The sequence below is a fragment of the Schistocerca nitens genome, chromosome 6 (genome assembly GCF_023898315.1).
Source record: "Schistocerca nitens isolate TAMUIC-IGC-003100 chromosome 6, iqSchNite1.1, whole genome shotgun sequence".
NCBI classification, from domain to species: Eukaryota; Metazoa; Arthropoda; class Insecta; order Orthoptera; family Acrididae; genus Schistocerca; species Schistocerca nitens.
In genome coordinates, this window is record NC_064619.1 from 680384274 (window position 1) to 680456362 (window position 72089).

Sequence of the window (72089 nt, forward strand, 5' to 3'; positions counted from 1 at the left end):
AATCGTCTAACATGGATGAACGGCTTTCAGGATACCAACTGAATGTTCCTCCTGAATGAAAACAGCGTATTTATGCAGATGGAGGTGCTACACCATATTTAGTTGGAGTGACGAGGCATTTGGGCTAGGAAATCACGTATCAGATTCATGCGAAAAAATTTAATCTGCAACAAGGGAATTTTTAACCACTGACATACTAAAGCCCTTTACTGGTCGTATGAACTTTTAGTATTACGGCCAACAAGTGGCCTATTTTTCACCACCCTCTAGTTATAAACATAAATTCTTATTAAGCTAGCTCTATCCTACACAGTCACGTGCAAATAAAAGATGCAGTGAAATTCCCAGATATACTCTACGATTGCTCTATGGACTCACTCTACGATTGCTCTATGGATAATTTCACAGTTAATGGAAACAACTGAGAAAGGAATAGTGATGATTGACACATGACAATGCTTACCGCAGTAACTTCACTTTACCACGCACCACTATTACGTTTTATTACGGCGAAGTCTTATGATGCAAGTATTTGTATGAAATATAAAAAATATAAGTTAAAATAAATACGATTCTATCTTGTTTTATTTGTTCTAGACTTCAGCCCAGAACAACTGCTCCACGGACTTCCAGCCATAGATTTTTCTTCACTTTGATATCTGAGTATTCCTGTAAAATTTAAACTCATTTTATACAAAGCTGGTCGTTTCTCAGTGTCCTCTGTTAACGTTTCTGTCACTCCATGAGCTATCTCCGACGCGATGTACAGAAATCATTGTCAGGTTAAAAATTAACTGCCGGCCAGAGTGACCGAGCGGTTCTAGGCGCTACAGTCTGGAGCCGCGCGACCGCTACGGTCGCAGGTTCGAATCCTGCCTCGGGCATGGATGTGTGTGGTCCTTAGGTTAGTTAGGTTTAAGTAGTTCTAAGTTCTAGGAGACTGATGACCACAGATGTTAAGTCCCATAGTGCTCAGAGCCATTTAAAAATTAACTAAACAATTGGCTAGTTTAAGCATTCGTATAATACCGTTCAATGTTTAAGGGGGAACGTACACGAAAGCGACCAAAATCGTGAAAATTTTTTTGTTTGATCTTCATCTATTACATGGTATCGAAATTTCAGTTCCTGAACATTACGTTTCAGTTCCACTCCTAAGTGTGACAAAAATAATAATTAACGAAAGCTTGCATGGCGCCATGCGCTTTTGTTGTTCTGTATTTCCTGGTGTTTTTATTCCTGCGGTGTTTTCTTCCAGTTTTATGCAGTCATAATGTAGGGAATATTTCGATGAATAGTGGATCCAGAATGTCTGCTAAAGTATGCGCATGGAAAAATTCAAAATCCTTCTGAAAGTTACCACTCTCTGACAGGAAAACCATACACCAAGATAAAATTTGTTTCCACAACCGCTGAAGTTGCAGTGTATGATACTTGGTTAGTTATTAACTGTGCTAATTTTGGCAGACTACGGACTCTACAGAGGCTAAGATTTGATCCAGAACCTTTCACACTGTCGATATTGAAGGAAATCGAAACCAGGAGAATTGTTGGAGCTGACTCCTACAACTTATATTTTGGCAGGTTTATGTACCTTTTCCTAACAAACTACTGACACTATAATACTTAAACCTGGCATGCAATTTTTAAAAATCTAGCAAAAGAAGATATCATCCCCTTCCACAGATGTAATAATGTAATAATGATATATTAAACTTTGTACAGAAAGTCAATTTCGTTCTGTCAGATTTTTCAGAACAGGAACATTTGCACTCACTTTGTTGAATAAGGTTCAGTTGTCTATAATTAAGAACATAAACTCCGTTAACTATGAAAATATATGTGTGTGTCTATATACCATTCCTTTACAACTGTGCCAAATTTAGTTACATTGTCTTGAAAATTTTATAAGGTTTGTTTCAAAGTCTTGCAACTTCGCATACGTCCCCCCCCCCCCCCCCTAACCAGTCGACCGAGTGTTGGCAAACAACGAAATCTGAAGGGAATAGCAGTGTCTACTAAATTATATTGTCGTAATATTTGAAATCGTTTGAGCGCGCCTCTGACTTGTCTTCGTGGTAAGTAGGAGACCAATCGTACTATCAGCCGATTAGTAGCCTATACTGTGGGCTGGCGCTAATAATTTCAGACTGTATCTGTCGCAAATGGACAATGGGAGCCATATAGAGCTCGTGACTGAGAAAGGAACGCAGTTAACATGAGGAGGAGAAGCATTTGAGTTTTGGCCTGGGGCTGAGGGCCCTTTACTAGATCGGGCGCGCCGACTGCATCGATCTAAATTACGCACTCGCCGCCGGCGAGAGTAACCATCTTAATTATAAGACTGCTCGGCTCTCATTTGGAACAATACCAGCGGCCGATGGGTGGATGGGCCGCCGTAAAACAGAAGTGCCGCCCCCTAAGACGGCGGCCAGGTTCTCGCCCTGAATAATTCATGGCCCGGCGGCGCCCGGATACGCGCGAATTAATTTGCATGTATTAGGACGTGCCAAGGCGCTGCAGACAGCCCCACCACGACCCGCCAGATCCTCCGGGCTGCACTTTGTAGCCAAATACACCGCGGCCGCAGGACGCGAACTTTTCTACCCTTCTGAGCGAGTTCTTATATATATGTATCTGATTCTGCTATTTACAATAAAGTGCCTGGCACAGGGTTCAATGAACCACCTTCATGCTGTGGCCGAGTGGTTCTAGGCGTTTCAGTCTGGAACCACGTGACCGCTTAGCGGTCGCAGGTTCGAATCCTGTCTCAGGCATGGATGTGTGTGATGTCCTTAGGTTAGTTAGGTTTAAGTAGTTCTAGGGGACTGATGACCTCAGATCTTAAGTCCAATAGTGCTCAGAGCCATTTGAACCATTTTGTGACTTGAGCGGGCGTGCAGTGCACCCATTGAAAGAATAGCTGTCTTCATGTTAGCAGTCACAGTTTAATCTGATTTTAATTGAACAACTATAAAATACACTATACGTGCTGTATCGAATTAAGTTAGAAAATAATAACATAAACTTTCATTATATCCCTCTCACCACTTGTACAGGTCTTACACCACCATGATGAAGCATTAGCATAAACGTGATTACTCTGTAATTCACAATAAATTGCCTGGCAGAGGGTTCAATGAACCAACTTAAAGCTCTCTCTCTACCGTTCCACTCTCGAACGGCACGCGGGAAAAACGAGCACTTAAATATTTCTGTGCGAGCCCTGATTTCTCTTATTTTATCGTGATGATCATTTCTCCCTATGTAGGTGGGTGCCAACAGAATGTTTTCGCAATCGGAGGAGGAAACTGGTGATTGAAATTTCATGAGAAGATCCCGTCGCAACGAAAAACGCGTTTGTTTTAATGATTGCCACTCCAATTCACATATCATGTCTATAGCACTATCTCCCCTATTTCGCGATAATACAAAACGAGCTGCCCTTCATTGTACTTCTTCGATGTCATCCGTCAGTCCCACCTGATGCGGATCCCACACCGCGCAGCAGTACTCCAGAATAGGGCGGACAAGCGTAGTGTAAGCAGTCTCTTTGGTAGACATGTTACACCTTCTAAGTGTTCTGCCAATGATTCGCAGTCTTTGGTTTGATCTACCCACAATATTATCTATGTGATCGTTCCAATTTAGGTTATTTGCAATTGCAATCCCTAAGTATTTAGTTGAATTTACAGCCCTCAGATTTGTGTGACTTACCGCGTAATCGAAATTTAGCTGATTTCTTTTAGTACTCATGTAAATAACTTCACACGTTTCTTTATTCAGGGTCAATCGCCACTTTTTGCACCATACAGGTATCTTATCTAAGTCATTTTGCAAGTCGTTTTGATCATCTGATGACTTTACAAAACGGTAAATTACAGCATCATCTGCAAACAAAATACGAGGGCAGTTCAATAAGTAATGCAACACATTTTTTTTCTGAAACAGGGGTTGTTTTATTCAGCATTGAAATACACCAGGTTATTCCCAAATCTTTTAGCTACACAACACTATTTTTCAACGTAATCTCTATTCAATACTACGGCCTTACGCCACCTTGAAATCAGGGCCTGTATGCCTGCACGGTACCATTCCACTGGTCGATGTCGGAGCCAACGTCGTACTGCATCAATAACTTCTTCATCATCCGCGTAGTGCCTCCCACGGATTGCGTCCTTCATTGGGCCAAACATATGGAAATCCGACGGTGCGAGATCGGGGCTGTAGGGTGCATGAGGAAGAACAGTCCACTGAAGTTTTGTGAGCTCCTCTCGGGTGCGAAGACTTGTGTGAGGTCTTGCGTTGTCATGAAGAAGGAGAAGTTCGTTCTGATTTTTGTGCCTACGAACACGCTGAAGTCGTTTCTTCAATTTCTGAAGAGTAGCACAATACACTTCAGAGTTGATCGTTTGACCATGGGGAAGGACATCGAACAGAATAACCCCTTCAGCGTCCCAGAAGACTGTAACCATGACTTTACCGGCTTTTTCTTGGTAGGGGAGTGGGTGTGGCGCCACTCCATTGATTGCCGTTTTGTTTCAGGTTCGAAGTGATGAACCAATGTTTCATCGCCTGTAACAATCTTTGACAAGAAATTGTCACCCTCAGCCACATGACGAGCAAGCAATTCCGCACAGATGGTTCTCCTTTGCTCTTTATGGTGTTCGGTTAGACAACGAGGGACCCAGCGGGAACAAACCTTTGAATATCCCAACTGGTGAACAATTGTGACAGCACTACCAACAGAGATGTCAAGTTCAGCACTGAGTTGTTTGATGGTGATCCGTCGATCATCTCGAACGAGTGTGTTCGCACGCTCCGCCATTGCAGGAGTCACAGCTGTGCACGGCCGTCCCGCACGCGGGAGATCAGACAGTCTTGCTTGACCTTGCGGCGATGATGACACACGCTTTGCCCAACGACTCACCGTGCTTTTGTCCACTGCCAGATCACCGTAGACATTCAGCAAGCGCCTATGAATATCTGAGATGCCCTGGTTTTCCGCCAAAAGAAACTCGATCACTGCTCGTTGTTTGCAACGCACATCCGTTACAGACGCCATTTTAACAGCTCCGTACAGCGCTGCCACCTGTCGGAAGTCAATGAAACTATACGAGACGAAGCGGGAATGTTTGAAAATATTCCACAACAAGAAATTTCCGGTTTTTTCAACCAAAATTGGCCGAGAAAAAAAATGTGTTGCATTACTTATTGACTGCCCTCGTATATATATATATATATATATATATATATATATATATATATATATATGCAATCTTTCCTAAAAAAGTAAATACTAGAATGAAACGCAAGGAAATGTTATCTTCAATCCAAAATTATGTTTTTTGAAAGTGGATACACCAAGTTATTTCTTACGCAATCAATAAAATGAAAAATCGCAAAAAGATTGTCGTTGGTTGCGTCGCAATAAGTCAATTACTTCCCGAGAAATTGGAAAGAGAAGTTGACGCTTTAAATACATGAAACGCGCCGCTACTGCACGTCCCGATGTGCAAGCGTGAACTCCACGTTGCTCGTAATCGCGATGTGATTGACGTACTACGATGCAACAAACGCCGTAGTCATTGCTATTTACACTGCTATTAAGTGCACTGGAAATAATACAAATGCCCAGTCACACAACTACATACAACTGCTACGTATACTCCTAGCTTACTCATTTGTTACATAGTTTAATTCTTAATTTCTTTGCGTGTTTTTGGTACTTCCATTGTTTAATTCATAAATTTCGGGCGTACTATAGTATTTGAGAGTTGTAGCATCGCGTTTTAGTACCCGAATAGTGTAAAATCGCGTAGTCTTCTTCCGCCGCCGAGCAGTGTGTCAGCAGTGCGCAAGTAGCAGCATTACTGCATTTACTAGGCAATCTTGTATTTTAATAACCGTTTAAAGTTTGTGTCGATTTGTTTGCGCTCTCTGTAGATTAGTTCAGTCGTTCTTTGCACAACAGTTTTTAGCATGGATAGGGACTGCAACTGCTGTGTTCGGATGCAGGCTGAGTTGGCATCCCTTCGCTCCCAGCTTCAGGCAGTGTTGGCTTCGGTCACACAGCTTGAGGCTGTTGCCAATGGGCATCACTGTGGGGTTCCGGATGGGGGTTTGTCGGGGACGGCCAGCTCGTCCCACGCATCCCCCGATCGGACTACGACTGTGGTTGCCCACGATACTGCCCGCATTGAGGCTGATCCCTCACCTGTGGTAGAGTGGGAGGTCGTCTCAAGGTGTGGCAGGGGGCGAAAGACATTCCGGAGGGCTGAACGGAAGGCCTCTCCAGTTTGTCTGACGAACCGGTTTCAGGCTCTGTCTCAGGCTGATACTGATCTTCGGCCTGACATGGCTGCTTGTCCTGTTCCAGAGGTTGCCCCTCAGTCTGCAAGATCCGGGCGGTCGCAGAGGGTGGGGTTACTGGTAGTTGGGAGCTCCAACGTCAGGCGCGTAATGGGGCCCCTTAGGGATATGGCAGCAAGAGAGAGGAAGAAAACCAGTGTGCACTCCGTGTGCATACCGGGGGGAGTCATTCCAGATGTGGAAAGGGTCCTTCTGGATGCCATGAAGGGTACAGGGTGCACCCATCTGTAGGGGGTCGCTCATGTTGGCACTAATGATGTGTGTCGCTATGGATCCGAGGAAATCCTCTCTGGCTTCCGGCGGCTATCTGATTTGGTGAAGACTGCCAGTCTCGCTAGCGGGATGAAAGCACAGCTCACCATCTGCAGCATCGTCGACAGGACTGACTGCGGACCTTTGGTACAGAGCCGAGTGGAGGGTCTGAATCAGAGGCTGAGACGGTTCTGCGACCGTGTGGGCTGCAGATTCCTCGACTTGCGCCATAGGGTGGTGGTGTTTCGGGTTCCGCTGGATAGGTCAGGAGTCCACTACACGCCACAAGCGGCTACACGGGTAGCAGGGGTTGTGTGGCGTGGGCTGGGCGGTTTTTTAGGTTAGATGGCCTTGGGCAAGTACAGAAAGGGCAACAGCCTCAACGGGTGCAGGGCAAAGTCAGGACATGCGGGGACCAAGCAGCAATCGGTATTGTAATTGTAAACTGTCGAAGCTGCGTTGGTAAAGTACCGGAACTTCAAGCGCTGTTAGAAAGCTCCGAAGCTGAAATCGTTATAGGTACAGAAAGCTGGCTGCAGCCAGAGATAAATTCTGCCGAAATTTTTACAAAGGTACAGACGGTGTTTAGAAAGGATAGATTGCATGCAACCGGTGGTGGAGTGTTCGTCGCTGTTAGTAGTAGTTTATCCTGTAGTGTAGTAGAAGTGGATAGTTCCTGTGAATTATTATGGGTGGAAGTTACACTCAACAACCGAGCTAGGTTAATAATTGGCTCATTTTACCGACCTCCCGACTCAGCAGCATTAGTGGCAGAACAACTGAGAGAAAATTTGGAATACATTTCACATAAATTTTCTCAGCATGTTATAGTCTTAGGTGGAGATTTCAATTTACCAGATATAGACTGGGACACTCAGATGTTTAGGACGGGTGGTAGGGACAGAGCATCGAGTGACATTATACTGAGTGCACTATCCGAAAATTACCTCGAGCAATTAAACAGAGAACCGACTCGTGGAGAAAACATCTTGGACCTACTGATAACAGACCCGAACTTTTCGACTCTGTATGTACAGAACAGGGAATCAGTGACCATAAGGCCGTTGCAGCATCCCCGAATATGGAAGTTAGTAGGAATATAAAAAAAGGGAGGAAGGTTTATCTGTTTAGCAAGAGTAATAGAAGGCAGATTTCAGACTACCTAACAGATCAAAACGAAAATTTCTGTTCAGACACTGACAATGTTGAGTGTTTATGGAAAAAGTTCAAGGCAATCGTAAAATGCGTTTTAGACAGGTACGTGCCGAGTAAAACTGTGAGGGACGGGAAAAACCCACCGTGGTACAACAACAAAGTTAGGAAACTACTACGAAAGCAAAGAGAGCTTCACTCTAAGTTTAAACGCAGCCAAAACCTCTCAGACAAACAGAAGCTAAACGATGTCAAAGTTAGCGTAAGGAGGGCTATGCGTGAAGCGTTCAGTGAATTCGAAAGTAAAATTCTATGTACCGACTTGACAGAAAATCCTAGGAAGTTCTGGTCTTACGTTAAATCAGTAAGTGGCTCCAAACAGCATATCCAGACACTCCGGGATGATGATGGCATTGAAACAGAGGATGACACGCGTAAAGCTGAAATACTAAACACCTTTTTCCAAAGCTGTTTCACAGAGGAAGAGCGCACTGTAGTTCCTTCTCTAAATCCTCGCACAAACGAAAAAATGGCTGACATCGAAATAAGTGTCCAAGGGATAGAAAAGCAACTGGAATCACTCAACAGAGGAAAGTCCACTGGACCTGACGGGATACCATTTCGATTCTACACAGAGTACGCGAAAGAACTTGCCCCCCTTCTAACAGCCGTGTACCGCAAGTCTCTAGAGGAACGGAAGGTTCCAAATGAATGGAAAAGAGCACAGGTAGTCCCAGTCTTCAAGAAGGGTCGTCGAGCAGATGCGCAAAACTATAGACCTATATCTCTTACGTCGATCTGTTGTAGAATTTTAGAACATGTTTTTTGCTCGAGTATCATGTCGTTTTTGGAAACACAGAATCTACTATGTAGGAATCAACATGGATTCCGGAAACAGCGATCGTGTGAGACCCAACTCGCTTTATTTGTTCATGAGACCCAGAAAATATTAGATACAGGCTCCCAGGTAGATGCTATTTTTCTTGATTTCCGGAAGGCGTTCGATACAGTTCCGCACTGTCGCCTGATAAAGTAAGAGCCTACGGAATATCAGATGAGATGTGTGGCTGGATTGAAGAGTTTTTAGCAAACAGAGCACAGCATGTTGTTATCAATGGAGAGACGTCTACAGACGTTAAAGTAACCTCTGGCGTGCCACAGGGGAGTGTTATGGGACCATTGCTTTTCACAATATATATAAATGACCTAGTAGATAGTGTCGGAAGTCCCATGCGGCTTTTCGCGGATGATGCTGTAGTATACAGAGAAGTTGCAGCATTAGAAAATTGTAGCGAAATGCAGGAAGATCTTCAGCGGATAGGCACTTGGTGCAGGGAGTGGCAACTGACCCTTAACATAGACAAATGTAATGTATTGCGAATACATAGAAAGAAGGATCCTTTATTGTATGATTATACGATAGCGGAACAAACACTGGTAGCGGTTACTTCTGTAAAATATCTGGGAGTATGCGTGCGGAACGATTTGAAGTGGAATGATCATATAAAATTAATTGTTGGTAAGGTGGGTACCAGGTTGAGATTCATTGGGAGAGTCCTTAGAAAATGTAGTCCATCGACAAAGAAGGTGGCTTACAAAACACTCGTTCGACCTATACTTGAGTATTGCTCATCAGTGTGGGATCCGTACCAGATCGGGTTGACGGAGGAGATAAAGATCCAAAGAAGAGCGGCGCGTTTCGTCACAGGGTTATTTGGTAACCGTGATAGCGTTACGGAGATGTTTAACAAACTCAAGTGGCAGACTCTGCAAGAGAGGCGCTCTGCATCGCGGTGTAGCTTGCTCGCCAGGTTTCGAGAGGGTGCGTTTCTGGATGAGGTATCGAATATATTGCTTCCCCCTATTTATACCTCCCGAGGAGGTCACGAATGTAAAATTAGAGAGATTAGAGCGCGCACGGAGGCTTTCAGACAGTCGTTCTTCCCGCGAACCATACGCGACTGGAACAGGAAAGGGAGGTAATGACAGTGGCACGTAAAGTGCCCTCCGCCACACACCGTTGGGTGACTTGCGGAGTATAACTGTAGATGTAGATGTAATGTATTTACCCGTCTATTAGATCCCTGGTCAGCCATTAATTCTGTTCACCCTGGGCGTTGATATTCAGTTATTTAATAGCGTTTTGTCCATGCTAGTAGTGTAGTAAAAATCCATAAAGCACAAATGAGCAAATCCTTTTCTTGTTTTTTATTGTGTGTGACTGGACATCTGTATTATTTCCAATCCACTTAATAACAATGTTAACAGCAATAAGTACAGCGTTTGCCACACCGTAGTACGTCAGTCACGTCGTGATTACGGGTAACGTGGGGCTCACGCTTGCATTTCGGGATATGCAGTAGCGCCACGTTTCGTTTATTCCAGCATCAACTTCACTTTACAATTTCTCTAGATTTAATTGAGGTATTGCGATGATATCTTTTTTGCGATTTTCCATGTTATCGATTGTGTAAGAGATAATCTGGAGGTGTCCATTAAAAAGGAAAAAACGTAAGTTTGCCTTGATAATAATATTTGCTCACATTTTAGAGTGACTCACAGTATTTACTTTCCTGACCCCCTGCCTCACATTCATACCAGTGATACTCGTTTTTCAATATCTGTTGTTCCAAAGATACTTGCGCTGAAAAGTTCAAGTGAGCCACCATATATATAAGACACAGATAACAGCAGCGACGCGTCATGGCATGGAAGTAATAATGTCTTGGTAGGTGGCTGGAGGGGATTTGGACCACATCTGCACACACAAGTCACCTGATTATAGTAAATTCTGGGGAGGAGGGCGATGATCTCTAACGCCACGTTTGATCACATCCCAGATGTGTTCGATCGGGTTCGTATCTTGCGAGCTGGAGGGCCAGCTCATCAATTGGAACTCGTCACTGTGTTCCTCGAATCACTCCATCACACTCCTGACTCTGTGACATGGGGAATTATATTGTTCGAAAATCCCGTCAGGAAACATGGTCGTCATGGAGAGGTGTACGCGGTCTGCAACCAGTATACGATACTCCTTGGACGTAGTGGTGCCTTCCGCAAGCTCCAGTCGACCCACGGAGCCCACATCAATGTTCCCCGCAGCATAATCGAGCCTCCACCAGCTTGTCTCTGTCCCGCAGTACAGGTGTCGAGGAGATGTGGCCCTGGAAGATGACGGATTCGCGTCCTCCTATCGGCATGATGAAGAAGGTATCGTGATTCATCAGACCATGCAACGCTCTGCCACTGCACTAACGTCCACATTGGCTCAAGGAAGGTTCGTTGGCTGCGGAAGCTCATCGTTAGGAGTGTCCAGTGTACTGTGTGCTCTGCCCACCATTAAAGTCTGATGTTAGCCCCGCCACATTTCGATGCATGTCTTGTTTTCCCAGTTTGCTCAGCCTACGACGTGCCACATCTGTACTGAAGTGTGGCTGCCCAACCCAATGATGTCTGGACATGGTTTCACTTAGATGTCGACACGTGTTGAAGACACACTCGAACACCAGGCGTCTCGTGCAGTTTCCGAAATGCTGATTCCGTTTAGCCAGGCCATCAAAATCTACGCTTGATCAAATTCAGACAGATCGCTCGGCTTCTCCTCCACACACGGACAGTACGCTCACTAATACTATAGGCACTGTGCATGTGGTTGACTAACAGTCATTCCTCTCCAGGTGAAGCTGCTCTCGTCTGGACGGAATTATGTTGATAGTAGGTCGGTTCTCGTAATGTTCCGGCTGAGCAGTATACACAGTATATACCATCATAGGTACACCTACTTTCCTCCAGGACATAGGATCCAAATCTACGTCTTCCTAGTGTAATATATATATATATATATATATATATATATATATATTACACCAGGAAAGACGTCGATTTTGATCCGATGCCGGCTCATGCCATCTGGAGGACAGTACGTGTGGTTTCAAAGTCGACTGCCATCAGAAAGCGTAGTAGCATCCACCGTTTAATAGGGAATGCTCACAGAAAAAAGGTTCAGTGTGGTGCAAATGTGTGAAGCAAGCCGTGCCACACAGACGCACTCGTGCTTACTACATCCAAATGAGCGAGTTTGAAAGGAGTCAAATTGTGGCCTTTCGTGTGGAGGGATGGTCCTTTCGGAGAATTGTCACACAATTTGGAAATGCTGCACCAGTTGTGCAACGATGCTGGTATCAATGGCCACGTGAACACTCTCACACCCGTAGATGAGGTATTGGACGTCCACGCAAAACGGAAGCCTGCCCGGATCGTCGTATTGCAAGGACAGAAGTGGTAGATCGTACAGATAAGAGAGCTTGTGAATCCAGGCGTGTCAACACGAACTGTTGTGAACAGGTTATTTACAGGGGTGGCGCGGGGGGGGGGGGGGAGGGGGCGGGGGGCGGGGGGGGGTGTAGGGGCAAGCATACCTCTAGCCCATCTTCCACTCAGGCCACAGCATTGACGTGGACGGTTCAGCTGATCCCGTCAGAGGATCACTTGGAATGGCGAGCCATGGTATCAGCGATGGAGGCAGATTCTGCCTGCACGCGAGTGATGGTTGTTGCAATTACGGCGTAGGCTTGATGAGCACTGTCTCGTACAGTGCATTCGTCAAAGACAGTGGTCTCACCCCAGGTCTTATGGGCTGGAGTTCATCTTTGCTGTTTCTGGAGCGGACGCTGACCAGCGCTAGGTGCGTGCAGAATGTTGTTAAACCCCACCTTTTGCCATTCTTGCAACAGGAAGGTGTGTTTTTACAACAGGATAATGTTCGTCACAAACTGCCTGTGAAACTAATCGTGCTCTGTAAGACGTGCAGTGAGTTCCCTGCAAGTTCCAAGCACCGGACTTGTCCCCAGTCGAGCACGTGTGGGATATGATGAGACGAGAAGTGACTCGTGTGACTCGGGAACCGACAACTCTTACAGAACTACGTGAAAAGGTGGAGCAGGCGTGGCAGAACGTGTCCCTGGACAGAATTCGCCATCTGTACAATAGACTGGATACTAAGGCAGCGCCTTTCTTGCCGCCCATGGAAGCTACACCAATTACTAATATGCGTTTACCAGCATGGGGCCGGCCGGAGTGGCCGAACGGCTCTAGGCGCTACAGTCTGGAACCGCGCGACCGCTACGGTCGCAGGTTCAAATCCTGCCTCAGGCATGGATGTGTGTGAAGTCCTTAGGTTAGTTAGGTTTAAGTAGTTCTAAGTTCTAGAGGACTGATGACCTCAGAAGTTAAGTCCCATAGTGCTCAGAGCCATTTGAACCATTTTTGAACCAGCATGGGTCGATACCTGTTATTTCAGAAACGCTTGTGCTATTGATCTGTAAATGTAATCATTTCATGTACTACATATGCACTGTTGCAACTATAAATCTCGAGTGAATTAGAAGCATCTAAAAGGGTGCACTAATTTTTGTTTTCAGCAGTGCAGAGTGAGGGAGAGAGAGTGATTAATAAAACCGACAAACTCTAGTGACAAATTCCTGGCTGGAAATGAAGAAAGAAATGTCCCGTGAACGTGTTGCCGGAAATGCATCGTTCCCGCAGTAGATTCCCACAGTAAATGGCGCTGGCGAATAACAGTTCCTCTGACCATGTGTTGTGTGTTCCTTGAGTGTTCCACGCTGCTTGATTGACGCAGCGTACCGTCACTGTAAGCAGCAGTATGGCCCGGTATTCATGTCAGTAACAATCCGGTATGGAGTTTGTGTGCGGACACGCAGATGAAAACGGTCGAGAGGCTGCACGGTTATACCAAAACAAGTACCCTCACAGGCACCAACCACATCAAACAAAATTTCAAGTCTTTTTGGGCATTTGTGAAATTATGGGTCCTTTCAGACAGAAGAACGTGCAGGAAGGCGGCGGACTGAGCGTACAGCGGCTCTGGGGAACTGGGTTCTACAAGATATTGAGACGAACTGTTGTGATAGGTCCAGGCAAGTGACCTGTCAACATGCAGTAAGCAAAGGTACGGTTATGTGTATCCTGCACGACAACCACTGCTACTCCTATCGTCTGCAATCTCATGGTGGCCACTTTGAACTTCCGTTGAGACATGGATGTTATCCAACTATGTTCGGGGACTATTTGTTGTTGTTGGACTCACACTGTCCATTTCCGGACATATGTACCTTTTTTCTTCCATTTCCAGCGAGGAATCCGTCCCTGTAGTTTGTCGCCTTATATATATATATATATATATATATATATATATATATATATATATATATATATATATATATATATATTATTGGTATTTTGCCCTTAAAGAGCGGTGTTAGACTGAACTACATAACCAATTCCTTTTGCTGCCTTCCTTGCTGCCCAAACTTCCCTCAATCGCTCGCTGTGTTTGTGTTTCCGGTCATCTGTCCATGCTTCTTGTCGGCTTCACCTTGGTTGCCCATATTTCTGGTTGCCCATATTTCTTTCATCTTCCGGTGTGATCCTGTTTGCGTTCTTCGGTCCATTTTACGCCTGTTCGTTGGTCACAGTGTGTCCCATGTAGTTTACTTTTCTTAGTGATGTTTCTGGATTTTATTCTATCGTTTATTGTGTCTGGTGTGATGTTGTGTTGGTTCATGTCGTTTTTTACTTCTGCCACCCATTTGTTGTTTCTAGTGGTTACCCAGAGAAAGATCTGTTTGGTCAGTCTGTGTGATGGCATTCTGTATAGATGTCCATAGATTTTTAGTCTGTGTTTTCTAATCTTTTTTGTGATTGTCTCCGTATGTTTGTTTAGTTCCTCTGTAGGTTTCTTGATCCATTGTTGTTAGTAGCGCCAAATATTTTCCTAAGTATTTTCCGTTCTACTTTTTCTAGTAGTCTGATACGTGTATTCCATAGGATTAGTGTGGTCTCTGCTACATACAATGCTTCGGGGAACACCACTGTGTCGTAGTGGCGTAATTTTGCTTTTTGTGAGATAGACTTCTTGTTGTAATGATTTGATTCCACACTACTTTGTATGCCTTGTCCAGTTTTGCACCACCCCATACCCAGAACTCCTGAAGATAGATATTGTATCACAGACACAAGACACAGTCCCTTTGACTGTTCAGGGATGTCACTAACCCCCCCCCCCCCCCCCAAAGAAGCAAACAACCATGCATGAGCAGCGCCTATTAGATGGAGGGTGTCCGACAGCCGATCGTCTCCAGTCATTCCACCAGGAAGGAGATACACGGCTCTCATGTTGCCTTTAGTTCAACCACGCCTAGACGGTCAATACCGCGGTTCGGTCGCGCCCCCATTGTTGCTTTGTGACGCGAGGGCTCTCAACTAGGGAAGTGTTCAGGTGTCTCGGAGTGAACCAAAGCGATGTTGTTCGGGCATGGAGGAGATATAGAGAGACAGGAATTGTCGATGACATCCCTCACTCAGGCAGCCCAAAGGCAACTACTGCAGAGGATGGCCGCTACCTACGGACTATGGCTCGGAGGAACCCTGACAGCAACGCCACGATGTCGAATAATGCCTTTTGTGCAGCCACAGGAAGTCGTGTTACGACTCAAACTGTGCACAATAGGCTGCCTGATGCTCAACTTGACTCCCAACAAACCATGGCGAGGTCCATCTTTGCAACCACGACACCATGCAGCGCAGTACAGATGGGCCCAACAACATGCCGAATGGAACGCTCAGCAATGGCATCACGATCTCTTCATCGATGAGTGTCGCATATGCCCTCCATCACACAATCGTCGGAGACATATTTGGAGGCGAAGCGGTCAGGCTGAACGCCTTAGACACACAGCCCAGGAGTGCAGCAAGGTGGGGGGTTCCCTGCTATTTTTGTGTGGCATTATGCGGGGCCGACGTACGTCGCTGGTAGTCATGGAAGGCGCCGTAACGGTTGTACGATACGTGAATGCCGTCCTCCGACCAATAGTGCAACCATATCGGCAGTATATTGATGAAGCATTCGTCTTCATGGACAATTCACGACCCCATCGTACACATCTTGTGATGACTTCCTTCAGGATAACGACATCGCTCGAATAGAGTGGACAGCATGTTCTCCAGACATGATTCCTATCGCGCATGCCTGGGATATATTGAAAAGGGCTGTTTATGGACGACGTGACACACCAACCACTCTGAGGGGTCTAAGCGGAGTCGCCGTTGAGGAGTGGGACAATCTGGACCAACAGTGTCTTGATGGACTTGCGGATAGTATGCCTCGACGAATACAGGCATGCATCAATGCAAGAGGACGTGCTACTGGGTATTAGAGGTATCAGTGTGTACAGCAATCTGGACCACCATCTCTGAAGGTCTGTCGCTGTATGGTAGTACAACATGTAATCTGTGGTTTTCATGAGTAATAAAAAGGGCGGAAATGATGCTGATGTTGATCTCTATTTCAATTTTCTGTACATGTTCCGGAAGTCTCGGAAGCGAGGTAATGCAAAACTTTTTTTGATGTGTGTATCTATAGGGTGATGTGTCAAAACATTATGACCACCGGTCAAAATAGTTCACAGGTAACTGCTTGAAGTCAATGTCCAACGGGCACAATACTTCGGCAATATTTCTGCACACCATCTTGTTGCTGATGAACTCACTGATGGGAAGGCCGGTGCCGCACTCTTATCTCCTCCCTCTGTGCCTCTGATGGGCAGGTCTATCGGTCGTCCGTGTGCAGCATCCCTACCCCCACACCTCCCGATCAGCATGAACTCCCTAGGGTGCCTACAGGGCAGGGTCCGGGCAGCCCTACACCTTCCACAGCACTATTCTACCCAGCATCTCCATGACCTAGCTAAAGTACAATAGCTCCAGGAACTCGTCTGTGATACTGCAAGAGAGTTCTACGAGAAATTTGCACAATACCAAATTAAACCATTAGCACCTTGCGGCAAAGCCTTCACTGGTGACAAGGAATAAGTTGGCCAGCCTTATTGAGGCAGCAGTGACGACAATCGTAAGCTGATGGCACATAGTAACATTGTAAGTAGCAACCTATGGTGAACCCCGCTGGAAAAGCAGAACAAAATCCGTAAACACAAATGACAACCATAACAAGTCGAGTAGAAACACACAGCTCCATCAGTCCACAAGGAAGAGTGCCAACGCTGATACTTCCCCTTTCTGAGAAGGGGGAGCATCAACAGCAGCCGACACGGTGCTGTGTCCTGGTGCCGTGCTAAGGAGAGCGTGCTGGCTGTACCTCAGCTGTTCTTCCGCCATTCCCCGAAGTCAGTTCGTTGTTCTGGTTTCTCATTTCTTAACCTTTCTAATAGTGGAGTCCCAGGCCTTTACAAAGGATCTACCTGCTACCAAGATTTATCAGCGGTTCCCTTACTCGAATCTCAATAGATTCCTAAACGGCATAGTTCCAGTAGTTAGACGTCTCTGTGTGTTTATAATCCATTCCATGCAATTCCTTCAGGCAGTGTTGTGCGACTGCCGACTTCTTAGGCTGCTACAATCTGATGTCCCGTTGCTATTCTCGGCAACGAACTTCGACGGCACGTACCGCCTGACCTGTGTATGTTTTACCACATTGGCAGGATATCTGATAGACCTCGGATTTCCGTAGTTCAAGATCATCTTTCACACTACCATGCGGCGTCCGCGTTTTGGCTAATGGTCGGAATACAGCCTTGACTTGGTGTCGACAGAGAATTCGTCCTATCTTCCAGGTTAAAGTACCACAAAAACAAACAAATGCAATGGCCGCATCCTGCTGTGAATCCTCTTCCGGGTTCATCGGCTGTACAGAGGGTATAGGTCGTTGTAGCACTCTCCGAATTTGCCACTCCTTATAGCCATTCTTCCGGAAAACGTCTCTCCCATGTTCAAGTTCTTGGTTGATACTTTCGTTGTCAGAGAGGGTGCAAGCCCTCATGTATCAAAATTACGAGCACGCCATTCCTCTGAGTAGGGTGGTGGCAGCTGCCCGCATGCCAGTATACGTCGGTGTGCGTCTTCTTCCGGTACACGCTGTGCCCGAAGTACGGTCAACTCTTCTTTTTAACGACGACATCCATCCACTTCGACTTCCATGGTACAACTGATGTTTTCGTGTATGCAATAGAAGTAAACATTGAGCTTGTCTCTTACATGTGGCCTTATGACGAAGGTGTTATCCACGTACCGGAAGAAACAGGTAGGTCTCCATTGCGCTGCTTCCAGGGCTACCTCCTCGAAATATTCCATGTACCTACTGGCGACAACCGGTGAAAGTGTACTCCCCATGGCTACTCCTTCCACCAGCTCGCAGTAGCCACTGTCGAAAGGAAAGTATGCCGACGTCGAGACGTGCCAAAAAGATTGGTCGTCTCTGCATTAAATTTCTGGCCAATAAGTCGTAAGGATTCTTACAGTGGCACTCCTTATAGCCATTCTTCCGGGAAAAGAGAGAAAACATCGAAACTCACAAGGATGTCGGAATCTTTTAGCATAAAGTTGTTAAGGCGTCCCACAAAACCATAGCGTTGCGAATTCCGTATGAGCACTTCTCGGTGTATGGGCTAAGCAATTCCTTTAGGTACTTAGAGAGTATGTCGGAGCATCAATGTTGCTGATAATGGGGCGTAAAGGAACCCCATCCTTGTGAACCTTCGGTGATCCATAAAGTTTTGGTGGAACTGACATTCTCTGTCTTAGCCCCTTAACAACCTCGTCTAGCAAACCGAATTTTTTTGAGAAGCGTGTAATATTTCTGACTTTACAGCCGCCATATTTAGCCCAAGAAGCTCTTCGTAGAACAGTTGAGAAGTGAGGAGTGGGAAGAACACGTAATGTGGTGTGAGGTACCCATGACAGATGGCTTGTCCGGGACGGGTATCGTGAGGTAGACCGCCTAAATTGTGGTCCTCCTCCGCGATTGGCTGCTCCATTCAGGAAGCATCGAGCCTAAATGATAAACTTCTGTTATTAATAGTAGAGAAACTAAACAGTCAATACACTAGCATTTCACATAAAAGTATCTCTCAGCAGCAGGCTATCATTCGGTTACTTAAAACTGATAATCACAAGCAGAATAATAAGCAACTGCTAAACTAAAAGGCAGACGAAGAAGCACTTCGGTGATCTTCGGATGGCCCCTAACTCGGATGGCGGGCTAAATGGTTCGACTGTAAACTCAGAGCTGGTCTTAGAGGACAGACACGTTGTCTGCCGCGGTCGGTATCGGTTAAGAACTTAACTAGCAAACGCTGATTATTTGGACATGTAATTGAGAACGATTTGATAGACACGCAGTTTATTATTTTGTTTACTTTCTGTGAGAGTGTGGTTCAAATGGGTGTCAGCACTATGGGACTTAACATCTGAGGTCATCAGTCCCCTAGACTTAGAACTATTAAACCTAACTAACCTAAGGACATCACAGACATCCATGCCCGAGGCAGGATTCGAACCTGCGACAGTAGCAGCAGCGCGGTTCCGGACTGAAGCGCTTAGAACCGCTCGGCTGTGAAAATGTGAAGAGTGGAAATCATTTGTGGTTCATAAAGTGGACTGCAACTGGGCAGTTTCTCGTATTTTCGTAATAAAAATCGAGTGTCGTCCCTTTTAAACATACCAGTTCAAAATTTAATTATTTACACGGCATCAGTTCCTCGCTACGGTTTGTTACAGCCTCAAGATGACGGACTCACGACCAACGCGCTGTTTTCTCAGCAGGGAATAACAACTACAGAAAATTACAGGTTGGTGCATGTTATTCAGAACGTATGCATTACACTCAGGGCGGTGGAAGCGACTATCCGCCTCGCGTGTACTGCAGTTAGTCCAAATGAGAGCCGGCCGCTGTGACCGAGCGGTTCTAGGCGCTTCAGTCCGGAACCGCGCTGCTGCTACTGTCGCAGGTTCGAATCCTGCCTCGGGAATGGATGTGTGTGATGTCCTTAGGTTTAAGTAGTTCTAAGTCTAGGGAACAGATAACCTCAGATGTTAAGTGCCATAGTGCTTAGAGCCATTTGAACCATTTTTGCAAATGAGATCAGTGACACGTCATAAGTGGTGACACTGAGTAGGTATGAAGGAGGGAAATTTTCGAGGGTAGGTATTTACCATACACCCGAAAATCCGTATCTCTCTCTCTCTCTCTGTCTCTCTCTTTGACTTGCTGTCGAAATGGTTTGGTATTACGAGGCTAGATTTCATTAGCGAGAAGTGTGAACTGTAAATGACCAGAGAACTGTATAAGAACTGTGATAATTACGCATAGAACTGTGTCTGTATTGTTTTTTAACTTTAGATGAACTATAATAGTTGACGCAGCAAAAAGAGATGTTTTGAAAAAGTGGAAGTAGTGTCGGCATAAAGCAGGGATAGGAAGTACTGAATTGAGAGGAGAATGAAAGTTAACGCCGTTGTCGTGGACCATGGGATTACGTTAAACATCATTTCCGGATTCTTCGGGCTAAGAGACGGTGCAGCGCGCAGCGCAGCGTCAAGCAGCCACGGACAACAGCTGCGGCGGCAGCAAGCGGAGACCGTCGCCGGCGCATTTAGCAGAAAAAAAAATTGTTCAAATGGCTCTGAGCACTATGGGACTTAACATCTATGATCATCAGTCCCCTAGAACTTAGAACTACTTAAACCTAACTAACCTAAGGACATCACACAACACCCAGTCATCACGAGGCAGAGAAAATCCCTGACGCCGCCGGGAATCGAACCCGGGAACCCGGGCGTGGGAAGCGAGAACGCTACCGCACAACCACGAGCTGCGGACCGCATTTAGGAGTACAGGGTGCGAGTGAAGCGTCAGCTGCAGAACACCACGACACAGGAGTTGCTGCCAGCGGCTACGACGATCAGCAGCTGTGCTTTGAGGAAGAAAACAAGTGTAACTGTTGCGCTTGTATATAGCAGTCTAGGATATGCAATTGGAACGTTAGTATTAGCAAAATGTAAGTGAAACACTCTCACAGAATTAGGGAAGGATTCCAACGCCATAGTAGTAGCGAAGATCCGGTGGATAAGAAACAAATAAATGGTGTTGAAGTCAGGTATGGGTTTAATAATATGTCAAATTTAGTCAGAAATAATTCAAGTGAAAATGTAGATTGAAACTTCGGTAATGAGTCCGAAATAGTAAATTCAATAACCAGTGATCTCACTCAGTATTGTGAAGGAGACATGAATGATTTCACTGGGAATGTAGAGTTAACTAATAATGAGCTAACAATAAACAGTGAAAATCTAGATTTAGTGGGAAAAATTATAATGTAAACCCAGAATATGTCGTACCTAGTCACAATGAAGTGACTGATAGGAATGACGATGCCAGAGAAATGGCTCTGACGGCGACATTACTAATGACACAACAAATGATAGTCATAGTACGGCATGAGCTGATACTTTGCCAACTCAGGACGATGATCAGCATATGAGGTCCATGCTAAAATTAATTTTGCAAGAACAAAAATTAGCAAGAAGAGAAAATAAGGAATAATGAAGGAAAGTAAGAAACGAAAACGAGGAGGATTTCCGTACTGCTATTGAAATTGTATTACAAACAAAGAAACTAACTGAATTCCAAGGTAAAATCAGATTGTTCAAAGAACGAGGAACTGAAATCGGAAAGTGGTTCTCAGATAACCAATTCGCAGAAAAAAAGGGCAGAGAGGGTTAAGAAAAGTAAAGGTAGGAATGACTCAACGCTAAGTTCGATGGTTTGGAACAAATGAAATAAACCAAAAGATTGACCATGAAATCAGAAAGATAAATAAGGATTTAAAGGATCAAAATGGGGTCGTACAAACATCAGTTACTGAAATGAGTAATGTAAGACAAGAGCAAAGTGAAGCTATTAAATCACGTAATGACAAATATAAGATATAGTGGAGTAATTGCCATGAGATACTTAGTCGTAATATTTCACATGCAGAATTCTCTTGTAAAGGAAACACAAGTTCGATTCAGGGTAGAGTGATAGAAATAGAGCACAACACGTAAATTCCAACATTTCTCTAGTAAGAGAACTGTGCAACCAGTATCCCTCACTAGGACAGTTTGAGGGCCTCATTCCTGAAAACATGACAGAACAACAAAAACTCAAATACGTGGCCGGTAGGTTAGAAGGAGAAGCAAAATTATGGGTAACAGGGTCAGTAACACATGTGAAACGTACAAAGAATTTTTTGAAGCGTTCTGAAACGGAGCGAGAAGTGATGTTTCGTGGACAGAATATGGTGAAGAAGACGTGATACGACAAATGGGTAGAAGTAAGGTATTAAAAGGTCCCATGCTGACGTTCAGTAGCGGCAAGGTATCGATAAACATCGACTTGACAACCAGATTCTGTCAGAGGCCACCAGCAAAAAATGGTCAAAGGTATACTGCATACGTCTACAGGAGACAAATACTAAGAAGCTCCATACGAAGGTAGATTATGTGGTTGAATTTGAGAATATATAAGGGATATACCGTCTCAATAATTATTAGATCAAATGTCTATCAGTGACAAACATATACCTACTAAACCTCAGGGGGCAATAACATTCTTTGTGTTGCTAGGTAATTGACGATTACCAGGTGTCCGAGTTAACCGACAGCATACTTCATTTTCTTTTCCTGCTGTTAGTTTTTCCCTGTGTTTCATTCAGAACTGTATGTCTTCTTTAACATTCTTCACAATCAAGGTTAAAATGAGAAAATTTCCTTACACTGAATGCGACAGCCAAAAAACAAGCTACGATAAAAACAAAGTAACCCAGCAGAATAAACATCTGCATAGCACGTGTGAAAAACAGAAATTTGACTGAATATGTGTAGACAGGCCAAAATCTACGAAGTATGAGATTACAGATAGACCAGCAAGAGAATACATTATGTGCGAGTAAGCACCGAGCTCTTAAGAATGGGAAGGGCAATACCCTCGCTGTATGTAAATGGTGGATACAGCTGTGATCAAAACAAAAACAACGATAAACCGCTCTCGTGATAGGATGTAAAAAAGCGACATTGTTTGTCATCAGCCAGTCTCAAAACAAAACACTAGGTATTATATATGAATACTGTAAAAGAGTAAAAAACTGTGTCTGTGTTAAACAGCATGGTGCTGACATATTCAGGAAAAGTGTAAAGTTTGAAGAATGGAATGGTGAAGGCATGTGATGGTGCATATGTTTCATCGAATTGAAAGGACGGCAACTCGCCGATAGTCGTTGCATAGGACTGTAACTTCTCATGAGAAATATTTTGTTGAATCTAAAGGATTGCAGTGGGCCGATAGTGCGACTGCAGGGACTTACATCTGGCACACCTCCCGTGAGACCAACATTCGCAACTCATTGTCCCGCACTAGATTCATAGTGCCCCTTCCCATCATACTCATTACTCGCCGCTTTACTGCAGATTCCCGTAAGAATTCGGGCACTGTTTGTGCATGCGCACAGAAGAAGACTGTCAAATGGCCGGTGAGCCTTGTAAGTAGGCTGTTTAGGTTTTTATATTGGTAACGCCACGTAGCGCTCTGTATGAAAATCACTGGCTGTGCTGTGTGCAGTCTGTGGCTGGTTGGCATTATTGTAATATTCGCTATTGTAGTGTTGGGCAGTTGGATGTGAACAGCGCATAGCGTTGCAAGTTGGAGGTGATCCGCCAGCAGTGGTGGATGTGGGGAGAGAGATGGCAGAACTTTGAGAGCGGACGATCTGGACGTGTGTCCATCAGAAAGAGTAAATTTGTAATACTGGATATCATGAACTGATATTATAACATCATTAAGGTAAATACATTGTTTGTTCTCTGTCAAAATCTTTCGTTTGCTAACTATGCCTATCAGTAGTTATTGCCTTCAGTAGTTAGAATCTTTTACTTAGCTGGCAGTATTGGCGCTCGCTATATTGCAGTAGTTGGAGTAATGAAGATTTTTGTGAGGTAAGTCATTCATGAAAGGTATAGGTTATTGTTAGTCAGGGCCATTCTTTTGTAGGGATTATTGAAAGGCAGATTGCGTTGCGCTTAAAATGTTGTGTGTCACTTTAGTGTTAATCAGAATAAGTAAAGAGAGAAATGTCTGAGTACGTTCAGTTTTGCTCAACTGTTTGGAAATCGAATAGCGTAGAGGTTTTCCAGCACTGTCATTTATAAATTTTTCTAAGGGGATGTTTCATATGTCGACCCTTAGCCGAGGATACCTCACTGGAATCTTCTGATTTTTTCTTGTAGTTTGTGTAATTAGTGTAGCTATTGTTTATTGCTAGCACGTAATTGCAGAGAGAATCTTCTTTGTAGTTGTAGTTTTTCATTGTTGTACAGTAAAACAGATGTGGCATGCTTGTACATTTGCACCATGTATTTCGGAGCTATGCTTCCAATTAATTAGATATTATTTTCAGTGCTATTTTATTGTGTTTTCTTATTTTACTCTCCAAATTGTGCTTTTCTGTGTTATCGTGTGAAATATTGTGACAATTATGGCATGTGAAAAACGTAATACTAGGCTCCAAAGTAAACTGAGATATGACAGTGAAGACGAGATTAGTGTGTTAGCGCCACCGTGTAATGAATTAACTAATGCTCAACATAGCAATCTGGTAATTGTGGATAGGGAAATGGACCAGGCAATAAATAATGGTGCAGACTGTTAAACAGCTAGTGAACAGTGTAGTATTGTCGATCGGTCGGTCGGCAACAGCTCACCCTGGGAATCCGAAATGACAGGACACAATCCAGCAAATACCGTAGATTCAGGTTTTGCGTCATTCCCCGTTTTGCGTCATCAAGTCAAGACACATTTTCTGCTTTTCAAAATACGAATGTTGCCGGCGCAAATACAGTGCTGAAAAGTACAGAGGATCGTGTTTCAGACACCAGTGCATTGTTATTACAATTAATGCAACAAATGGGACAACGGCTTCAAAAGTTGGACAAAACGGCACAAAATCAGAGACAAACACGGCAACAGCTTCAAAAGTTAGACGCAATGGAACAAAATCAAAAACAGTCAGAGCAACAAATGGAACAAAATCAGAAACAAATTAATGAAACACTTCAACAAACACGTGAAGATTTAACTACTGAGTTACATAACATCGAATCGAAATGTCAAAAAGTCTGTAATGACGTAAAAACACAAATTTGTGAGCATTTTCAACCTATTTTTTCTGGGCATGGAAATGCATTACAGAATCACGAAGCAGCCATAAAAGAACTGCAAACTGTTGTTCATGAAAATCACGAGATCTTGCGGGCTAAAATTGATTCAGTTGCATCTACCGATTCGGTTACGCAACTTGCAAAAACTCAAGAAAACTTAAAGGACACGGTAGATACTCTAAAAATTGGTTCAGAAAGACACATGGATGAAATTAGTTCATTATCAGAGAAAGTTGTCGAACTTTCGGATCAGCTACATAATTTACCTACGGAGGTAGATGATAATCTGAATGACACAAGACCGGAAGTCTTTAATGACACAGAAGAGTACGAACAAATGAGGAAATTCAAACAAAATCAGAATCAAATTAATACGAAACACAAAAGAGAAATCCGGGAAGTACAAGATCAGTTGGCACAAGTAATACAAGAATTACGTATTTCAGAGGAGACTCGTGCTCCAACATGGGAAGAGGGACTTAGAAATACGGAACAGCCACAAAATAATAACACAGGGCATTTCGGAAATTATGAAAGAAATTGGCAAGGTGCACCGGGTTTTGAGATGGAACCGCCGAAACGACGTAACAATGACCGATATGCGACTCGCCGAGCCGATGACTTTAAGCTGTTCATTACTACACGTAAATTCAAAACATTTAAGAATTCTGGCAACGACATTCATCCACAAGCGTGGCTTCATCAATTCTCTCATTGTTTTCCTCCCAACCGGTCATTAGAGCACAGATTAGAATTTATGTGTGGCTATTTAGAGAATGAAACAGCTGTAAGAATGCGATCGGTCATTCACGATTGTCACAGTGAAGGAGAATTTTTATCATGCCGTCCTCTCAGCATATTGGTCTCAAGCTACTCAAGATCGCGTAAAACATAGCATCATGATGATGAAACACTTTGAAAAATCTGAATTTTCCAGTCTTCTCCAATATTTTGAAGACATGTTGCACAAGAATCAATACCTGTCAAACCCATACAGCCCCTCAGAACTCATCCGCATTTGCTTAATCAAATTTCCTGAACATTTAAGACTTAATATTTTGGCAGGACGTTGCAAAGACGACATTGAAGCTTTTCATGGACTCTTACAAGAATTAGAAATTGCCACACAGTCTCGGGATGCGAAAACAGGAAAATAGTCACCACAGGCCACATCCGTCGCAATTCCGTGACGACAGAAACAATAACTGGACACGACAATGTTATTCTTACAACGCAAATCGTGACCAAAACAGACACCACTCATATGACAAGCACTGGCAGAGTATTAATAATCACAGGGAAAGATCACCTCTCCGTGGTAATGACCACGACAGAGACAATCAGAGAAACAGACAATATGGGGAACAAAATAATTATTATCAAGGGAGACAGAACAATTTCAGACGCAACAGTCCACCGCGCAGTTACGATTCCGGGAGAAATTCTCCACCACATGACCGACAAAAAGAGAAACTATGGAAACTACCGACATAACGACAGACCTGAATTTCATCAGAACTGGCGGGATTCAAACAGGGCAGGGCCCTCTCGACAAGGTGAAGTTGTAGTAGTTAGGTCTCCTAATCCCAATAACGTCGCGCTCCAACAAAGAGGCAGTAGGCAATGACTCACACCGCTGGCAGCCACAAAACGTACTTATGAAGCTGACGACGTAGTTGCCGTGGCTAGTAATTACGTAAAAATGGAAGACATTAGGGACACCTTACTCCAGGAACACGACGTAAAACATAACAACAGTGCATATCCTGTAATTCACATTACAGTAGATGACGTAAAATTTACAGCAGTACTTGACTCTGGCAGTCCCATTTCAGTAATTAGTGAAACAGCCTTTAGGAAATGCAACAAATCGAACGATTGCCCCACACTTCCGTTACGTAAGATTAATTTACAAGGTACAATCTTTGGAAAAAGTGTAGATGCACGCCAACAAACCAACTTAGAATTCTTTTGTCAAAGCCACAGTTTCTCTATGAACTTTCTTATCGTTCCATTATTGTCAACAGCAATTGTATTGGGAGTAGACTTTTTGAATGAATACAAAGCAATCTTAAACTTTCACGATGCTGAAATAAGCTTAGAGAAAGAAGGTAAGTCAATAGCTTTGAAATTTGAAGGTTGGCTCTCAAACCATGACGAGGAAATTAATCGATTTTACCTCCTGTTAGACAACAGTTCGGAACTTTCGACGGAACTTGACACTAACAATCACTCTGCAAGTACTGACAGGGATGATATCGACGACATATTTGATACTGATGAGTTAATTCAGAATAAAATTCAAACAACTGAGAATTGTAATGACACTGATAGGCAGGACCTTATTGAGATTTTACAAGCACATTCCACAGTTTTTACTCTTAAAACAGGAACAATCAAGGGATTTCAATACCAATTTCGTGTTCGTGAGCATACTAAATTTTGTGTTAGACCATACGTAATTCCGGCACATTATAGGGACCGTGTTAGAACAGAAATACAATCTATGCTTGACGAAGGCATTATTGAGCCTGCAGTAAGCTCATACAACAATCCACTACATGTTGTTGGAAGAAAAATGGATCGATCAGGCTTGTCTTGGATTCGAGACAAATCAATACTATCATCATTGCTGAAACAGACAGGCCACAAATGTTGGAAGAACTTCTTCAAAATTTTAAAGGTGTAAAAGTGTTGTCTTCCATTGTTCTCAGATCCAGCTTTTACCAGATCGAACTTCATCCAGAATGTAGAAAATACACAGCTTTTCTTTGTTTCGGCGTTTGTTATCAATTTCGGAAACTTCCTTTTGGTTTGAACATATCTCCGGCAGCATTCATTCGTGGGCAGAATTCCATATTACCTTATTACCTTATATGTGGACGATATTTTAATAGCAGAAGCCTCTTGGGAACAACATAATCGCATCCCCAACAGTTTGTTAGGTATTTTTGCAGAATCTGGAATTACAGTTAACTTGGGAAAGTCTGAATTCGGTAGGTCAAAGTTGAAGTTCTGGGACATATTATTTTTTCTGAAGACATTCAGCCGGATCCTGAAAAGTTAGAAGCAATCAGATTCTTTCCAGTTCCATCCACAAAAAACAAGTCCGCAGTTTTCTAGGTCTTGTAAATTTTACAGTCGTTTTCTGAATATGAAAATTCTAGTTACACCAAAACTTTGTTCTCTCATTGGAAAAAATACTATTTGGAACTGGGACGAAAAGGCACAGTTGGAATTCAATTCTTTGAAAGAGGCGCTACTTAACTGGGTCAATACTAGCTCATCCGGATCTGTCACAAGATTTATGCCTTAGCACAGATTCTTCTAAAGTCGGTCTTGGTGCTCATTTATTTCAAGAAGTCATAGAAAATGACACTACTGTTCAGAAAACCATCGCTTTTGCTAGCCGAGTGTTAACACAATCTGAAAAATATTATTCCGTTACTGAATTAGACGCTTTAGCCATTGTTTGGGCATTTAACAAATTCCGTTTCTTTCTTTCTGGTAATCACGTATAAGTATACAGTGATCATCGTGCATTAAAATTTCTTATGATGTTATTCTTGAGTTTCTCCCGGCGTATTTGATAATCAAAATATCCACGGGTGTACTGCCGGTCTACAGTGTCCAACGGGCACAATATTTCGGCGATCATACATGTCGCCACCATCAGGTGAACTGACGGACTGAGCTCCTGTGAACGTGCCGGCACGGAGAGCCGTACGCTATGGCTGCTCAGGGGGAACTGGGTTCGGTCGCGGCGGCGGCCGATTTAAAAACCCTCCGCCCGCGGCGCGCTCACTTCGCAGTCCGCGCTCCGCGCCACGGTCGCGCGGTGGAACAGATTGCGACGGCGTCTGAGATGTCGTCGGTGTGATGGCTCTGTACGCCGTGGTCGTCACAACTATACGTTTGCTCGATTTACTCTTGATTAACCCAGTCAATGGGTATGATCGCCGAAATATTGTGCCCGTTGGACACTGTAGACCGGCAATACACCCGTGGATATTTCGATTAAAATTTCTTATGTCTTCAAAATTAAATCATGACGGGTTAAAACGTTGGGCATTGTTTCTGCAAGAATTCCACTGCACAATAGTGTACATTCCCGGCAAGGAGAACATTGTTGCAGACGCACTGTCACGCGCACCGGCTGGGCTTAGGAAAAGTAACACACAAGGCGGCAACGTCGAAAAAATTTTCAGTATTTTTTACATTCAGAAAGTCGCCTTTGAAAACTTGATCACCACATCTTTAAAGTACATTGCTTATTAACAAGATAAAGATCCGATTTGGAAAGACATCAGAAGAAAATGGCATGAAAAGACACACACACAGATTCGGCATTATTATCTGTTTAGAAACAACATACTGTTCAAACGCTGCACTGTTGATGACAAGCTAGGGTACTTTGCATTCCTGACGATTTTGTTAATAAGCTCATTTGGTACATTCATTTCAGCTACGCGCATTTTGGTACACGAAAATGTTATCATATTCTTCTGACGACTTGTTATTTTAACAATATGGAAAAGAGAATTCGAAGAGTCTTGTCTATTTGTAAACTTCGTCAAAAGGCTAAACCATCTAATATCTCATATCGTGCTCCGTTGTTTCCGATCATTCCTTCTAAATTAAAAGAATTTGCTGCTGTTGACCTCTTGGGACCCTTGTCAGAACATCGAATGGATTTTTGTACGTTTTAATCGCTGTTGAACTTACTTCAAAATTTGTTTCTTTCACACCGTTACGTAAAGCCATTGGACGGTCTGTATCCAACGCCTTTGTTAAAAATTTCTTACGTGAAGTTGGACACGTTAGTAATGTCATTTCAGATAACGGACCGCAATTCAGATCTGCTGTTTGGTTGCGCATGCTTTGGAACCATAAAATCAAACCTGTTTTTATTTCATTGGACTCACCACATTGTAACCCGTCTGAAAGGATTATGAAAGAAATCAATAAGCTGTGGAGACTTTATTGTCACAGAAAGCGTCAGTATTGGGACAGATATTTACACTTATTTCAAAATGTCCTGAATGAAATGCCTCATGACTCCACTGCTTTACCACCTACTCTTGTACTGAGGAATGAAGAACACCAAACAGAATCAGAGAGCTTGTACCTTTTCTGAATACGCGTAAACTTCGGCACAAAGACATAATGACTCCACTGCTTTACCACCTACTCTTGTACTGAAGAATGAAGAACACCAAACAGAATCAGAGAGCTTGTACCTTTTCTGAATACGCGTAAACTTCGGCACAAAGACATAATTGATTTGGCCATTAAAAATATAAATTCTGCTGCAGACAAATGGAGAAAACTACACGATAAAGCAAATGCAAAGAAACTATATATTGGTCAGAAAGTTCTCATTAAAGCTCATTCATTGTCACATAAGTAGAAACACTTGAGTCACAAATTGTTTCTGGTTTACAATGGACCTTACAGAATCCGACGTATACCACATGATAATTGCATTGAAGTTGATACTGTGCATACTAGGAAGAGTAAAGCTTTACACCACATTTCACATGTAAAACCGTTTATTGAAAGATAATCTGCTTTTTAACTTAGTCTTTGCCATAAAAATTTTCACTTCATGTTACTAATACGCTTTGTCACACTTAGGAACTGTTAACATGCAACAATGTTTGAAGTTAACTATCCAGTCAAGAACCAAGAGAACGTATTTAAACAGTAATTACGAATGCATTGTTATTGTGAACAGACGATTCAGTGTTGTTGTTTGTACATTCCTGCTTGTTAGTTGCACGATTATGTAACGACTATAAGGCTTACATACTTAAAACATATATTGCTAATGAGAGTTTAATGCAACATTTTGGTTTACTTTAAAAGCCATTATTTATTTGAAGTACTTTATGTGAGATTAAAGATGACTTAGTATTTGGTTTCTTTGACAGCTACACGATTATATCACGACGCTACTAACGTGTGACACAATTTACATTGTTGGTTTTGCGGTGTATCTGTTTTATATCTGCACAGTTTTTCTGTAGTGAAACATGATTTAGTAGTAACTTTTGTGGTATAGCTACAATGAGACAGCCTTTTCCGTAGCACAACATTACGTTACAGTACAGTACTTTCTTCGTCACGGCAATAAGCGTAATAACTACGATATCTATACACAAAGCAATTCACTTTGGTTTATGAAGAGGTAAGTACATTGACTTCTGCAGAACTTCGCTTACGGAGGACGATAACTACGACACTTTCACAGAATTATCTTACAGCAAGACGCACATTTAGCGCTACAGGACCCTTATTTGAGTGATTAATTTTTGTACTTAAAACATTTATTTTAAAGATTTTTGAGTCACAAAGATACAAAGAAAGTTTTTGGAAATACATTTCATCTGATTGCTGTAATCTGTAACACCTGAGGGTATAATTACATTAATGGTCAGGGGGTACACGCCTACTTTGTCTGATATTTACTGAAATGCCCAATGAAATGATGAGAAACATTTTACATCTATTGTCTTGCTAGTTGAGAGATTTTTTATTGCCTTAGGAGATGCCATATGGCTAGTGAATGACGTTTCATGCCTTGCTTTATGTATATATTTGCCTATTTTGTTTAATATCTAGTTTGTAGTTGCACTGCAGCGTTGGTTAAAATAAAAGGTAATAGATTACTAATATCACTATTTTATGCCTACAGATCCATTAAATAATAATTATAAGATCTCCTTTCCAAAAATAAAGGGAGGAGCACAAATAGACATTTCCCTTCACAGGAATTGCATACATAATTTTTCAACGATTTGCTAACATTTTTGTCGGAGCAAGTTTTTGTGATGCATCACTCTAGTGTTAAGATCTGACATAGGTATTACACATTTCCTATCTTTAATGAAATATTCTGTCTGGTTGAGCTTTAACACGTTTAGGTATAAGTCATTGCATTTGTTGCTGTTTTTGCCAGGCATAGTTCTACTGAATTTTACATTGTATTAAGCCAGTTTTACTACTGATTTATTTTTCTTTTTGCTGCACATTGGCTCATAGTGGTGATAACATTGCATTTGCTTTGCTAATTTATATTTATTGCTGCTTGCTTTGCCAATTTGCATTTTTTGTCATTGCTGTTTGTGTTAATTGTTTTGTGCTGCTGCATTGCCTCGTCCCTTAGTTTAGCATCTGAGCTCAGTAGATTTAAGTTAGCTTAAGAGGGCATAGGCTATATAAGAGAATGAGTTGTTATGAATTGGAAGAAATGCATTGACAAGGTATAAGAAAAAGGTTTGGCCAAAAAAGTAGTGTACAATGAAGAATCACTATTTTGAGAGAGGATATGAACAAAAAAGTAGTGTTTAGGGACAACAGGTTAGGTAGGATTTTCTTAGAAACAAATGATGAGATCTGATAATGGAAAATAAATAATGAGGTAAGAAATATGTGAACATATGAATACAGAAGGCATGCTTGGATAGTATTTTTTTTTTTTTTTGGAACAAATGTTCAAATAAGAGGAAACATCTATGGAAAGTACCAAATGTCACAATGAAAACAAACCCTGTCCCATCCTTTTCCGTTATTCCACTATGTGTTTGTGTACCTTGTGTATTTGTGTTCTTCCTATCTTTATGTGTTTATCTGATAAGACTTTTGTTGTAGAATTTTTCTAATACTCAGCTGTATTCACTATGATGAGGAATACCGTTATCCTCAAATATAATTTCCTTTTATAATATATTATTTACTTTGTAAAAATGTTTAGACATTATTTATTCTGTTCTGTTTTAATGCATATGTGTGAAGTTAATGTTTCGAAAGCTCTTTTCATTTTTTATTTATTTACTTATGTCATAATTCCTGTAACACTGATGTATATGTCCATCTCTATTCTTTTGTAAAGCCTGTATTATTACAAATATTATCTGCATTATTATGTTCTTTAATGATGTATTTTGTACTTCTGTAATTGTATTCTCATGTCGTAAATTTATAATTGTATAGACACCAGTTCTTCAAATTAAGTTTCATTTCACTGCATACGTTTTTGTTGGTCATAGTACACGCAGAAAATGCGAGAAAAGAAGGGGACTGTTAGCATTTGCACGTGTGTTGATAATTTAGCAAGGGACGGGTTAACAGCATTGCTGGTTCTAAGGACAATTCCAAAAACTTTGTGAGTGCACAAGTGGTGGTTCATGGACTTGGTATATTATCCGCAAGACTCTTCGATGGTGACTGTGCAGCCGCACAGTCGCAGCAGATGGCTGCTGGCCATCTCTACAAGGACTACTGTGGGCCTGCTCCTTTGGTGGCCCACCAGTACCATTATCTCTGTAAGGACCTCAGTAGGTCTGCACCTTTGGTGGTCCACCATTACCATAAATTTTACAAGGACTAAAGTGGGTCTGCTCTGTGATGACCTACCTACCAATATTCTTCAAGACTTCGACTTACTCTGCTGTGGGTTTGCTCGGTTGTGGCCCATTACCCGTCTGCATGTCAAGAGTTAGCTTTGTCTCTCCATTGGAAGGACAACACTACTTCTTCAAGACTGCATGGAAATCTACTACATTCGAGTGCATTTTCTTTTACTGCTCAGACTTCGTACTACTGTGATGAATGATCAGGACTGTCTTTATGAGAACAATTTTTGCTTTTGACGAACAGTGTATCAGTAAGTGTGTGCATTTGATATCTTTGTTATTGCAATTATGAAAAATTTTATCAAATCATCATTGGCCACTGCCCAAAACAATTTCTAAAATTTTTTGTGGGGAGCATGGGGACTATGTAAGTAGGCTGTTTAGGTTTTTATATTGGTAACGCCACGTAGCGCTCTGTAAGAGAACCACTGACTGTGCTGTGTGCAGTCTGTGGCTGGTTGGCATTGTTGTAATATTCGCTATTGTAGTGTTGGGCAGTTATTACAAACCATAAAAAAATGCACGGAAGTATGTTTTTTAACACAAACCTACGTTTTTTTTAAATGGAACCACGATAGTTTTGTTAGCACATCTGAACATATAAACAAATACGTAATCAGTGCCGTTTGTTGCATTGTAAAATGTTAAATACATCCGGAGATATTGTAACCTAAAGTTAACGCTTGACTACCACTCCTCCGCTGTTCGATTGTGTGTATCGGAGAGCACCGAATTACGTAGGGATCCAAAGGGAACGGTGATGAACCTTAGGTACAGACAGGTAGAGCAACAGCGACCGTGGACTGTAAATGTATGGTGCGGAATCATTGGCGACCACCTCATTGGTCCTCACTTCATTGCAGGGGCCCAAACAGCTGCAACATACATCGCGTTTCTACAGAATGATCTGCCAACGTTGCTCGAAAATATCCCACTGGAAACGCGTCGACGTATGTGGTATCAGCATGATGGTGCACCTGCACATTCCGCAATTAACACTAGGCTGACCCTTGACAGGATGTTCGACGGGCGTTTCATAGGACGTGGAGGACGCATAAATTGGCCAGCCCGTTCTCCTGATCTTACAGCTCTGGACTTCTTTCTGTGGGGTACGTTAAAGGAGAATGTGTACCGTGATGTGCCTACAACCCCAGAGGATATTAACAAACGTATTGTGGCAGCCTGCGGCGACATTACACCAGATGTACTGCGGCGTGTACGACATTCATTACGCCAGAGATTGCAATTGTGTGCAGCAAATGATGGCCACCACATTCAATATCTATTGGCCTGACATGTCGGGACACACTCTATTCCACTCCGTAATTGAAAACGGAAACCACGTGTGTACGTGTACCTCACCCCTCATGGTAATGTACATGTGCGTCAGTGAAAAAGACCAATAAAAAAGTGTTAGCATGTGGACGTAATGGGCTGTTCCAGTCTCTTCTGTACCTAAGGTCCATCACCGTTCCCTTTGGATCCCTACGTAATTCGGTGCTCTCCGATACACACGACCGAACAGCGGAGGAGTGGTACTCAAGCGTAAACTTTAGGTTACAATATCTCCGGATGTAATTACCATTTTACAATGCAACAAACGGCACTGATTACGTATTTGTTTATACACTCCTGGAAATTGAAATAAGAACACCGTGAATTCATTGTCCCAGGAAGGGGAAACTTTATTGACACATTCCTGGGGTCAGATACATCACATGATCACACTGACAGAACCACAGGCACATAGACACAGGCAACAGAGCATGCACAATGTCGGCACTAGTACAGTGTATATCTACCTTTCGCAGCAATGCAGGCTGCTATTCTCCCATGGAGACGATCGTAGAGATGCTGGATGTAGTCCTGTGGAACGGCTTGCCATGCCATTTCCACCTGGCGCCTCAGTTGGACCAGCGTTCTTGCTGGACGTGCAGACCGCGTGAGACGACGGTTCATCCAGTCCCAAACATGCTCAATGGGGGACAGATCCGGAGATCTTGCTGGCCAGGGTAGTTGACTTACACCTTCTAGAGCACGTTGGGTGGCACGGGATACATGCGGACGTGCATTGTCCTGTTGGAACAGCAAAGTTCCCTTGCCGGTCTAGGAATGGTAGAACGATGGGTTCGATGACGGTTTGGATGTACCGTTCACTATTCAGTGTCCCCTCGACGATCACCAGTGGTGTACGGCCAGTGTAGGAGATCGCTCCCCACACCATGATGCCGGGTGTTGGCCCTGTGTGCCTCGGTCGTATGCAGTCCTGATTGTGGCTCTCACCTCCACGGTGCCAAACACGCATACGACCATCATTGGCACCAAGGCAGAAGCGACTCTCATCGCTGAAGACGACACGTCTCCATTCGTCCCTCCATTCACGCCTGTCGCGACACCACTGGAGGCGGGCTGCACGATGTTGGGGCGTGAGCGGAAGACGGCCTAACGGTGTGCGGGACCGTAGCCCATCTTCATGGAGACGGTTGCGAATGGTCCTCGCCGATACCCCAGGAGCAACAGTGTCCCTAATTTGCTGGGAAGTGGCGGTGCGGTCCCCTACGGCACTGCGTAGGATCCTACGGTCTTGGCGTGCATCCGTGCGTCGCTGCGGTCCAGTCCCAGGTCGACGGGCACGTGCACCTTCCGCCGACCACTGGCGACAACATCGATGTACTGTGGAGACCTCACGCCCCACGTGTTGAGCAATTCGGCGGTACGTCCACCCGGCCTCCCGCATGCCCACTATACGCCCTCGCTCAAAGTCCGTCAACTGCACATACGGTTCACGTCCACGCTGTCGCGGCATGCTACCAGTGTTAAAGACTGCGATGGAGCTCCGTATGCCACGGCAAACTGGCTGACACTGACGGCGGCGGTGCACAAATGCTGCGCAGCTAGCGCCATTCGACGGCCAACACCGCGGTTCCTGGTGTGTCCGCTGTGCCGTGCGTGTGATCATTGCTTGTACAGCCCTCTCGCAGTGTCCGGAGCAAGTATGGTGGGTCTGACACACCGGTGTCAATGTGTTCTTTCTTCCATTTCCAGGAGTGTATGTTCAGATGTGCTAACAAAACTAACGGGGTTCCATTTAAAAAAACGTAGGTTTGTGTTAAAAAACATACTTCCGTGCATTTTTGTATGGTTTGTATTAACCAATTACACTAGCCTCTCTCCTCACGTTCGGTGTGTGGAATCGATTCGTCAGTATTTGATGTGGTTTACGAAATATATCCAGCGGTAATGTTAGGTGACTCACCCTGTATATATATTAACATCATTAAGGTAAATACATTGTTTGTTCTCTGTCAAAATCTTTCATTTGTGCCTTCAGTAGTTAGAATGTTTTATTTAGCTAGCAGTATTGGCACTCGCTGTATTGCAGTAATTCGAGTAACGAAGATTTTTGTGAGGTAAGTGATTCATGACAGGTATAGGTTATTGTTAGTCAGCGCCATTCTTTTGTAGAGATTATTGAAAGGCAGATTGCATTGCGCTTAAAATATTGTGTGTCAGTTTAGTGTTGATCAGAATAAGTAAAGAGAGAAAGGTCTGAGTACGTTCAGTTTTGCTCAACTGTTTGGAAATCAAATAACGTAGAGGTTTTCCAGCACTGTCATTTATAAATTTTTCTAAGGGGATGTTTCAGCAGTTGTTCGCACTTCCGATGAAAACGTTGAAGAAAAGGTGTATTCCGGGTCCGTTGATATGCCGAACCCGTCCTGGTTACTTTACGACCTACTTTCGTTTATAAATAGTTCGTATCGACGAGAGCAAAAAAAAGAATCTTAAAATATAGCAGTTATGTGCGTTTATAAAATAAGTTTTGATTTGCTAATGGAATTAGAAACTCCACATTTAGCGTCTTAATTAGCCGCCAGTCTATCCTTGTTGGCTGAATGTCCATGTACTTCAGAAACGGCTCCCCTGTATGCTTTACAAATTTCCCATGCCATCGTATCCAGCTCAGCCAGCGAATTAAATTCATCTCAATGACCGGATGCTTAAGACTCCATATGATGGCTCAGTCTACGATCTCTTCAAATGTAGCAAAAATACACATTCACAATACAAAATTGATGACGCTACAAGAATGTTGATTTGGTGGTTGTAACCTTTTTCTTAATTTAAACCGAGCGAAGTGGCGCAGTGGTTATCACACTGGACTCGCATTCGGGAGGACGACTGTTGAAACCGGTCTCCGGTCATCCTGATTTCGGTTTTCCGTGATTTCCCTAAATCGCTTCTGGCAAATACAGGGATGGTCCCTTTCACACGGCCCATTCCAATCCCCGTCTTTCCCCAACCCGAGATTGTGCTCCGTCTCTAATGATCTCGTTGTTGACGGGACGTTAAACACTTATCTCCTCCTCCTCTTAATTTAAAGTTTTCACTTGTCAGGAATTCATCATAATGATTACATGTTTTGCGAGATAAATGAAACGCACGTACTGTAGTAGCCTTGACCTGTTCATTCGAAATTTAAGAATGCGCAAATGTTTTGCGGGCTGTTCGAAGGCTTCTGAGACCTAGTAGTTAAGGAAGGCAGGATTGGGTTACGATTGTGGACGGGGCTTGAATCAATTATTGTTGGTTTGCTTTGCAATTTCACTCATTTACAACAATAAATAATTTTTGAAAACAGGCCAATGAGGTCGGAATTCGACTTTTAAGACACGTAACCACAATCACGGCTGAAGGCCTTTAACGCGAAAAAAGACAATTATTTAAAATTTAACAAATACATGAAATACATATAGCCAATAATTTTGAAAGAAAGCCAATGTGGTCGCAATCAGAATTTTAAGGCAAGTAACCACAATCACGGCTGAGGGCCTTTTGCGCCTAAATGTCAATTATAAAAAAATTTAACAAATGTACTGTCAAATGGCGAATGGCATAGCAAAAGTTAATTAAAAAAAACCTATCACCAAGTAGGTGAGACAAATGATGGTAACTTAATAATACAATAATAAAATAAAAGGCCAGTGACACACGATGCTCCAGGAATCGACCTCTGAGTAGGTCACACCAAAACACTTTCGCGAGCGAAGGGAAAGGTAGCCATAAGTTGCATTCAGGTCACAAGGTGGTAACTCAAACTAGTGGCAGTCTAACGAGCGACTAATGATAATCTTGGTGAGGCTTCTTGACATCCAACACAAAAAATGCAAGATGTAAAATTACGCCAAAGCCGGAACCGGCAGTCTGGGCTCCGCCCGCAGAATACTGTACTTAGAGCGCCCGGAACAGGAAGGAATGACTACCACTGAGGTAGAAGAACACCACCCAACCTACAGTCAAGAAGCTGTCAAACTTACACGCCTCACCGGACAGCGGCGGCAAGGCAAGGAAATGTACACTGCCGTTACATACACTAACCCCGAAGTCAGGTAACTGGGGCGTTAGCGGCCACAAGACCGCTGGTTGAACAATATAAGAAGCTGAAAATAGTAAATAGTAATTTGAAGCTCACGAAGGCTAATCAGATCCGCCTTCCCCCAGGTACTCCACTCGCTGCTTTTCGTCCTGGCGACACTACGAGCAGCAACACGAACCCAAGTCACTGGAGAATCGCGAGATTTCACAATGGTGGAGGTTTCTCAACGCGAATTGCAATGCACTCAACATGGAGGATCCGGTTTCGACGAGGTCGTCCACCCTCGTAATCACTGCCCTTCGATCTGGCAGACCATACACGCCGCCAGCGGTCCCGGCGTGTTGTTGCTGTGCGCGGACCTCGCTGCTCCTGCGTCCCCAACTGAACTCTTACCGCCAGGAAGAAGCACCTGGTCGCCCCAAAGATAGGGCAGCAGAACTACATATCGATAAGCGCCGTTACTGCCACTAGCGGACAGGCATCGGTTACGAAACCGAGTGGCGCCAGTGAACACGAGAAGGTGACAAACAACGCAACAATGCCAACTAAACGATACGGTCTGGCAGAAACCAACACACAGCACCAACGCGAGTCACAGCAGGGCTTCCACTGCCCTTTTCAGCTGGTGTGAGTCAAATACATATATTTATTTATTTCATTTCTCTTGCTGTGGACTGAAAGTGCAATAATTTCTTGCGGGTTGATTTTTGACTTCTTGGCATTTGTGGGTTTCCTTTGGGGGGGGGGGGGGGTGGATTTAGTTTTCTCCCAATTAGGAACTCGGAGGGATGCAGGGGACAGCTCCGGCATTGGACTTACGGCCGAGGGGAAACCTCCTAGAACCCTGGCTACAGTTGCTGGTGGCGTTACCACCGTATAGCTCGTCGAACCATGTCTTCCCCTTGATGTGACTACGGAGATTTTCTAGCATAATGACTGAAGATGCTCTTCTCGGGTATGCATTTGTATAATGTACTGACCTTCACACAATATTTCAGCGGACAAACTGGCTGCCACCTTCAGATGTATATGCCGATGGACAGTCGCCAGTACCGAGTTGCCAATAGAATCGGCGGCTCCTTTATCTCGCGGCCGACACCAAGCGCAAGTGAACTGCAGAGTGTGGCAGAAGAAGGTGGCGTGGACGAGTGGATACGGTTGTACGTGACGGTATGCACATGACGACGCCCCGTGACCTACAGTTACTTCCAACAGTATCGAATAACTGCTGATACAGCCGACCGAACCTTGGAACACTTTTACACAGGCATCATGCCAGACGGAGTTGTTAGCAGAGATCAGTCTGGTCGCGGCCCCCGCTGGCCGCCCAAATCACCTGATCTGTCAGTGTGTGAATACTTTGTGTGGGGAGGCCTCAAGTCTAAACCGTATCGTAACAGCCCTCATAGTCTTCAAGAACTGCAACAGAACATTTCTGATGAGAGTGCAGCAGTTCCAGCTTCGATCCACCTTCAGCAACTAGCTGACAAGCGTCCAAAAGCGCCAAGAGATGAATGGTGGTCTCTTCCAACATCTGCTATTATCAGATTAGTACTGTATTTCCTTTCCTCTGCTATGTTTCTTTGTACCATGCGACTGTTCTCCGAGCCTCTTTTATTCGCCCTACCCTGTAGTAGCGCACCAATGGAGGAAATAGGCAAAACGATACACAGATAGCGGAACATTAGTTAAAGGAATCCACTGGTCGAAATGTCACATAAAATCGGATTCCACGCCTTACAGCGAAATCCTTATCTCTCTTAATAATACTATCAGATAACCGAATTTCAAGAGATTATTTTGCAACACATTCCCATTATTGGGAAGAAGGGGCGATCATTTGCATCTCTTTACATAACATCTTAATGCCATCATTAAGACAGTGTTCTGCCACTGCGAACTTTTATGGCTAAAGCTAACGAGTGTGACGATGGTGTGCAATACATCGGTCCTGAATAGAACAGGCAGTTTGGCCAATACGGGCCATCTCCCAATGACAAGGAGCTTCGCAAACTCCGGGTTTCCTCAGTCACAAGTCATCCTTTATTGCTCCAAAACGGGTGTTAATCTTAGCCGGTGGCATAAATAAGCTTAGGATATCATATTTTCTTAAAATTCTTGAAAATTTCCAGGATACACTCGCAGCAAGAGGTACAAACGTAACAGATTCGCGAGTATTCTTTGGTGGTTTCACTGGTGGTGAGAACTGAAGAGCATGACATTTTTGTTGGTCAGTTTAACCATTCAGCATAAAAATAACTTTAGAATGGTCTAACTGCCATATGAAATTTTCATTGTCAGAAACGGCATAAGCCTTCTTCACCAAAGTCCGCAAGACCCCCGTGCGGTGGTGTGGAAGATGACAGCTGATGACATGAAGATAACGATCACTACGCGTAGGTTTACGATATATACTATGCGAACCAAAACGTCAAGAAAAGGAAGTTGGCCGACCTTTTTTAACTCCATCGTAAATTTATTACTAGGATGGAGGCAACTGAAATGATATAAAAGGTGATTCAAAGCATCAACCTCATGAGACTAAAACGCAAGTATATCGTCAAAGTATCTCTAAAAACACGTGGGTTTAACAAACGAAGTGCTGAGCGCCATGTCTTCAAGATCTTCCATAAAAAGGTTGGCGACTATGGAGGAAAGGGGGTTCCCCAAAGTCAAAACATCAGTCTGCTGAAAATATATGTCATTAAATAAGAAATACGTCGATGTCAGCACATGACGACATAACATAATTTTTTCATCGTCGAGTTTTTCACCAATTAACAACAGTGTCTGTTCCAGAGGAACCAAGGTCAAAAGTGACACAACATCAAAACTAACAATCAAGGACCAAGAAAGAAAGACTTCAACCGTTGGATGAATTCCACTGAATTAGAATTCTGGTGCTCAGACTTTCCAGAGCAGGGCCGAGAACAGAAGCTAAATATTTCGCCAAATCATAGGTAGGAGCACCCAGATTCCTCACAATTGGACGAAGCGTAATCCCATGCTTGTAAGCCTTAGATAAACCGTATAATCTTAGAGGACCAGCAGCTGCAGGGTGACGGTTCGAAACCTACTCACCAGGAAAGGAGTTCTTCTTGAGAAGTGTGAGAGTCGTTCGCTATACTAGATGGTTGGAGGTCCCTCATAATGCTGCAAACGTTCTCACTTGGACAAAAATCAGGTGCCTTCCTGGCCAAGATAAGGTTTGACAAACACGAAGACAAGCAATAGAATCTCTCACCATCTGCAGGTGGACATTATCTTGCTGAAATGTAACCCCAGAGAGCACTAGTGTGCTGTAAAGGTACCACGTACGGTAACAAAAGTGGTTCTGCTTGAAAAGAAACCGCACCCCAGACCACCACTCCTGCTTATTTGGCTCTATGGAGGGCGACAAGTCAGGCTGGTATCAAACCGTTGTCTGGGGTGTCTCCAGACATGCCTTCGGCCTGGAGTCCCATTGACTGGAGTATAACAGTCTTAGGTGATGAGTCCAGCTTCGAGCTGACCCCTGATGACCGGCTCCCTTACAGCACCGTGATCTTAGTGCTTGCCAAACCCTACCCTGGCCAATGTGGTCACCAGATCGTTCCCCTGCCCGCATCTCGTGGTCGTGCGGTAGCGTTCTCGCTTCCCACGCCCGGGTTCCCGGGTTCGATTCCCGGCGGGGTCAGGGATTTTCTCTGCCTCGTGATGGCTGGGTGTTGTGTGCTGTCCTTAGGTTAGTTAGGTTTAAGTAGTTCTAGGGGACTGATGACCATAGCTGTTAAGTCCCATAGTGCTCAGAGCCATTTTTTTTATCGTTCCCCTGTTGAGAACGTTTGGAATATTATGCGCAGGACCCTCCAACCGTCTCTGAATTCTGACGATCTCTCTTCAATTGGACGGAATCCCTCAGCAGGACACCCAACAACTCAGGCAATCAAAGCTAAGTCGAGTAACTAGTTGCATAAGGACCAGAGGTGGACCAACGCTTTATTGACTTGTCCAATTTATAAATCATTCAATTTTTCTGAAATTGTAATAATTTGTTTGTCTGTACACGTGCATCATTTGTACAGATTTCCGTCCGATTCGGATAACTCATTCGTGGTGCGTAGTTGGAGTGTATTATTCTGTGGTGTTTTGGTTCAAATGGCTCTGAGAACTATGGGACTCAACTGCTGAGGTCATAAGTCCCCTATAACTTAGAACTACTTAAACCTAACTAACCTAAGGACAACACACACATCCATGCCCGAGGCAGGATTCGAACCTGCGACCGTAGCGGTCGCGCGGTTCCAAACTGTAGCGCCAGAACCGCTCGGCCACCAGTGGCCGGCTGTGGTGTTTTGCATTAATGTTCTGACAGTAGGCGGATCTACTCTGGGATACATACCGTACACATTCGCGGCCACAAAGCTGTGGCGTAGAACGTACGACACCACGACGGAAGGATACACGCCAGTAATTTGCCTGTAGTAAACGAGATAATTCTCTAGAGAAATTTCCAGTATCTGCAGGTATTATTATGGTCTTATTGGTGGAAACAACACAACAAAATCAAGTCAATATGTAACACACTACAACGCAGTAAGTGGCAAGAAACTAACGGGCATTAGTGGGCAGTTACATGAGCATATTTTGTAAATCTTCACTTTCAGAAAACGAACAAAAATGTGAGTAGTTTGTGTTTCACTAACCTACATACAGTTCTCATTTTTGTCCAAATAATACTTACGAGGTGTGGCTAGAAAAAAACCGGACTAGTACTGGTGAAACAATAAAACGAATGCAATAAGACTGAAAGTCGCGTGGCCTGTCACGTGACTCTCGCTCCGCCTACTGCTCGAGTTTCATCTGCCTCCTGCACTCAGTCTGCCCGTGGCGTCTGTTTTAAGTAGTTGACGTTTTGTCTGTGCGTCGGAAAATGTTGAGTGTGCAGAAAGAACAACGTGTTAACATCAAATTTTGTTTCAAACTAGGAAAATCTGCAAGTGAAACGTTTGTAATGTTACAACAAGTGTACGCGATGATTGTTTATCGCGAACACAAGTGTTTGAGTGGTTTAAACGATTTAAAGATGGCCGCGAAGACACCAGTGATGACACTCGCACTGGCAGACCATTGTCAGCAAAAACTGATGCAAACATTGAAAAAATCGGTAAACTTGTTCGACAAGATCGCCGTTCAACAATCTGCTCTGATTTTTAAACGGCGATCTTGTCGAACAAGTTTACCGATTTTTTCAATGTTTGCATCAGTTTTTGCTGACAATGGTCTGCCAGTGCGAGTGTCATCACTGGTGTCTTCGCGGCCATCTTTAAATCGTTTAAACCACTCAAACACTTGTGTTCGCGATAAACAATCATCGCCGTACACTTGTTGTAACATTACAAACGTTTCACTTGCAGATTTTCCTAGTTTGAAACAAAATTTGATGTTAACACGTTGTTCTTTCTGTACACTCAACATTTTCCGACGCACAGACAAAACGTCAACTACTTAAAACAGACGCCACGGGCAGACTGAGTGCAGGAGGCAGATGAAACTCGAGCAGTAGGCGGAGCGAGAGTCACGTGACAGGCCACGCGCCTTTCAGCGTTATTGCATTCGTTTTATTGTTTCACCAGTACTAGGCCGGTTTTTTTCTAGCCACACCTCGTATTTCATTCGTGGTTCATGATTTCAACACGAAAAGGTTAGCTTCTTCTATCAAATTTGGAAAGTTCAGCAAAACATGTTAAATAACTCTGCATTTATTTTGATTTATCAGCCTTCTGAGTGGGTTGATGCAGTCTGCCACGAATTCCTCTCTTATGCCAAATTATTTATCTCAGAGGAGCTCTTGCACTGACTACTAAATGCAACATTTATGTCGTTACAGCCGATAAGCATACATAAAAGCAAATCGTACACTACCCTAAGCAGTTTCACTCACTGAAAGCAGTTTCAGTATTTTATTACCTGCAAAGACGGAAAACTTAAATTTTCCGAAATAACAGATTGAATATTTACGCTGCACACTGCGTTGTTGCAGCGTAAGCAACATAGATTTTCATGTATTTCATGTTTCCTATTTCTTCGAGCGGTATCTCCTCCATTATTTTTCTAGTGCTGGACGATCAAATACATTTTCAACATCATTGGTAAAAATACATGTTTGTAACAATTATAAATGTGAAGTGAATGGTAGAGTGAGCGACCAATGACTGGAGAAGCGCTGAACAATCAAAGAATTTTTTGTGTGCGAATTTTGGCTGACAGTAGAAAACAGTGCCTTGTTCCAGTCTGATATTTGTTGTGCGCATGTTTCTAAGCTTGTTAACGGTTTTTTTATTTTTTTTAAATGTGGTTACAGGTATCACATCAAACACTTGTGGTGTAATAGAGCAATTGTGGGCTACAGAGCGACGTTGATGTACATTGTAGTACATACAATTTATGAATTAGGTAGCCCCTCACTGTTTTTGTTTATTCATAGTAAAAAATGAAACGATATCTACTCATAAGATAATGTGAATATTTTGAAGTCTCTCATTGCGTATAGTCCGGCTGGAGTGGCCGTGCGGTTCTAGGCGCTACAGTCTGGAACCGAGCGACCGCTACGGTCGCAGGTTCGAATCCTGCCTCGGGCATGGACGTGTGTGATGTCCTTAGATTAGTTAGGTTTAATTAGTTCTAAGTTCTAGGCGACTGATGACCTCAGAAGTTAAGTCGCATAGTGCTCAGAGCCATTTGAACCATTTTTTCATTGCGTATATAAGACAACATTTGAAGCAACATATAAAAATTCCCTCGCAGGCCAAGGTCATTTCGTATAAAAATATCACCATTAATGCACAAAGTCTTTCACTGACGCAATATGTCTTAATAAAATTTTAACGCAGTACTCACTGTATGTGTTTTTCTTCCGAGTACTATATCTGTTTGTGTATGAGAAGTGATGTATGATGAGGCTTGTTCACTTTTACACGTCAGGAGTCTCATCTACTGCAATCTGCTATCTTAACTGATGAGCTAAAATGTTTGTACAACTCTAATTTCTGTTTCTGCTGCATTCTTCATGCAAGAGCGTTAAGATCGAGGAAAGATATGGCGCACTGTATGCGTTGAAAAGACGGTTAACGATAACTGCGGATATGATGGTGAACGGTGATAAAAAAGTGGAACATCACAGATACTGTCGAATCTCGATACTTCGAACTTCAATGAACTTGAAAAGTATTACAATAACTAAGAGTTCGATTCAATGTAAAGCTGACTGATCGATAGGGAATCACGATAGTAACTTTCTGACCAGTTTGATACGGCCCTCCACGAATTACTTTCCTGTGCCTACTTCCTCATCTTAGAGCCGGCCGGAGTGGCCGAGCGGTTCTAGGCGCTTCAGTCTGGCACCGCGGGACCGCTACGGCGGTAGGTTCGAATCCTGCCTCGGGTATGGATGTGTGTGATGTCGTTAGGTTAGTTACTTTTAAGTAGTTCTAACTTCTAGGGGACTGATGACGTCAGATATTAAGTCTCATAGTGGACAGAGCCATTTGAACCATCTCATCTTAGAGTACCATTTGCGACCTAAGTCCTCAGTTATTTGCTGGATGTATGCCAGTCTGTCTTCCTCAACAGCCTTTACTCTCTCTAGCTCCCTTTCGTACACTGGGAGTTACTCCCTGGTGTCGTAACAGATGTTCTATCGTCCTATTCCTTCTTCTTGTCAGCTTTTTCCACATAATCCTTTCCTTATCAGTCCACCTAATTTTCAACGTTCTTCTGTAGTACCACATCTCAGATCCTTCGATTCTCATCCTGTTTTCCCACTGCCTATGTTTCACTACCATACAACGCTGTACTCCACATGTACGTTCTCAGAAATTTCTTTTTCAAACTAAGGGCTATGTTTGATACTAGCAGATTTGTCTTAGCCAGGAATGTTCTTTTTGCCAGCTCTAGCCTGCTTTTTATGTTCTCCTAGCTCTGTCCATCATGGGTTATTTTGATACTTATGTAGAAGAATTCGTTAACTTCATCTATTTCCTGATCATCAATTATGATGCTATGTTTCTCGCTGTTCTTGTTCCTACCGCTTCTCATTACTTTCGTCTTCCTTCCATTTACTGTCAGTCCGTATTCTATACTCATTGGACTGTTCATTCCATTCTACAGATCCCGTCATTCTTCTCCACTTTCGCTGAGGATAGCAGTGTCATCAGCATATCTTATCACTGGTATCCTTTCCTTGAATTTTAATCCCTCTCTTGAACCCGTCTTTTATTTCCGTCATTATTTCTTCGAAGAGTAGACTGAACAATAGGGACGAAAAACTACATCACCGTCTTACACCTTTTTTTAATCTGAGCACTCTGTTCTTCATCTTTCACTATTATTGCCTGACATGGGACTTGCGCATATTGTATATTACCCATCTTTCCTTATAGCTTAATCGTATCTTTTTCAGAATTCCGAACATCTTGCTCCATTTTACACCCTCTTGCGCTCTTTCCAGGCCGACAGTCTCATGAACTAATCTTGATTTTTCTTCTATCATGTATCAGTTTTCAATGGTAACGTGAGAACTGCCTCTCTGGTGCCACTGCCTTTCCTAAAGTCAAACTGATCGTCATCTAACTGATCCTCAGTTTTCTTTCCCATTCTTCTGTACGTCATTCTTGCCAGCAACTTCGACGTATGAGTTGTTAAGCTGATTGTGCGGCGATTCTCGCACTTGTCAGCTCTTGCTATGTTCAGAATTGCTTGGATGATGTTTTTCCGAAAGTCTGATGTTATATTACCATACATTCTACACACAAAGCTGACTAATAGTTTTGTTGCCACTTCCCCAGTGATTTTAGAAAGTCCGGTCGAATGCTATATATCCTTACTGCCTTATTTGATCTCAAGTCTTCTAAAGCTTTTTTAAATTCTGACCTTAATACTGAAATCCCCTGTCTCTTCCTTGTCGCCTCCTCTTTCTTCTTCTACCACGTCATCATACAAGTCCCTCCACGTAAGGACCTTCAATGTACCCTTCCCACCTATCCTCTCTCTCCTCTACATTTAAAAAGTGGAAGTCTCACTGCACTCTTAATATTCCTTGCTTTTGACGTCACTGAAAGCTGCTTTGACTTTTCTACATGCTGAGTAAAAACTGCCCACAGTCACGTCTTCTTCGATTTCCTCATGCTTTTCATGCAGCCATTTCCTCTTAGCTTTCCTGCGTTTCCGATATATTTCATTCATGAGTGACTCGCGTTTCTGTATTCCTGAATTTCGCTGAACATTTTTGGGCTTCCTTCTTTTGTCGGTGAACTGAAGTATTTATTCTGTTATCCATAATTTCTTCGCAATTAGCTCTCTTGTACCTGTGTCTTTCTTTCTAACTTCTGTTATTGCCCATTTTAGATATGTCCATTCTTCTTCAACTGAACTACCTACTGAGTTCTTCATTATCACGCTATCTGTAGTTTCAAAGAACCTCAACGTGTGTCTTCCTTACGTTGCATTCCCATATCCCTCTTCTTTGCGCATTTTCCTAACTAGTCTTTTGAACTTCAGCACATTCTTCATCATTACAAAATTGTGATCAGGCTCTATATTTCATAGTATTTTGATGCAATAGATCTATATTTAACAATCTTATACAACAGCTCGCTCGATGAAGGAATCTAAAGACTGGTAGGTTGTACCGGTCACACTAATATTCAAGAAAGGTAGTATGAGTAAATGTCTAAATTACAGGCCCATATCATTGACGTCAATATGCAGGAGGATTGTGAGACATATATTGTGTTTGGACGTTTTGAATCACCTCGAAGAGAACGGTCTGTTGACACACCGTAAAAACGCACTTAGAAAACATTGTTCTTGTGAAACACAACTAGCTCTTTACACACAAGAAATGTTGAGTTTTATTGATAAGGATTAAAAAATTATCCCGTTTCTTTTCTAGATTTACAGGAGGCTTTTGACACTGCACCACATAAACGGCTTGTAGTGAAATTCCGTGGTTATGGAATACCGTGTCAGTTACGTGAGTGCATTAGTTATTTCCTGTCAGGAAACTCACAGTTTCTAGTACCTGACCAAAAGTAATCGAGTAAACAGAAGTGATTTCTGGCATTCCCCCAGGGTCCTTCGTTGTTCCTCATCTATATATGCGATTTAGGAGAAAATCTGAGCAGCCGTTGTTTGCAGATGATGCTGTCGGTTATCGCCTAGGAAAGTCATCAGAAGTTAAAAACAAATAGCGAAACGATTTAGAAAAGATATCTGCATGGTGCGTAAATTGGGAATTAACTCTACATGATAAAAAGTATGAAGTCATCCACACGAGTGCTAAAAGCAATCCATAAAACTTCGGTTACGTAACAAATCAGTCAAATCTGAGGGCCGTAAATTGAACTAAATACCTAGGAATTACAACTACGAATAACTGAAATTAGAAAGAACACATAGAAAATGTTGTGAGGAATGCAAAGCAAAAACTGCGTTTTATTGGCAGAACACTTAGAAAATGTAGGAGATCTACTGAAGAGTCTGCCTACACTAAGCTTGTCCGTCCTCTTTTGGAGTACTGCTGCACGGTATAGCATACTTACCAGATAGGATAAACGGAGTACATCGAGAAAGTTCAAAGAGGAGAAGCGAGTTTTGTATTATCGAGAAATAGGGGATAGAGTGTCAAGGACATGATACGGGATTTCGGGTGGACATCATTAAAACAAAGGCGTTTTTCGTCGCTGCGGAATCTTCTCACGAAATATCAATTAACAACTTTCTCCTCCGAATACGAAAATATTTTGTTGATGCCTACCTACATAGAAAGAATCAATCATCATAATAAAATGAGGGAAATCAAAGTTCGCACGGGAGGATATAAGTGTTTGTTTTTCCGCGCGCTGTTCGAGATTGCAGTAATAGGGAATTATTGTGAAGGTGGTTGGATGAACCCTCTGCCAGGTACTTAAGTATGATTTTCAGTGTATCCATATAGGCGTGGATGTAGAAATGCTCCCTGATGGGCCTTACTATTCAATATGTGTTTTCCGGATGTTTGCCTGACTGTGATTTAATCTTACTGGAATCTTCCGTATCTCCCAGCCTTTTCCAAGTATACCTCCATCTCTTGCAATTCTTGAACAGAGTATTCGCGTTTACTAGCTTAAATTTACTCGAGAACTCAATTATTCTCTCTTCTACTAATTCCCCTAAGAACGTATTTCTGTTCCGCATGACTATTACACCTTCATCTCCCTTTACGTTCTTAATTAGCCGTTAAATATCCCCATACTTATATACCTTTTCTACCTCTTCATCTTTTACTTGCGACGTCGTCATGTATACCAGGACTACTGTTGTCGGTGTTGGTTTGCTGGCGATCTTGATGAGAATAACCCTATCAATGCAATCACTGACCTGTTCACAATAACACAGCGAATTACGGTATCACATGCAAAAACAACAGTAGCAAATAGTACTGTCGTATCAGTAACATATGTACAAATAATATTTTTACGAAGGGAAGCAGAAAGTGACAACAACAATTTAGATACAAAAGAATTAATTTTGTACATAGTTTAATGATTTTTCTTTACTGTAATATTTAAAACAAAAAGAACTACTAAATTTCCAGGAAACATAAGAAAACTTCAATGATATTTTGGAAACAAATCAGTGACCCCTTTCTGCTTCAGGGGCCTCTGATGTGGTTCGGAAAGAGCAATTTATGTTGGGACCAAAGCGAAAAATTACATCGTCGAGTTACATTCTAACGAGGTGTGAACAAGGTGACAGAAATTTAAACTACCAGCTACTCTCCGTAGGTTGCCGCGCCATCTTATTCACGGAATTCCATGTAAGGTAAAAGACAAGTCCTTCTAATACGTCAGAAATGTCTGGCTAACATATCCGAACTGTAGTATTTCAAGTCTTATTGCTGCTTCTGTTCAGTGAAGCTATGATGAAGGAATGCAGAAAAGCATGTAGCCGGCCGTTGGTGGCCGAGCGGTTCTAGGCGCTCCAGTCTGGAACCGCGCGACTGCTACGGTCGCAGGTTCGAATCCTGCCTCGGGCATGAATGTGTGTGATGTCCTTAGGTTAGTTAGGTTTAAGTAGTTCTGAGTTCTAGGGGACTGATGACCTGAGATGTTAAGTCCCATAGTGCTCAGAGCCATTTGAACCATTTTTTGAAAAGCATGTATGGGTCGTTGAGAGATCAAAACGCTGTGGGGAAATGAAATTGCAGATCAGTTTTCTAAATCTGTTACACAAGCTCTGAATTGTGGTCATAATGAAGAATGATCGCAGATGACTATTTCCTTCCATCTTCTACTCTAGATGAAAATGGACAATTTTGTTAAACCGTTTTCACTTTAAATTCGTCTTCTATTAACTCCTAACTTCAGTACATTTGGTATCTCACCTTTTGTTTCCTGTAAAGTACAGTACTGGAAAATGTGAGCTGACAGTATGTTGGTAGCACTGTGTCCCGTACCTTGTTATGCTATATAACCAATAGTAATGATTTGCAGTTCAGCAGAATGAAGAGGTGAATGGTTTCGCGAATTCTGTCCACGATTATTGGTGCACATTGTTTCCTATGACGATTTTGCCTTCTTTTGAATCGGTGATAGAAACGGCTTTGCTCCTTTCCTTTCTTCTGATTTATCGGCGTCCTCCTATTTATCATTCAGAATAGACAAACGTTCGACATTAGTTAGTGCACAGCAGAGCTTTACATGATGATAAGAATATACATCGTCAAGTGTTCCAATCCTGCGCTCTCCTGTTCTGTGACGGCTTGATCAATCAGCATGTACTTACGTGGTTTGGTTTTTTGTTTTGTTTTGGGGCGCAAAAGCAACTGGAGTCATAAGTGTCCAAGCTTATACGGTTTGAAATCATCGTCGGGGTTATTTTTCCCATGGTAAACGTTGCCGAAATTATATTAAACATCTGATCATCGCTAATGCTGTCCAAAACCAACGTCACAAGTTGTTTGCGGTACAAAGTATCAAAAATTCAGATTATTCCCTGGCCAAGTGGTTATAATAACGGAATTGTTTTTGCAAGGAAGGCATAAAGTCTGATATTATCCAGAAGTCGTTGGTAGGGTAAGGTTGCTCAAGTGGTACTTGGTATGGTAATTTAAATAATACAGTTTTTCCTGTGTACACCGAGTCTCAGTTTTTTGAGCTATTTACCAACTTCCCCACAAATACAAAAACCTTTCTGAAAATGAGTTTTCAAACTTCTTCAACTCTGTACCTGCGGTACGATTTAGTCGTCTGGATTCCTTATGCATACCCCCTCTATAGTCTAAGTCGTACTTAGGATAAGAAATCAGCGACGACATAATACATCCATAGAATAATGTAACAAAATGTCACAAAAACAAATTACTAACTAAAACGTAGCGTTACTTCCATATGTACACGTAATGAAACTACACATAGGAAACAAAATATAAAATCTTAAGAAATTAAATTGCTTGAATTGGCATATACAAAATCAGTTTGAACACAGATGTCACGTTTCTTAACTACACTTTCCACGCTAGCGCATAGATCATATACCAAACCTTTGCATTTCACACACTGAATCATGTCTTCTTCTCGATCTTCCTTACACAGTTGACATATTCAATTTACTGTGTTCTTTATTTTTTATTCTTTTTAAAGTCTTCATCTGTCTCTTTTTGATAGCTTTGTGTACAGGTTTCTTCTTTTAATTGGCTTTCTTTAGCTTCTATTTTCTTTCTGTATGATCCTGGTGTTATTTCGATTGTTGGTTTCGGTCGTTTTCTTGATAACTGTTTTTATACATGAGATAGGAGATAAAAGTATTCAAGTATGATGACTTTATTTGTTAATGTTACTTATAATCCGTCTTGATTGCAATATTTTTTATTCATGTGACCGGTTTCGGTTCGTTCAGAACCACCTTCAATCTGATATTTCAGTTACAGGAGTAACCCGTCCAAATCCAGCAACTTTCACATGTGACGCATATGACCGAAACCGGTCACATGAATAAAAAATTTTGCAATCAAGACGGATTATAAGTAACATTATACAATCACTGATTGCTGCTATCCCATCAGACATTATGTCTGTTTTTGCAACCTTTATTTGTTGTCTGTTAATTTCGAAAATTGTAGCAGTATTGGTTTCGGGTCCACAATCTGGAGACGTTGTAGAAGGTCAAGACTGAACAGTAAGTGGTGTTGCAAGTTTAGGCGGCCTGCCCGATTTCTGCATTGTTGCCTTCAGTTTCATCAGTCCATTCTTGATCGGCTTCATAAACAACATGTTTTTTCTAAGCGTCGAACAGTCTTCCCACACATCGCTAACTTTACGACCTGATATCTTTCTGCATGGTGGTAGCTGCACCACTAATAAGAAAACATCAGAAACTTGACCTGTCATTTTAAGGAGAAAAAAAGCACACTCGCTAGATATGAGTCCCAGCAATCAATCACTGGCGAAAATTTGGGTCATAATTCAGGTAGCGCACAGTTACGATCGTCTGAAAAAACATATTGTAAACTTTAGCGCACAGTTGCTGTCATTCCCCTACTCCTACTGCAGCCGATTAACGCACGAGCACGAAATACTGTGCAGTGGAGTGGGTAAGAGGTGTGAGGTACTGTTCTAACACTGGTAACAAGCTTCATCTTTGCCTTAAAGAGCCCAGTTTCTAACATGTAGCTGATACCACAGATCTCTCTGCTGTGAGTATTTTTATGTTGCGATTCACAGCTGCGATGTAAATGAATGAATCCAACGAGTATGGTATTAAAGAAGCAGCACAGCCATATTTAGTCATTAACATGCTGTTATGCGTTATTTTCTTTGTTTTTAAAGATGGCACTGTTCAAGAAAAGTACATCTGCAGACGATGCATTATTCTTCAAAGCGATTAACGTGATTAAATTATAAACTGAAAAACGCGAACTTTGTTTCACAGTAATTCTTCAGTTTTTTAGGTTTCTTAATTTTGATTGTGAGAAGTATATTGGTTATTTGAGGTATGACTGTAGACATTTCTATTGATGACTGAGGACGGCATATTGAACAACGTCACATCAGTATTTACTTGATTTGCAGAGTAATATTTAAAGCTATTACGAACATTTCTTTTTAGGTTGGTTATTACCTCCATGTACGCGTGCCACAAAAAGCCATTATGTTCATTTTCCCTTGGACAGCAAGTCAGATATTGAAATGTGGACACGTGGATGCAAAACGGAATGTCTATACTGACAGGCGTATTCCACTTACTGGCACAGTACCGTCCGTGCAGAAAACGTGAGGTAGTAAATCATGTTACATGTTTGCAGGAAGACTGTTATACACAGATAAAAAACAACCAGCGCTCTGAAGTAGGTACTTATTAAATTAGCAACTATCAAAACATCTATATCTACACTCCTAACCCTTGCATATAACTACAAAATATCAATACGAGAATGTTGTTAAAATAGTGCTTGCTTTACCATACATACTTGTAGGTAATAAGCAATCCAAAACCACACTGCTTGTAATAGCTATAGTTACTGGTTTGAAATTGAGGTAAGTATTGATGTAATGTTGTTCAGTACGGTACACCGTTCCACCAGTAAAAGTATCGGCACTAGTACCTGTTACACGCTGTATGTACTGAGTGCTCAACAGTTCTGGGTGTGGGCCAACACTCGGTACCATACAACGAAATTCGCTTAATTATTGTGCGATATATCTTTGCCTTAAGTGGACAAGAACATTCTTAACACGAAGAATGTCAGCGACTTCTCTGAATCACATCCACGTCGCTTTTATTCTTGCTCGCCTATCCTCATTAACATAGTCGTCTCTCTGTAGTCGAGAACCCAGTTATCGGAATGTGTCCTCCTTTTGTAAATGGAGCTGCATTAATTTCTATAGTTCCAGGAGATGGAGTAGGTTCGAGGTACTCGGTCTTGTGCGTCTATAAACGGAGACCAAATCTTTGTAGGTGGTCATACCATGATTGAACTTGAGGTTCCACATCCTCCCTGGTATTCGCCGCAAGCATCATATCATCAGCGTATAGCATTGTCCACGGTACACAGTACTGTAGGTTATCTGTTGTGCTATCGATTACGGCAACACAGAGCAGCTGAGACAGGGCTGAGCCTCCTTGATGTAAGCCAAATGTCACAGGGAAGCTGTCTGTCAGACCAGCAGACCATCGCACTAGCGTACAGCACGCTGCTTCACTCTCATGGACGTACGGTCTTCACAGTCTTTTTTGTTTTACTTTAATAGAATGTTTTCCCACAAACTGAAAAATCTTCTAAACTTTTCACGCTAATTAGGGCCACAAAACATTGTCTTTTCCTAATGTACTTTGACAAAACAGCGATATTGGTAGTTGGAGTCAAATGTCTTTGTTATTCCTGCGTTCGGATTCTTGTCATGATATTTCCACAAATGCTTTCATCCCCTAACATATATTTCTTTAGGAGTCCAGTACCAGTTTTCATAGATTTACTTTTGAAAATGATTTAATGTAAAGCAATACTTTCTTAAAAATTTTCATCCTCTATTTCGTCCCCTTAGGAGTTAAACTTTTACTTCCAACTGAGAAGTGAAAAACCAGTTTTCATAGAAATATTTAAAAAAATGCTTTAGTAATTGTCTAATAATGATTTTTTCAAAAAACTCAAGCAGTATTCTAGCAGTATTCTACCCCCTTGGTGACTGAACTTCCAAAAATAATGAAGCACCAATTTTTTTCTGACTACGAAACTAAATACCAATTTCCGTAGTTCTAGTTTGGAAATTGCCTTAAAAGCGACATATTTTCAAAAAACCTTTCATCTCCTGCTTGAACTCCTCACGGGTGGAATTTCAAACAATTCCTTACTAAACGATGCCTATAGTAGAAGATCAACACCTTCTCCAAAGTTCGAGTTTTTGTGCTTAGCGGCTTGATCTTGGGGTCAAAATTACAGGCACAGGCGTCTGTAGAAGTACGTACATATAAAGAGTGACTCCGTGGTGATGCTACACACTTTCATTGATAATGGAGAAGGTAAATGCATCAATTTAAAGCAAGGGGTCGAGTTCCAGAAACGAAAGCGAAAATCGTTCTGATATCTCTGACAGTGGAACCCACATTACCGGTACTGTTGTTGCTATGATTATAGGATAGGCAACTTCGAGAGATGATTGTATGGACCAAAATAAGAAAAAAAAGTCTAATAAAGATGGGCTTTGAAATGCATACCTTAAGAGCTCCGAGCACGTGTTCAATAGAACATAGTAGCGAAAATGAACAAGTACTCATAGCTCCTCAGATAAGCATTTTAGAGCCTATGATTACCGGACATTTTCTCCTTGTTTTGGTCCATACAACCACCGTGAAAGTTGCGTACCGTAAATTTTAGCAAAACCAATATCAGTACATGTATTCAACTGTTAGAGGTATCGTAATGGTTTTTGATAGTAACTTGTGCGTTTCCACTATAGGGATCCGTACCTCAAATTGACTCATTTATCCTTCTCCTTCGTCACAAAAACTCTGTAGCATAATCACGGAATCATCGAGTATATATACATACTCTCACAGGCACCGGCACAAGTAACTCTGACATTCTGCAACATCCTTTGATGACGTTTCCAGACATCGGTTCCTTTGTCTTCTAAGTGCCCTCGACAACCTCTATAAGTGTGTAACAGGAACTGTGGAAGACCCTGTACATTGAGATTCAGGGACTTGATGATGCCGAAAGCATACCAAATCATCAGATGTGGGACTCTACCAAATGCTTTTCGAGGTCGATAGAGGCAAGATGTAATGGCTTCCTGTTCTCGCGGAAATTGTCCGTCAGCCGGCACGCAGCAACCATTGCGTGTACTTTGCCTGATCCCTTCACAAACCCATATCGACTTGTTGTGAGATGGACCATGTTCCGCAGGTTACGTTCGAAAATCTTCATAGAGTGGGAGAAGAGCCGCATTGAGCGGAATTTGGTACATTCGGCACTGAGATACTGTACGACGAATCTGAATCCTTGCTAATTCCTTAACAGGAGCTGTCACGCACCAGGTCGTGTTTACCGGAGCATTTAAGAGACGGACCTCCTACATGATTGGTGACGCCGGCGCCGTCCGTACTACTGCCAGTCAGAGGAGTAGAAATTCTGCCACCAGCCCACCTGCCTCTGTCTGCGCCATAACGATTAAAGCAGCTCAGCCGGCCACAACGGAGACGCGAGACTGTCCGTGTACTCAAGAACAGTGGTTAAACCACATCAGTTTGGGTTTCCACAGGCCTTGCAAGCTTCACAGGGCCAGGTCAGCTCAGTCCAACGTGACTACAGGGTAACCGGGTATATCTTTGTTGCAGGTTCTTTCTGTGCAGATCATTTATCATAACGATACGAGCAGCAAAATGAACATACGAAACGTAAAGGAGCTTGAGGAGAAATTGAAAATTAGGGAATATATACTAGACACGAAAGAGAAACGAAGTCCTTCAGGGAGAAAGTTGTGGTCTGTTTCTGAAACAGTTTCTAATAAATCGGTAGGTGTGTTGCAATGATAACTTCGTAAAAAGTTATCAGACACTCATTTGGGAAAAAGTTACTAAACGCACATTCGGGAACCTTGATTGTGTTACGATATTTGAAATTTGTCCAGCGGTTTCCTCACACCGCAATTATTTTGAAAAAGGACAAAGACTTAGTGGCTGACAAGTTTGTGGAAATGTGTGCTAAGGACTTGAGGCAATTTAGCGGTATATAGGCATTCTAAATCAAGGACAAAGATTGACTGAAGCAGGAAAAAAATGGCTCAGTGGATATTAAAAAAAATCTAGTGATATGCAGTGTAGTGCGAAGAAATCTTAGTATGAAAGAAAACCTGCTTTTCTCAGACATGTACTTTTTAGTTTAACATAATATGAAAAACAAAGTTCGTGCATGATAAAATGCATGACAGTTTAACAGACATCATTAGGTTCTTAGGTGTAAAGGAATTCGACTTTCGTATATGCCTATGCCTATGCTTGCCTGCCTGGATAACAGGCAAGCATAGGCAGGGTAACCCTAGAAGGACCAAGGGACCAAACTGGCCGCTTTACTACGATTACGATGATGATGATCTGTTTCCACTGTCACGAATGATGATGATGATGAAATGATGGGGACATATATTGGAGTTGTCCTGATGATGGCTCGAATTGAGAATAGCCATCAGTTGTCGCAATAGGATAGATTTGCGGAGAAAACTGTTCATATGAAAATAAATAAATAATCTCGAAATACCCCAAAAAGGAAAAAAGACAAACTCTTCTCTAGCCTACAATGTCCCAAAATGAACAAATATTTCTGTGAGTGTCGGGTATTTTCATCAACCTACAAACCACACTCTTAACACTAGAACGAAAGCAGGCAGAATAAACTTCTACGTAGCGTAGCATAGCGTGAAGACGGGCAGCAAGCAAGATTCCTGGAGCCTGCACAGGTTGGGCACAGCTCGGCTCGGATGGGAGGAGAGCAGCCTGCCCGTTCTGCTGATAACGTGCGGCGGCTTGCCTGCCTGGAAAACAGGCAAGCATAGTCAGGGTAACCCTAGAAGGACCAACGGACCAAACTGGCCGCTTTACTATGATGATGATGTTCTGTTTGTGGGGCGCTCAACTGCGCTGTCATCAGCGCCCGTACAAAGTCCCAATTTTTTCACAGTCCAGTATTTTCACAGTGTCCAATATAGCCACTGTCACGAATGATGATGATGATGAAATGATGGGGACAACATAAACAACCAGTCCCCTGGCCGCTTTACGAACTTGTCTGTGTTCTGAGCAAATCATAATCTGGATTGATCTGATACTTGATGGCTTTTCATGAGTTACATGAAATAATAACCACCCTTTTTGGAGTGTCCTATTTTTATTAGGATGTGAAATACCAAGGTTACTACCCAAAAGGACCGCAGGAGCACTTTGTCTCCTCGTAACATTTCCCTGTATTTTCAGGCTGCTTCTTTTAATATTGGAAATGAAATTTAACCAGCTATTGTCTCTTTGTTGTTCAAACATGCGACAATATTGGCTGGTTGAAGCAAGGATTTCAGTTATTGACAGTTATGACAGTATCTTATAGTCGTCCTCGCACACACGAGGTGTAAACACATGAAGGAAGTGCGTAACAGGTACAGAAATACTAGAAGAAGTCAGAAAACTAAAAGATGAAAGCTCAGGTGAAGAATTTGAATTTTCTGAGAGGGCTCAGGACAATGAAGAAATTACAGAAGTTCCAGTCTCTGCAGCTGAAGAAACTAATTCATGCAATGAAAATGGTACTATATAGTATACCTGGTTTGGCATAGTTTTCCGTGCAATTTACGGAAAGATGAAGCTCCTGTCTTCAGCATCTCTTCAGATGTCCCAAACTCTAACTCTGTAAGATGAACGACATGGAAGAGAACTGCTTCCCCTGGAAGTCAATGAAAAATTGATACTGGTCAACAAAAACCTATTGAAGAAAAAGAAACAGCAACCGATGGGACTGCGTGGAAAACTGTACCATTGGGTTCTAAGGCAGGACAGTAACATGTCTGCTCTTTGTATAGAGTTATAGTTTGTGAAGTTAAAATAAAAATGAATACAATATAAAACTTGTATAACAAATAACAGTAATAACAACCTAGTATGCAAAATTGCATAACATAATATCATACAATGTAAGACATTCGTATAATCCTAGTACATTACACGTTATAAAAAATATAGCCATTCTTTCATATGTTTTCAAGTCGTTCGGAAAATCAAAGCATTTTGTGAGAGAGCTCACTACAAATATCATAAGCTAAAAGGAAAGTTCAAAATGGGTAACTTCCTAGTGCTTGGCGGTTAATTTTCAATTCTTCCAAATCAAGCACTGCACTGAAGCTGAGGTTCGTCGTTGCACACAAAACTATTCTTGGACAGTAATCATTGAAGAAGTGAATGCTTTCTCGTCATAATGTATATAGGAGAAGTGTATGGAGAACCCAATTTTCTTCTCAAAAGCCTATGCTCAACGGTACGGGGTCGTCCGTTCCCAGAGTTATGGAAATAATGAAGCAGATTAGGTTTCACACCAAGTCCACCAGACCTGAACGCCTCAAAACTGACAGATTTGCTCTCCTTTCAGGTATTTGGGAACCTTCGATAGACAACAATGCGTCATGCTGTAAAGCAGAACCTTATTTTACAATTAACGAGAAACTTTTGCTGTCTAAAATAATATGCCCATTCACACAAAATATTGAGCAAGTCAGACAAATTTGATATAAAATTCCGGTTACCTGCATGTATTTCCAGTAAATATATACTGAGTCGATCCCCATACTCTGGTGCTGACTCCATTCGACCAGCTGACCAAAGCGTAGGGGAAATTGTGGTTCTTAGGCACATGGAAGCATACCTAGGCACTGCTGATAGCTACTTTACAACCCATCAGAGGGCAGCATCCACCACTTTACAAGGTACTCTGAACTATTATCGAACGCACGTGCCTCTTACAGCAGACACAAGAAAACAACAACTCCACTCGACTATTGTGTATAAAAAGGATGGTGGCACAACCCTAACAGTTTATCAAGGGAAAACAAATAAGAGTGTTCTGCTTCTGAATTCACCGCACTCTCATGTATCTATGTCTTCAAGTCAGAAGAAACTTCCTGAAACTGTGCAATATTGCAACGAAAAATTTGTGGTCGACGTTGTGGATCATATGACAAATATGTACTCAACAAAAGCCGACACAAGACATTAGCCAGTGCACGTATTCTGCCACATTTTTGATTTGGTTGCCATAAATTCCGGGGTGTTGCATAAGGAAGGGTCTGGTGAGCAACTTAGTAGCAGGAAGTATGTTTTTGATCTGTGCGAAGAGCATCGAGCGCAGTAGATAGCAGCTCTTTATAGCCGGACCAAGATGATGTAGACACTAAAGATGGATCACAGAGGGCAACAAAGAGAGAGAAGTGTAAAAATCGCACCTCATATACGGAAAATCATACTGCACCTGTTCGTTCACGTTGTGAGAAAGCCGTATGTGAGAAATGTGACAAGACGTGTGCCGTGTGACAAGTGTAGCAACAAACAGCTGTGAACTCTCGTGGAGAATGTATTTGTATTATAATTCTATGCCATATAAGAAATATTTATTTTGTTGATGTTGGATGTTTGTAAGATCCTGTTCACGTTTTAGACATTCATATCGAAAAAGACCTACGTTTATTAAGACTAAGCACGTAAAAAGTTTTCAAGAGATAAATTTTGGTTAAAAGTTAATTACAGTACAAAAGATCTAAATAATCGCTCAAAAGTGGAAAGGCCGCTGAACCTGATGGGATACCAGTTCGATTTTACACAGAGTACGCGAAGGAATTTGCCCCCCTTCTTGCAGCGGTGTACCGTAGGTCTCTAGAAGAGCGTAGCGTTCCAAAGGATTGGAAAAGGGCACAGGTCATCCCCGTTTTCAAGAAGGGACGTCGATCAGATGTGCAGAACTATAGACCTATATCTCTAACGTCGATCAGTTGTAGAATTTTGGAACACGTATTATGTTCGAGTATAATGACTTTTCTGGAGACTAGAAATCTACTCTGTAGGAATCAGCATGGGTTTCGAAAAAGACGGTCGTGTGAAACCCAGCTCGCGCTGTTCGTCCACGAGACTCAGAGGGCCATAGACACGGGTTCACAGATAGATGCCGTGTTTCTTACTTCCGCAAGGCGTTCGATACAGTTCCCCACAGTCGTTTAATGAACAAAGTAAGAGCATATGGACTACCAGACCAATTGTGTGATTGGATTGAAGAGTTCCTAGATAACAGAATGCAGCATGTCACTCTCAATATACGTAAATGACCTTGTGGATGACATCGGAAGTTCACTGAGGCTTTTTGCGGATGATGCTGTGGTGTATCGAGAGGTTGTAACAATGGAAAATTGTACTGAAATGCAGGAGAAACTGCAGCGAATTGACGCATGGTGCAGGTAATGGCAATTGAATCTCAGTGTAGACAAGTGTAATGTGCTGCGAATACATAGAAAGATAGTTCCCTTATCATTTAGCTACAAAATAGCAGGTCAGCAACTGGAAGCAGTTAATTCCATAAATTATCTGGGAGTACGCATTAGGAGTGATTTAAAATGGAATAATCATATAAAGTTGATCGTCCGTAAAGTAGATGCCAGACTGAGATTCATTGGAAGAATCCTAAGGAAATGCAATCCGAAAACAAAGGAAGTAGGTTACAGTACGCTTGTTCGCCCACTGATTGAATACTGCTCAGCAGTGTGGGATCCGTACCAAATGGTTCAAATGGCTCTGAGCACTATGGGACTTAACTTCTGAGGTCACCAGTACCCTAGAACTTAGAACTACTTAAACCTAACTAACCTAAAGACATCACACACATCCAAGCCCGAGGCAGGATTCGATCCTGCACCCGTAGCGGTCGCGCAGTTCCAGACTGTAGCGCCTAGAACCGCTCGGCCAACACGGCCGGGATCCGTACCAGATAGGGTTGATAGAAGAGATAGAGAAGATCCAACGGAGAGCAGCGCGCTTCGTTACAGGATCATTTAGTAATCGCGAAAGCGTTATGGAGATGATAGATAAACTCCAGTGGAAGACTCTGCAGGAGAGACGATCAGGAGCTCGGTACGGGCTTTTGTTGAAGTTTCGAGAACATACCTTGACCGAAGAGTCAAGCAGTATATTGCTCCCTCCTACGTATATCTCGCGAAGAGACCATGATGATAAAATCAGAGAGATTAGAGCCCACACAGAAGCATACCGACAATCCTTCTTTCCACGAACGAGACTGGACTATAAGGAAGAACCGATAGAGGCACTCAAGGTACCCTCCGCCACACATCGTCAGGTGGCTTGCGGAGTATGGATGTAGATGTAGATGCAGATAACAGTCACCACAAAGTATATATGTAAGTTACATTGCATGATCTATCATAGTCTGACCATAGAAGTAATAAACAAGCATGGGGACATTTCGACTCTACGTGGTCCTCGTAACGTTAAAAGCGGAAAGCGTACGCCAGTCTGTGTGAGCGAACGCTACGCCGGCCCATCCGCGCTGCACAATACAGTACAGTAGGGCATCCAGCGGACACGCAGCGACTTTAATCGACGGGGCCGCCGAGTTGGGCCGCATGGCACCGACTTGCACGACAGTCACCGACCGCTGTCACGCCATCCCGCCGCATCCCCCCATCCACCGACTCCCAACTTGTCTCCCTCCCTCCTTGCAACCCGTCGGCCGACTTGCGCCCAAATTTTCGTGACGATTTTTCACAAGGAACAGCTCGTTCGTTACGCACTGTACCTACCGAGCCTCGCGTGCAGGTATACAACCTTCCGATATCACGTATGCAGTAGCGTAGTTTCCTGTTACAAAATACAGCTGATGTCTGTGTGTAGAACCGAATCGATTTAACTGTCACGTACAACCTTGTTTCGGCTTTTGTTGAGTACATATTTGCCATATGATCAACAACGTCGACCAAAAATTTTGTTTCGTTGCCAAATTGCACTGTTTCAGGAAGTTTCTGTTGACTTTCAGACATAGATACATGACAGTGCGTTGAATTCAGGAACAGAACACTCTTATTTGTTTTCCCTTGATAAACTGTTATGGTTGTGCCACCATCCTTTTTATACACAATAGTCGAGTGGAGTGGTTGTTTTCTTGTGTCTGCTGCAAGAGGCACCTGTGTTCGATTACAGTTCAGAGTACCTAGTAAAGTTGTGGATGCTGCCCTCTGACGGTTTGCAAGATTATACCTCGGGTACTAGAATACGCGCTAGAGGTCACGAGGTGTATGTGCAGTAGCAATACGGCCTCTAACGTTAGAGTGAACCCTACCACTGCTCAGTAGCCCGCAGTTGATTTAACATATTCTGTTGTAATTGCGTTTACGACGAAAACAAGGATGTTTACGGCAGTCTGAATTGTAGTTAATGATTGGGTACAGAGCTATGCCACAATTTGTAAGTGAAAAATATTGGTTTTCTACGTGATCGCCAGTTATGGTAACCACAAGAGACAAGTAAGTAAGTTAGGATTTAATTTTCATGTATTTCGTGAAAGTAATGCGACGAAACGAAAGTGGATAAACGCTACTAAACGTGTAGACCGCGACCGATGACCTCGCTGTTTGGTCCTCTCCGCCAAATCAACCAGCCAACCTGCAGATTCGTTTCTAGTTGAAAGTGCTCGTGTCTGCTCAATACATTTTACTGACTCGCATTTTGAAAGGCATTTGAAAATTGAACTGTTGAATATTCCTTCGAAACGATAGCTGAAGACTGATACTGTTCCAGCTCCAAATTTACGATGAACCGAATAATGAAATACGTGGGCACAAACACGAAGCTACTGTAAACAAGTTAAATATATATTACAGGTAAATATTTTTCCTGCTAATGAAGAAATTCCATGCTAGACAAAACGTTAACCGTGAAAACGGTGAACGCAACAACGCGTACTTCCGCCAATAATTAGAATTTGTAGGAACAGAAATAAAATACTTTGGCGAAAGGATGCAGATTTACAGGATCGTCTCTCTCGATGTAGCGCTGAGTTGCTGAATTTAAAACGTGTTTTAAAACATGTCCAAGAAAGGATTCTCGGCTCTTTTCTGACTATCAGCAACAAGTGGTAATAAAAGGACGGTTTCAAACTGGTCATCATAAGATACTCCTTTATGTTACCTATATTATAAAGCGATATCTTTAGTCAGACATGTTGAAATACGCTCTTTACTCTAAAGTCACCATTAAAAACAAGACTCCGCCTGTTTACATTGGTTTAACCATTGTTACCGTTGTCGTTTTCAGCTCAGTGTCTGGTTTGTTACAGCTCTGCATGCTACCCTATCCTCTGCAAGATTTCCAAGTAACTGCTGCACCCTACATCCTTCTGAATCTGTTTAGTGTATTCATCTCTTGGTCTCCCTCGGATACCAAGTTCCTGATCCCTTGATGCCGCAGAACATGTCCTACCAACCGATCCCTTCTTCTAGTCAAGTTGTGCCACAAATTCCTCTTCTCCCCAATTCTATTCAGTAGCTCCTCATTAGTTACGTGGTCTACCCTCTAATCTTCAGTATTCTCCTGTAGCACCACATTTCGAAAGCTTCTATTTTCTTCTGGTCTAAACTATTTATCCTCCATGTTTCGCTTCCATACAAGGCTACATTCCATACAAATACTTTCAGAAAATACTTCCTGACACTTAACTCTATACTTGATGTTAAGAAATTTCTCTTCTTCAAAAACGCTTTCCTTGCCATTGCCAGTCTACATTTTATATCCTATCTACTTCGACCAACATCAGTTATTTGTCTGCCTAAATAGCAAAACTCATTTACTACTTTAAGTGCCTCATTTCCCAATCTAATGCCCTCAGCATCACCTGATATGGACTACATTCCATTACCCTTGTTTAGCTTTTGCTGATGTCCATCGTACAGCTTCCTTTCAAGACACTGACCATTCTGTATAACTAGGTCCTTTCCTGTCTCTGACAATCACAATATCATCGGAAAACAGCAGAGTTTTTATTTCTTCTCCAAGGATTTTAATTCCTACTCCGAATTTTTCTTTTGTTTCCTTTACTGCTTGTTCAATATACAGACTGAATAACATCGGTGATAAGCTACAACCCCGTCTCACTCCCTTCCCAACCACTGCTTATCTTTCGTGCCCCTCGACTCTTACCACTGCCATCTAGTTTCTGTACAAATTGTAAATAGCGTTTCGCTCCCTGCAATAACCTCTGCCACCATCAGAATTGGAAAGAGTATTCCAGTCAACAGTCAACATTGTCAAAAGCTTTCTCTAAGTCTACAAATGCTAGAAACGTAAGTTTGCCTTTACTTAAATTATCTTCTAAGATAAGACGTGCGGTCAGTATTGCCACATGTGTTCCAACATTTCTACGGAATCCAAACTGGTCTTCCCCAAGGTCGGCTTCTACCAGTTTTTCCATTCGTCTGCAGCTGTGACTTATTAAACTGATAGTTCGGTAATTTTCACGTCTGTCAACATCTGCTTTCTTTGGGATTGGAATTATTATATTCTTCTTGAAATCTGAGGGTATTTCGCCTGTCTCATACATCTTGCTCACTAGATGGTATAATTTTGACATAGCTGGCTCTCCCAAGGCTATCAGTAGTGCTACTTGAATGTTGTCAACTCCTGGGGCCTTGTTTCTACTTAGGTCTTCCAGTGCTGTGTCAAATTCTTCATGCAGTATCATACCTCTCATTTCATCTTCACCTAAGTCCTCTTCCGCTTCCATAACATTGCTCTCAAGTATTTCGCCCTCGTATAAACCCTGTATGTACTCCCTCCTTAGGAGGTTTCTCCGTGCTACAGGTGGATATGGCCGAAGCCTGTGCGAGTGTCTTCTCTCAGATAAAAAGCAGTGCATTCCAAGATGATGGAAGAGGTTGACGTCCTTTGGAGGCTTCACACAAGCAGTTCACAGACCATAGGAAAAAATAGTCGAGTGAATATGAAGCTTCACAATAATGACAATAATAATAATAGACTAAAACATGGAAGATCTCGATTACATTCATACCAACGTATGAGCTGCGTTCACTGTGAGACTATAAGCTTCAAAGCAGTGCCGCAAGGAGAGAGCTCACAACCCGCCTGCGCGTGACCGCTACCGTATATTTTAGTATCGGTGGATTGTAGCAAGTGAGACCCAGAACAAGGATCGGGGCTAATTTAAGGAAAACACATGGAAGCGTGGCCCAATTTGATGGGTCATTTATCATTCCCAAACAAATATTTTTATTTGGTAAGAATTCTGTCATAAACCAACTAACAGTTTCCAAGGGTCCTGTAAAATTCATAGAAATAGTCTAGCTTTCTAAATTAATATCACAATGCATAAGGACATTCGAATTATACATAAAATTGCAAATCTTACTCTAAGAACATGCCAACTGTGCAAGTCAATGCTGGCCCAATTGCAATCTGTTGGTTAAATAAACCTGCGACGGCACTCGTGACTAGCATCACAACTGTAAGCTAATCCACAACAGAACCTGAATGTAACTTCAACAAGGGCTAAGTAAAAGACATTAAAATGCATACATCTCCACTGCAACAATAAGCTCCAGGCGTATTCGAAGACAATTCAGCATCCTATTTACGAACTCTGTCATCACCAAAACAACATGAAACTAGCTGCATAAGGTGGGAATCGCAGGACAAGCTGGAATTTCTGCCATTTTGGCTAATCAAGTCCATCATATAGTACAGTGTTTCGTCGCCAATGGTGACGTTGTGTTCCAAGATGACAGGGCACCTGTTCGCACTGCTCGCATGCTTTTGTGAGCACGAGGACGAAATGTCACATCTCTCCTGGCCACTGAAGGTGGTTCCATATTACTGAGTTGGTTGTCTGCTGCCGAGACAATGGTCCATGACTATCCACTTCCATCATTGTTACCTGTAGTTGCCATTGTTTAACGGGGAAAATGGTGTAAGATTCCGCTGAAAGCTGTTTTTAGAGGCAATGGGTTTTCTACAGGATGTAAGAGATGATAGTGTGTTCTGTTGTTGCTATTTCCACAGTTTTGTCCAACCTCTGTATACACACATTTACAAAGTATCAAATTATGTTTTGGTCAATGAAGAACTTCGTTCCAGAGATAAATTAAAATAGTTTCAGTCCCTTAGTCCGACCAAGGTTTTTGGGAAGTTTTACTCCGCTTTCGGATGAAGACCTGTCCCTTGTCCCAGCCGCAACTGGTGGTTATCTAAAAATAACCTCGAATCGATAACTGGCCATGTCTCAAAGAGTGCAGTAACGGGTTTCGACAAGCCTCTGGTCGACCCCACACTGACGCCACATGGTGCAAAGTAATTGATAATGCTGCAGAAATTGCTCGCTGCTTATCGCGTGCCTTTTGGCTGAAGTTTGGAGCTTTGTTGACACTGAATAAGGTACTGTGAAATTATTATCTCCATGAGTCGTAAAAAATATAAAGGATAAAAGAAATGAAGAATTGCTGGGGTTTGTCAGAGACAGCTCCAGCTCCGGCTAGCTTTTTCTTTCTTTATTGCTATTTCTTCCCCCCCAACTCCCCTTGCCCCATGTGGATTAGGCGTGGGCTGTTAGTGGATACAATTTGCCGCCATATGAGAGGAAAACTAAAGAAAAAGCATGATATAAAAGTTGGACGTTGACAAAAAAACTGTTTGTACAGTAAGATACAGATTGTCAGTTACATAAGTTAAAAATATAAAAGGCTGATCCAATGATAAATTGAAATAAAGGTTCAGATGGATAGAAAATGAGTGTCATACACAAAGATAGATAAACAAGGGAAAGGCCCATATGTGACTGATTAAAATAGATACATGGATGAGTGAAGGGATTTTGAGGTGTAATCTGTCAGGAGAAGGGTGTCATGGGAATGGAGAATATATAGGTAGTGCGTTGGGGGGGGGGGGGGGTTCTGTGTGTGGCTTTTTGGAGGACAGTTGGGGGAAGAGGGGAGAGGGATGCAGTTCTGAACCAAGACTTATGAAATGGGTATAGAGGATTGGAGGGGAAGAGAACCCTGAAAAGGCATGGGTGGATTTCATGGTTGGGTAAGGGAAAGAGTTGAGCTGGGAGAGGATGTGGAGAATGTCGAGGTGTAGTGTTGGTGGAATGTGATGGTAGAGGTCCGGTGTAGCTGCATCAGTGAGTATGGCAGAAACTAATGTGTGAATAGTGTCAAGCTCCCGGGTAACTTATGATATTCAGGGGTGTTCAAGATGGAAGAGCAGGCTGGGGAATTGTGTAAGTTGGTAGGAAATGTGGGTGGCAGAGGATAAGTGGATCTGAAAGGTCAGGTGGAGCGCAGAGCATTCAAGTATCTGTACAGCATGAGAAAAGGAGGCAGGAGCAGAGGGCCATGCCAAATTGATGTAGCGGTGAATGGTTCGGATTAGGGCTTTGTAAGTATGGAGGATTGCGGAAGGGTGCAGTCCCCATTTCAGCTGGTTAGTGCCTTTAGTAATTTCAGTCATGTCTAGTTATTTTTTCTTTATTGTTATTTTGTGCTCCTGCCCCATGTGGGCAAGGGCGGGCTGGCAGCGGCACGATACGCCGCTCTTCAGGCAAAAGACTGTAGAGACTACCACAAGAGAAACATAAAATACAAACGGATAAAAGGTGATGTTGACACATGAGAAGAGATACAATTGGAGTTAAAATAGACAAAAAAGGAGTAGTAAACGAGATACGTCTGCATAGAATCCACATATAATTAAAATGGCACTCTATGGAGATGTAGCACATAAACACTGTCAGCACGAAGGGCACAATTAAAAATGGAGTTCATAGTATTAAAGCCATGCAGGACGACTATACTTAACACACACTGCACTTACATAACACATATGGCTAGCACCAAAACGCGACGGTTAACGGGATTAAAACTGGAAGGACCTGCCAAGGGAGGGGAAGTCAGAGTGGAAGGAAAGATCAAGAAGAGATGGGAGTTCAGAGGGGGAGAGGGGGGCAAGAAAGGGCGAAATGGGTGAGCTGTTAGCACACGAAAGGGCAGGAGATGAGGAGGGTGGGGAAGGGAGGAGTCCAGGAAGGAGTTCAGGTACTGGAAAAGGGGAAGTGAGATGGACAGGGGGGGGGGAGTAGAAGGGAGGAAACAGCTGAGGGGGATGGAAAGGTGAGGGAGCCATAGGAGGGGAGAGAAAGAGGAGGGTAGGAGTTGAATCGAAGGATATAAATATCAGGGTGAAGTACATCATACGGGACAGAGATCGCTGGAAGTTTCTTTGGGAGAGGTGTGGAGATGCAGAGAGGGTGGGACACATCGGTAGAGACGAGGCAGCAGGCGGGGAATGGGTGACAGCTGCGATTCTTACATTGATTGTGCAGATTTAAAGTACGGTCCTTGGTCTACAGAATATGGTCGTTGTGAGTTTTAATCTTAGGTATGAGGTCGGAGCCAGACTTGGGAATACCGTAATGTACAAGATTGCGTCCTTCCATTAACAGAATCGTAGATAGTGTCATATTATGAGATTTTACGAGGAATATGATAGTTAGGTGACAACGCCTTAAAAGAATTTATTTTTATTTACTACGAAATGTGGTGGCTCCAAGTAGGACTAAATATTGTTTTCTTTTTTTTAAATAAATAACCTTAGTGTAGAAATAGTGGGACAGCTCCATGGTTTTGATTCAACATCATACGAATCGATGCATAAATTTTCTTGAATTTATCTCCAGTGGCCCAGCAGAACTTCGTTTGTAAGTGTAGTTAGAAGAAGTCACAGATCTTGTTCTTCGAAACCGGTTACGACGTTATTTGAGATGCTCATGTGATTGTGTCGTAAAAACTACCAAAAATGAAAGAAATGCAATACTGCTGTGGCTGTAAAATACAGCACGCACTAGTTTTGCACAAAACTCAAAAATACTTAACAGAAAGGTGCTTGAACATGACAAGGGATGTAGGAGGCTAGCTAAGCCCCCATCCTGAAAGACAGAGTATCAGACCTAGCGACTGATGAAGGGAGTCGGCGTGTCACGTCTCCGAGGTCCACAATCCCAGACCTACATTCGCACTACGGGTACAGATGGTGTCATCACAGAGAAGAGCTAGAGGTCTGTACAGCATCGCAGCTGCGGATCTCGCTGCTAGCAGAAGGTATTCTGGCTTTGCGCTCGTTTTCCATGTCGATCATACGCTCGGTAGTTGCTCACTGGACAAATGTCCAAGACCAAGACTGGGTTCTGCGTGTGGCAGTGGCTGCAGTCCTGGCCATGGCTGCATTTTAATCGTTTTCAGTTTCCTGACTGCGAGGCAGCAACTTAATAAAATGAATTATCTCTTCTCTGACCACGGTGCGGTAAACACACGTATCTGTAGCCCTCAAACAACCGTCAGCTAATCTCGATGGTTTCCGTTAAGACTCCATACCTAAAAAGTCTGAGCATCTTGTAATAACTTGACGTCTTGGGAAACTCTACGTATCGAAAGGGAATGATTGATTTCTCACATTGTAAATGATCTACGACAACGCTTTTTCACTCTTTTCCTGTCTAATTTGAGTGGTTTAAAGTACCGGCTGCCTGTATTTCATCATACGGTCCCAAACGTTGGTGTATAGTACAGTCAGTTACAAAAACGATTGTTTGACGTGCTTATGTATAATATGGGGCGCAACAATTCGAAACTACCCTTCAATGTTACAGCTGGCGTGTAGTAAATCTGTGACAAGTGAAACGCCACCAGACTGCAAGAATAATATAACAAAATGAACAAACAAACACCATTGAGCGCACGTGTTGACCGATGTATAAGCAGACTGTCATTTTACTAAGACATGGTCGCAAAAAATAAACACTGTCTGTACACAAAAAATGGAAAGACTTGCAGAAGCCGACATAAGGGAAGATCAGTTGAATTCAGGGAGATATAATAGCACGTCGCCTTATAAGATTGACTGGAGAATGGCAAGCACACATTTGTACAATTTGTAAATTTGGGAATAATTTTCAACAATATTGACTGGATGACTCTCTCTGATATTATGAAGTTCTCAGAAAGAAAACACAGGAAGAGAAGGGCCAAGTATAGGTAGTACAAACACCAGAATGCAGATACGAGGGATAGTCAATTATTATCCGCAAAGTAGTTATAAAATTTTATTGTAATCAAATAGGAAACTTACAAGAACATCATTTTCCGACATAGTCTCCGTGCGTTTCAGCGCACTTGGTCCATCATTGCACAAGCTTCCTGGTGCCCTCATAAAAGAAGGTTCTCGGTTGAGCTGCGAGCCAGGAATGCACCGCTTCTTCCACTGCTTCGTCCGAGGCAAATCGACGGTCCGTTATTGCCTGTTTGAGTTCACCAAACAAGTGATAGTCAGAAGGTGTAAGATCGGGACTATATGGATGATGATCCAGTACTTCAAATATGAGTTTCTGGAGCGTTTCAGCAGTGTGGACAGCAGTATACAGCCGAGCATTGTCGTGCAACAAAACAACACCTTTTGACAGCAATCCTCCGCGTTTGCTTCGAATTGCAGGCTTTAGCCTGGCAGTAAGCATTTCACTGTTACGTACACTGTTTATTGTTGTACTCCTTTCTCCATAATGTTCCAGTACTGGACATTGTGCTTCCCAAAAAGCCGTAAGCATCAATTTTCCTGCGGACGATTGGGTCTTGAACTTTTTCTTGCACGGCGAATTGCGAATTCGGATGTTTCCATTCCATACTCTGCCGTTTACTCTCCGGCTCGTAATGACGGATCCATGTTTCGTCACCAGTAACGATTCTGTCTAAGAAGTTGTCCCCTTCGTTACCATAGCGATCCGAATGTTTCTTTCCAAATGTGCAAGAGCGTTTATATATGCAACTGTGTGAGTTGTTTTGAAACCCATT